This window comes from Melitaea cinxia, chromosome 22, assembly GCF_905220565.1.
Source record: "Melitaea cinxia chromosome 22, ilMelCinx1.1, whole genome shotgun sequence".
Lineage (NCBI taxonomy): Eukaryota > Metazoa > Arthropoda > Insecta > Lepidoptera > Nymphalidae > Melitaea > Melitaea cinxia.
Window position 1 is genome coordinate 11,027,461 of NC_059415.1, and position 72,089 is coordinate 11,099,549.

The following is a 72,089-nucleotide window of genomic DNA, read 5'->3' on the forward strand; positions in this document are numbered from 1 at the left end:
CAAACAAATAATTTTAATAATAATTTCATTATATTAAAACTAATAGTTGTTGACTTAAGCAGTCACCTATTTGCTAAAGGTCAGGCTTACGTTGCTTTGAGCAGAGTGAGATCTTTCTCCGGGCTTGCTATCAGTTCTCTTGACCCTAAAAAATTACTTAATCAACCACATGATGTAAACTGTTTTAATGAATTGAACCGATTACGTAATTTGTCTGACTAAAAAGACATAAATAAAATAATAATTAAAAAAAAAACAAAAAATCCGCCTGCGTGAAGAACAACTAATAGAAAATCAACTGAAAAAGCTGGAACAAGATAAAAATTCAATATGCACACAAAGTCAGCGAAATAAATAGAAACAATATCAAACATTTTGTGCTATACATTTAAAATATATTAATACGGTAGTCCTTCGGAACTTTATGCAACGTCGTAGATAATATGCAGTCGGAGGCATGAAATTGAAGGATAAGTCAAATCATTCTCTCTTTGTGCATGCGTCATTTGTCTCATTGTAACCGCAGATAGATTTCACTTTGGTTTATACAAAGTAAAGGACGATTATTGCACAGTGCTTTAGGGATTAGAAATTAATATTGGCTATTTTTCATCTTGGTAAAATGCATTATTTGAAATATAAATCAATGGCCACCGCACATAATCCTCTTTTGTTTTAAACTAGATCCAACTTCAGTTCTACTAAACTACATATACATATGTATGTATAGACCTCGTAGCCAAATAACGTATATCGGATCAAGGAGCATTAACAGACAATAGACAATCATTAGTACTAATAGGAACATTCACACAAAGGTCTGTTAACAGCCAAACCACAACTTATTCCCAAGGCGAATATTCCACCACTCACCCAAATGATAGTAAATTTGCGAATGTATACTAATAAATTATTGCAGATCGTTAAATATGGACGAACAGACAACCGTAAAGTTCGCTATCTCTCAATAAACGAAAGAGGCTATAAAATCGCTTCTGAACTGATGAGTGAAGCGTGAACGATTGTGGTTATGGCGAAGTTGAAAATATTTCGATATAGGGAACAGATGGTGAATTCTTGATAAATTTTCCGAAATTCGCAAATAATATTCTATCGCCACACTTTTCCTGTCCTCCTTTCCTGAGAGTGACATTTGAGTTGTACCAAAGTGTACTTTACTTATCGAGTATTATTACCACAGAAATAAAAATAAGGTAAAGTTATAAAACATTACTGGTCCCTATGCAAAAGTATTCAAAAGATTGAAGAATTTCTTCAGATTCTTTTTATTTTCTTCCAATCATACCAGATAAGAGCATGTGATAGAATCGCCATAAAAAGTAAAAACATTCCAAACGTGGTCTCATCGTAACCCAATTTAGGCCACTCAGTCTTAAAAACACGATTTTAATAAAACCTTTAGTCAGTTTTATGACTTTCTTCACAGATCACAATCGAATCTTCATTCCGTTGGCAGATCCGATGAAACTATCTCGATAGACAATAAAACGAAGAGTCGGGAAGCTACTGGTGGTAAAATTGAGGCCAACCAAATAAACCACTTAATGTTAGACGACTTTTTACTGCAGTCATGAAAGTTATTCGTCACTTATTTAGTAGTAGTGTAGTAGACCACTTTTTTAGTCGCCTAAAACACCAACGGTTTGCGAGTTCGATTCCCGCTTGGGATAGATTATGTTTGTAGTATTATATCTGTCCTTGTGGATCTCCCCAACGTACCTTGGAGAACACGTTAAGCTGTCAGTTCCGGCTGTTATCATTAATACCTGATACCGATTGTTCTTTATAGAAGGGAACACAGGCGCTAACGCGCAGTAGAGCAGCGTGGTGGACTAAGCTCTAATCCTTCTCTCACATGGAGGAAGAGCCCTATCCTCTATCCTCAGCAGTGTAAGGTTACTGGCTAAAGCGTAGCGTAGCGTATAAGTCGTTATGAACTGAAGTGACCTTTTAATGTTCCACTTTTGGCCAAACAGTTTTTCACCATATAGGAAAATGATCAGTCCTATCAAAAATCTGTACTACTGTTTTAGCAGAAGCTAGCAGATAATTTTCCTAATAAGAGTATCGTTATTTTTTATATTAAAAAGGTGGCAAACAAGCGTATGGTTTACCTGAAGGTAGACGGATACCGTAGCTTATGGACGGCTGCAACAACAGCTGCCGACCCTAACGAGATTTATCTATATCTTTTTAACCGACTTCCAAAAAAGGAGGAGGTTCTCAATTCGACTGTATTTTTTTTTATTTTATTTTTTTTATGTATGTTACATCAGAACATTTGACTGGGTGGAGCGATTTCGACAAATTTTCTTTCAATCGAAAGGTGGTGTGTGTCAATTGGTCCCATTTAAATTTATTTGAGATTTAACAACTACTTTTTAAGCTATATCTAATAATGCGTTTTTACTTGACGCTTTTTTCGTCGACCTACGTTGTATTATACCACATAACTTTCTACTGAATCCACCGATTTTGATAATTCTTTTTTTGTTGGAAAGAAGATATCCCAAGTTTAGTACAGTGATAAGAAAACCAGGATCTGATGATGGGATCCCAGAGGAATTGATGGAAATTCTTGAAAATCCGCAATAACTTTTTACTGGGTGTGCTGATTTTGATAATTCTTTTTTTGTTGGAAAGGGGATATCCCTAGTTTGGTACCATGATAAGGAAACCAGGATCTGATGATGGGATCCCAGAGAAATCGAGGGAACTTCTTGAAAATCCGCAGTAACTTTTTACTGGGTGTACCGATTTTAATAATTTTTAATTAAATCGAAAGCTGATGTTTGTCATGTGGTCACATATACTCGTAAATTTTATTGAGATCTGATTACTACTTTTTGAGTAATCTTTGATAACGCGCAGTTACTTGACTATTTTTTCGTCGATCTACGTTGTACTACTCGTCGATGTAATTGAAGTCGGTTTTTTTTCGTTTGCGAGCCAACACAATTATATTACCTATTTATTTTAATTGTACCGATATTTGAACTTTAATTCATAATAATGGTGAAAGTAATGAAATTCTTTTACGAAAAGTCAATATCTAATTCAATAGAGGCGAACGTCTCGAAAAATGTGGTAATCTAAAAACGTTAAAACAAGATATTTTAATAAACAAATGCCTTCAAAAATACACAAACAGTTATTTTTTCTTATAATGGAGAACCATTAGTACATAAGTATATTTGATATTATTTTATTACTAGCTGTGCCCGCGACTTCATCCACATGAAATTTAACAGAAAAGTTATTTTTCAGTTTTCAGAGTTATAAAATAAATAATTTCTGAAATAAAAGTAGCCTAAGTTACTCCTTATTACATCAGCTCCAGCCGCAGGTCCAGCCGCTTCATAGTTTAGCCGGAACAAACAGATAGACAGACAGACAAAAATTGTAAAAAAAATGTTATTTTGGTATATGTACCGTTATTTTGGTATACATCCATATGAATTTAGTAAAAAGCGGTTATTTTAATATTACAAACAGACTCTCCAATTTTATTTATTTGTATAGATGGGTAGTAGAAAATACATTGTTGATATTTAATACTCATACATGTTTCATTTTCATACAAGAAAATCTATTCCTCTTTGGTTTTATATAAATACATATTAGAAAAGTTTTTGTACTCCATAAAGCCTTTTTTATAAGCCGAACCTTTTCCTGTTCCCAATAAACCGTAAAGCCGTCTTTGAAACTTCGAAACGTGTAAACATCCAATCTAGTTCAATAAAAACTGTAAAATTTGATAACAGACTTATTCAATGTCAGATGAGAAATAAATTTGATAAGCCAAGTTGCAAAGGAACGTTAAAGGAAGCTGTTTACTAAAAGGTTCTGTAGCGTTGTTATAACTACATTTCGATCTTTCTTACATTCATTGGCCCTTAATCTATTGCGGACGATTTAGATAGTGTCAGACAGACACTGTGTCGCCTAGGACACTCTTCAGGAAAACGCAAAGTTGTCTAAGCTCAGCGCTACCCTCTCGACCTCACTGGCTAGACCCACAAGATCGACGAGTCGATACGTGTGGAGCCAGTTCGGCTGCACGAGTCTCGCATTTTAGAGCTATGCTACGAATGCTTGACGGAGACCCCATTCCGGGTTTTAAATGAAGTTTTCCTTCTCCAGGACCTTGATGATTTTGAGCCAGGTTTATCGCTCGGTCGCCTTTTACGACCCCCACGGGAAGAAAGGGGGTGGTGCTATTCTACTCGGCCGGCACCACACGGCATCTTCTTAGATATTAGAAACAGTAATATACAAACTCGATTTATCGTATGTATACATAGTAGCTTCTAAAAAAGACAATTACTGTAATATTACTAAAGAAATTTGATTTCTCTGATAGCTACATTAAGTAATATGTTCGAAGCTTAACTTTGAGCAACGTTACACGAAATAATTTTGAATGAAATTAAAAATTAATAAGTAATTTAATATTGTAATCATTATAGGTATATTAAAACTGTTTATTTAAAAAGTAATATCAAACGAAAAATATTTAAAGTAAAAAAAAAATTGAAACTAGATTATCATAATTTTAAGCTTAAATATGAATATCTAAATATAAATATCTACAACACACACTCTTAAGCACACACACACCACACACACACACACACATTGTCATAGTGAAACAGAATACAGAAAACAGAATACAGCAATCACAATCTTAGGCTACTTCTAGACAATATGTTAATCTCTAATAAATAAAATAAAATAAATATCTTATAACACACACACACACACACGGTCGTCTGTTCCTAAAGTAAGCAACTTAATGCTTGTGTTATAGATAACAGACGACTGGTATAGCTACATACTTTTTTTCGATATACATACATATAAATACTACATATATAAATAAATATATTATAGCCAGACTCGGGATGGGAATCGAACCCACAACCCCCGGAGCAGAAAGCAGGGTCACTACAAAATGCGCCAATGGGTTAGTCTAAGCTTATATTTGAATTGTCATTTTACAGGTTTTATTTTAGGCATCATATTTATATTTAATTTAAAAAAGATTTCCCTTTAGAATTTAATGAAGATTAAAATCGTTTTTAAGATTATTTTATTTTAATTTATGTTTGAGAATATATCAAGTATTTGACATTACTGGATATGGCAAAGTGCTTGATTGGAATGAAGCCACTGCCATTACATACACATTTAATACAAATTGTACCCGTGTGTAATCAAATGGGTTAACATTTTCAAATATTAAGTAAACAGTATTCAGTGGTAAACGTGTCAAAACCGGCTTGACTAAATTAGTTTACTTTTTAACGTTTGCAATGGTCCGGATAAAGTTTCCGGTTAAGGGGTCCGAAAAATTAGGAAAGTTGACCGGAAAATTGGATACTTTGAGAAAAAAAACGGAACGTTTTTCCATGAACTTCGGGCAAGATAACTTCTGGTGGGTCCACTGTCAATATTTATAATAGATGACTCGGACAGTTTTACCTTCTTTGCCATTTATGTTTGAAAGAAATGGCCAACTAACCATACAACAACAAGAACTGGTAAAGCAGAAGTGGTAATAAGGAGGTAGGCAGTCTTAAAAATTTATTTTATTTATTTATTTAAAAAAAATATATGTACAGAATTATATAAAATATTTGTCACTTAGACACACGTTTAATGGGTTTATATATTTATGTTTTTTTTTTCTCTTTTTTAGTTAAAAAAAAAACAACCAATTATGACCTGAACCTCTGTTGCACATTTTATAACAGGACCTAATGCAATTTATCATATAGCCTATCTTTGTTAAGTTATGCTCTTGTCATTGATTTTTTCTTTCTACGCTTTCATAACTTTACTGCGACACAGTTTTATACTAATGTAGTTATTATCGTTACAGATTGTTTTTGCTATGTACCAAATATTTGAAATAAATAAATATTATATTATCATATGACATGAAGTACATAAGGAATGACGCATTATCAAGAATATGTGTATTTTTCGTACAATTTTTAAAAATAATGTGATTAATATTTCATGGTACGGGAATGTAAAACTATTTCTAATAAAATAAAGATACTAGAAACACATTATAGTGCAGTTACTTTTTTGTATTAGGTGTATACCTATGACTTATTATTATTTAGGGAATATATCCGCCAACCCGCAGTAAAGCAGCGTGGTGTCCTTTCCCCACATGAAGAAATTGCCCTATGCACAGCAGTGAGATGTATAATGATGATATATAAGTGAATCGTAGACTTATTACTATAATAATATACAAGGGTATATTTTTAAAAATCAGAATAGGAGAGTGCAAATAATGTCTATATAAATTATGTAAAAATGAAGCCGCGTTGGCGCAACGGTCACAGGCATGGATTGTGTCTGTTGCGCTGGCGGTTGCGGGATCGATACCCGCGCATGACTAACTTTTATATTGGCCATACAGGTGTTTGACGTGGTCTGGGTGTTTGTGCAGTCCCCACCGTGAATCGGAGAGCACGTTAAGCCATCGGTCCCGGTTGATATCATGTACACCTGATAGCGATCGCTTCTCATAGTAGGGAATATATCCGCAAACCCGTATTGGAGCAGCGTGGTGGATTAAGCTCTGATCCTTCTCCTACATGGGGACAGAGGCCTATGCCCAGTAGTGTAATATTACAGGCTGAAGCGAAATTATGTAAATAAGTATTATCTAGTTAGATATACTTATCTATTTTTTTATCTATTTCATATACTTATTATTTAAGTAGGTATAATGTTATATCTTCTTACCTATGTAAAAGGTAACTGTCTAGGTTAAATTATCTTTAACACGATTTCTTTTTTTTGTTAATTACTTGAATTTGAATAATCAAAAATATCAAATATATCGTTTTTTAACATTGCAAGCGATCCCTAAACGAGACGGAAAGTTGTTTTTTCGCTTCGGAGGCTAATTTCGCTCCGAAACGAAAGTTTACAAAGAAAATATTATTTTTCGCGTTACGTAATATCTAGAAGACGTTAATCATTGCCCTTTGCTTATTTCGAAACATATTTATCGTGAAATAAATGAAGGTGAAACAAACAAACAAACAGAAGTTTTTTTATGTAATTATGAAAGTGAGGAAGGGCACATCATCTTTACACTTTTTATTAAAGGGTTTTTAACAAAAATCAATTAACAAAAATTAATTGCTGTTGAAAATGGTAAACATTATTTTAAACGCGTATTTATGTAACGGTGCGTACACGTCGTTGTCGTAAGGATATGGCGTTATTTTCGGTTCGAACTATCGTATATCGTTGTGAGCTACCTGTATTATCCACTAGCACTGACAATTTATTGTTTCAAAATTTCATTAATTAATAAAAAAATTACTAAAAAATACTAGCGGCCACATTTTGATAGGCAACCTGGTAGATATTTGTATTTTTTTTTTTTTTTTTTTTTTTTGTCACTAGGTCGGCAAACAAGCGTACGGCTCACCTGATGGTAAGCGATTACCGTAGCTTATAGACACCTGCAACACCAGAAGCATCGCAAGCGCGTTGCCGACCAATCCCCAATCCCCCCAGGAGCTCTGGTCACCTTACTCACCAACAGGAACACAATACTGCTTGAAAACAGTATTATTTTGCTGTATTCTCCTAATCATAAATATACATAAAAATTTGGTTTTTAGCAAACCTCGATGCATGCACTAATTTGCAGTGGGATCTCGTACCACTAGTCTACATGCACAAACATCATTAATACAATAGTGTATTAAAAAATATGATGAGAAGCAAATAAAGTAACCCAAAATTATTTATGAATAAATATTTAAAGTTAGAGCGACGCGAGAGTACGCGATACTGTAAACTATTCCTCGCTGAGACAACTAATAACCCAAATAAATTCAATTGATAATAGTTTACTTAGGTTTTGTTAATGTTCAATTGAGAGTATAGTCAGTTTTTATTTCCCCGTATTATAGAACCTTTTTGTGTCCTCGATCAATAATTTGAAGTATCTATATATATATAAATGAATATTTGTCTGTATGTATATAATATATATCCTTTATAAAATCGTAAGCTATGCATTTGGTCATGTCGCGATCTACAGCAAAGTGTTATGGATGAGCCCACAAAGGTTTCTGAGTTGGTACGCCCAAAGAAAAAAAGCGCGGCAATGCGCGCAGGGTACTGTTAGTATAATTATATTAATACATAAACGGATCTGTAGTTTATGAAAGTATCGGATGGAACATAATAGACAGTGCACTAAAAACACTCCACCCTGAGTTATAAAGCGTGTTTCCTTTTTTAGTGGTTTTTATTTTTATAATTAATTTTTAAGCCTTTTTTATTCCCAAACCCCTATTAAGTACAAAATATATAAACAGTAGCAAAGTAATTTTTTCTAGTGACAGTACAGTACAGATTGTCGCAAAAGCGACGTTAAAGATACCAAGGAAGTTTGACTCTTCAATTTCTTCGTATATCGTTTTTTATACAATTGTATATTTAAAAAAAAAAAAACATAAACAAGATACTTATATATTCTAAGCATATTTTATATGTAAAAAAGTTCAATTTAACTATACATCTCATCACGTATAAGCAATTACAAACTTGAACACGTAACACCCGAGCACTAAGATGGATCCAAGTATTTATACTGCCTTGAAAATATGACCCGAATTCTTGATACTAATCTGGGGCACACAAACAAACAATTCCAATTAAAACTAATTTCTTAACATAATTCACGAAACAATGTTGCTGAGGAGTCATTTTATTATTTTCAACAATAATCATAAAGCTAAGAGACTCACTAAATATGTTAGCAGCTGTATCTTAAGGAAGGGGCACAATTTCATCAGCGGTGGAGACGCGAAATCTGAACTTTATGACCATCAGAGGTCTTGTGTTTTACGAGCACCGTTGAGCCTCGTAATGCTGGATGGTCTAAGTCACAGGAAACTAAGAGAATAAAGTATAACAAACTATATTTTTTAGGCACATCTCATGTTTTATATATATTTATTTTAAACATGAGATTTGGCTAAAAATTATAACTTTTTTGTACCATGACGTTAGCACCACTACACTGTAGAAAAAAGCATATGGTCTTCTGACACACACTAACTGTTGCCTATAGCATACAAAGCCAGGACTATCGCAAACGTTACCGACCTTACCAAAGTCTATCAACCTTTATAGAAATTCTATAAACGGCTTAAGTTAATCAGAATTTGATAGACAATCACTAAATAAGCTGTAATAATATACTATAAGCACATACTTAAATTTCATTTATTTTTAAATCGCTATTAAACTCGCTTTCTCTTATGAAATGATCGTTCACAATTCTCAGTTGACCTTCGTACCAATCTAACAAATAAAAAGGGGTTTATGTGAAAATTTCTAGAGCTCTCCTTGTCCACTCCAATATAAGATGCCTAGTTCGGTCGTTACACACAGATATTGTTTATTTTATTTATAAATCCTTTCCTCGGTCTCTCGACGGTATCTTCTTGGAATGATTCATAATTGACCTTTTTGTTGTATGTTATAATTTTTTTTGTCTATATTTAACATCAAAAGTATATTATTTAGATATTATGTATGTGTTTTGAAAAATGTAACCAGAAAATGTTTTTTAGGTTAGGTTAGGTCAGCCTTAAAATCCAAGATTACTCAAAAAGTAGTAATTAGATGGCAATTAAATTTTAATAAGACCACACGACATGCACCATCATTTCCATTAAAAAAAATCATCGAAATCGGTTTACCCAGTCAAAGGTTCTGAGTTAACATACATAAAAAGCTCTGCTGTGTAGTTTCGGCAGTAAGAATATAGCCACCCCCTCTCTTCCCGTGGGTGTCGTAAGAGGCGACTAAGGGATAACACAGTTCCACTACCACCTTGGAACTTAAAAAGTGGACCGAATGCGGGATAACCATCTAACTGCTGGTTTCGAAATACACAAGCTGAAGACGGACAGCAGCGTCTTCGGTGCAACAAAACCAGCCCTGCGTGGTGACTGTGGACAAAACACACGAGTTCACGCCTTTTTTGGCGCGAGCTTACGGAGGCCTGTATCCAGCAGTGGACAGTATTAGGCTTAAGTGATGATGATAATGATGATACATAAAAAAAATCCATGTTGTCTGGTATTCGTTTTTCTATCGAGTATCATTCCCATAAAATTGGTGAAACGCTTAAGCAAAACAAACGTTTTATTATAAAACATTATTAAAACAATCAACGTTAAAGTTTTTTTATGACCGTCCCGTGAACGAATCCTTTAAAGCGATAAATATGACGTAAAATGATTTTCATTTCGACGAATTTCCAAGTCTGTTTATAGTACCGATAAAATGGTTAATAATGATGAAATTACATTGAATTTTATGATACGGTAAGCGTTAACTGTGACATTGTCTGTGTTTCCCAAAGGAAAAGATTTTTTTCAAACTTTGACACATGAATAATAATATTTAATTTGTTTATGCTTTTTTTTATATTTAACAAGGTCGGCCAACAAGCATACGGCTCACCTGATAGTAAATGGTTAGCGTAGCACATAGACGCCTGCAACACCAGAAGCATTATCCAAACTCCCCAGAAAATCTGGTTGCCTTACTCACCAACACTGCTTGAAAGCAGTATTATTTAGCTCTGATCTTTTGTAAGGTCAAGGTACTTCTCCAGGTGGGCTGCTTCAGATTTAGAACAGGCTTTCCTGCTTTTTTTATGTCACTAGGTCGGCAAACAAGCGTACGGCTCACCTGATGGTAAGCGATTACCGTAGCTTATAGACACCTGCAACACCAGAAGCAGCGTAAGCGCGTTGCCGACCCAATCCCCAATTCCCCTAGGAGCTCTGGTCACCTTACTCACCAACAGGAACACAATACTGCTTGAAAACAGTATTATTTTGCTGTGATCTTCTGTAAGGTCGAGGTACTACCCCAGTCGGACTGCTACATATTTTAAGCAGGAAATTCCTGCCGTGTCCTACCTCAGCTTCATCATTCCAGCCTATTGCAGTCCACTGCTGGACATAGGCCTCCACAAGTTCGCGCCAAAAATGCATGAACTCATGTGTGTTGCCCATAGTCACCACGCTGGGCAGGCGGGGTGGTACCTCAGCTTATTTTGTAGAAAATAATATCCACGTAAAAAAAACTCTCGAATAAGAATACTGAACTGTTGATTAACCTTTTTAGATACCTGTTTTCTGCTCCAATAGCAAATAATCAAATCCTTACATTTCTTCATTCAATTACGCTTCTAAAGATAAAGCTCAATGTTAATACATAATTAATTAATTAACTTCATGCTACTTACGACCACTACGTGTGACTGTATACTAAGAAAAGGAAAAAGGTTTTGTATTAAGGAAAACACGAGGAACTTACTTTGCCACGCCACTTCATTATGAATAGACATGTACTTGTACATGGTGGCATGTTCCTTGTCGGTTATTCTCTGAATCTATATTTCGAATCGGTGGTAGCTTCACTTTAACGATAATTAAAATTATAACTCGTAAGATTACGATTCGAAAGTGTTTTTGAAGCATATTTGATACTTTTTAATAATTAAAAAAAAAATAGAAAAGTTTAGCAATTGATAGTTCATCGAAACTATCTGGGGTATTCATCGTACTGGGTCTTAGTTAAAACACGATATGAAATTTAAAAAAAAATTGATGATTGGTAACTTTTTTTAAAGGAATAATGTTTTGAAGACTGATGTTTTTACTGCTATGAATATCTGATAGACAAAAAAAACCAAACTATTTGGTAGTTATTACTTATTAATACGTACATCTTTTATCAGGCCATTTCAGTATAAGGCTGTGTTGCATTCTAGCTGTTATATAATGAAATAATTTGAACAAAATTCTACAAAAAAAAAAATGTGTCCTTGAAGTCCCATTCATTAAAGGCAATTTGAGGCCATAAAACCTCAAGTTAAGTCTAATTGCAGTAGCATCAAAAACCTGCGCAAGTAGAATCAAGAGCGACGTTTACTTGATAACATAACATACCTATTACTAAAGAATATTAACAATGCAATGAACTGATTGCTATACGTAATAATGTTTGATCATTTTATTTGGCAAAGTTCTGACAGACAAGATTATTTCTGATTAGGGTCAAAGTTTGTCTAATTATTTCTTTTTGACTTATGAAGTCAAGCTGAACGTATGGTAAGAAGTTATGGAGGAATGGAACTTAAGGTAATATGAATGTTATCTATGGTGGTTATTTTACTTCTGTAGGATTTATTTACGTTTTATAATTACTGTCAATTTTTTTTGAGTTAGTAGGTTATGTTATAAAGTTTTTTGTACTAAAGTAGATACTAGTTTCCAAAATCAGGAAATTACGGCCGAGTCACCTAAAATTGTGACACAAGACTACCTATTTATTTTTATTTTAACAATTGAAAGAAATCCAACAATTAAAAACTTTGGTGAAAATATTACCAACCTTGAACATAATTATCTTAAACTGTCAACTTGTCATATTCAAATCGAAAATTGTTGCGTTTACAGAGGCAGGCGACTGTGAAGGAAAAATTAGTCTCGGGCCATAACTAATGAAATTAATTTGAGTACGTTGGGTCATAATTCAAAGGACCTAAATTTTGGTCGGGCCTTACAATGTTATAGCAATTGTCAAATCTGTCAGAATGTTCAGTCTGTAACATCCAACTGCTGGGCATAGGCCTCTCGCCATGTAGGAGAAGGATCAGAGCTTAATCTACCACACTGTTCCAATGCGGGTTGGCGGATATGTTCCCTACTATGAGTAACGATCATTATCAGGTGTTGCTCCAGCCTGTAATATCCCACTACTGGGCATAGGCCTCTTTCCCCATGTAGGAGAAGGATCAGAGCTTAATCTACCACGCTGTACCGATGCGGGTTGGCGGATATGTTCCCTACTATGAGTAACGATCACTATCAGATGTATATGATAACAACTGAAACCAACACATTAACGTGTTCTCCGTGGCACGGTGGGGAGACCCACAAGGACTGTACAAACAATCAGACTACGGTAAACATCTGTATGGTCAATACAAATATTTGTCATGTGCGGAGATCGAACCCGCAACTGCCTACGCAACAGCCACAAACCAGTGCTGTGTCCGTTGCGCCAATGCATCGTCGCTATATTCTATTTATTTTTTTAGACCCTTTTAACATTATATTGTAAATACAAATAAACATTACACTTTTCTATTATACGTATGTCAAAGAAAACGTCCGTAAGTTGTATCTTAGCGAGCGTACAAAGGGAATATGTGAAGAGGCTTAAAAATTCACTGGTCGTACCTTCTTTACAAGAATTTCCACACTAGTAGTTCGAGAGGTCGTCTGAATATTGAAAAACATGGAAATTTGGCTTTTTTATTTACCAAACTTATACGTTTGAGGGTCTTTCTAATATTGAAATGGAATGGTTATATTTATTTGACTTTTTCGAAGTTAAAGACCTCTATTAAATACTAGCGTTTGTCGTGACTTTTTCTTTGAGAGAAATAGGTCTTAAAGGTTTAAATTTCAAAGACTACGAGACTCGACTCGACGCGTTGGCGCAGCGGTCATAGCACTAGCTGTTACGCTAGCGGTCTCGGGTTGGGTTTCCACTCACAACAGACACTTGTATCGACCATATAGATGTTAGTTGGTTGTGGTCTGGGCGTTGTTTTTGTGTATTGTATGTGTTTCCAGACCCCCGACACAGGAGAAAACCCTACTGGGGGATCCGTTGAGTGTGAATCGTTTATTATTATTATAAAGAACTGTATATTTGTGTTTTGATAATTTTTTTTAGGGCTATTTTCTTAGTTGCCGGTAAAGCTATCTGACCATATATCTGGTCCATATCTGGTCCAGCAGATAAAGTTTATGATACGTTCTTCTTGCAATCAAATTTCAATTAATGTATGGTTTGTAATTATAATTATAATAACAAAAAAAAAAAAAAAAATTATACAATTATACTCGCTATCTGTGAATCTAGAAATTGTAGTTATTTGAGGTGAAACAGGCTATATAAGATTATTTTACCTCATACTTTCAAAGTCAATTCGTAACTTATGAGCGGGATAAATTTTATGCGCAACTGTACGCAGATGTACAGTTTGACTACGAACAAGTTTTCGATATACCTAAGGTATTAACAACGAAAGAATAAATAGAATATAAAGATGCGGATTTCCACTTCAATTTAAGCTCCCAGCTGGTACTCATGCTTGTAAAAAATATTTATTTTCAGATCTGGTCGGTGTTTGTCTTTGGCTCCCTAGCTTTTAGACTATGATAAAAACTGACTACCCACCCCTTCGCAGTCAACTATAATATCTTCATCGAAGAGATGAAGATATTGTAATATATGTATGATCTTATAACCTCACATATAGGCCTAAACCCAGTAATAATACATTTAGACGTTATTATAATTCGGTTACATTAGTTCGCTTCCCCATGTAGGAGAAGGATCAGAGCTTAATCCATCACGCTGCTCCAATGCGAGTTGGCGGATATATTCCCTACTATGAGTAACGATCGCTATCAGGTGTACATGATAATAACCGGGACCGACGGCTTAACGTGCTCTCCGAGGCACGGTGGGAAGACCCACTAGGACTGCACAAATACCCAGACCACGGCAAACACCTGTATGGCCAATACAAATGTTTGTCATGTGCGGGGATCGAACCCGCAACCGCCAGCGTAACAGGTACAATAGAGGTACAACGCGGCGTCATTAAATTAAAATGGTCAAAAAAATCGTTTTCAATTCAAATTTTAGTTAATTGTTTATATGTATTTAAAAAAAATGAACATTATGATGTTATTGATATGTTTATTCTGCAATTTTTAACTTCACCATTTTGAACATTCGAAATTTCAAAAAAAGTAATATCCCGGCAAAGACAAGAAACATTCGTATAAAACCTATTTAGACATAAGAATTTTCCAGGCTGAAATGTCACGTATTTGTCTTTAAAAGCATCTCTTATTTTTCATTGTATCAAAGCCTCTTGTCGTAAAGACTGTAGATTTATTTTAGAATCTTTGTAATAAATACATTATTTGCATGTGTACGTTTATACAAAAAAAAAAAATCTTAGAAGAAATGGATAACTATTTTCGCCATATTTCATTTGCAATTGCAAATATATACAAGCATTAGTATCCATCAATCCGCAGAAGTAGCAGTGGTGGGATTAAGGGATGAATCAATGACAAAATTTGTTTTCATACTTATATGTTAACATAATTATGTTTATTAGGTAGAAGGTACGTATATACTAATATAGTAAACCTTAAAAACTACTGAACCGATGAAGATCTTTCACCAGTGGAGCGCAGCGTTATCACTAAGTAAGTGAGAAAACGGAACAGCCAAATACACCTTAGCCATAGCCTTATAGCCTTACCATAGCCTTTGTATAGTCACATGATTGTAATAAATACACTTTATAAATACGTGTAATCGAAGCGAGCTTAACCATAGGCAAAAAGCTAGTGACATATATAAAGCTTAATTGAATACATTTCGCTTATTATTTGCTTTTTATTATGTATATGTAAATATCGTTGCCAATATTGTATATAATACTAAAGTAAAATCGTTTCGACAATATGTAAACGGTCTTCCATCAAGTACGGTTAATATTTCAAAGTCACAGAGCTGTCGCAGTACTAAACTACTAGTATGTATTTGTCTGTTCGTCTATTGTGAACGAATGGGACAGTATTAGACCGGCTGATCAGTATTTCACTCAACGTTCGAAAAGGAATGATGTTGGAATAATTGTGAGTTGTCTTTTCTATCACAACCGAGTGGAACTGATGCAGTAAATCACTGCTGGATCTTTTGTTTTATTTAGAGAAGGGTTAGCCTGAGCCGCCTTGCTCGTGCGCGTTAGTTGATAATTTTGATACATGAAGAAACTATAATTATAAAGTGTTTACGATATTTATTATATATACATTAGCTAAAAACGAATGTAACCGACATAGTCCATAGAATTAGCAAGTTGAAGTGGCAGTGGGCTGGTGGTATTGCAGGACCGATGGCCGTTGGAGCAAACGTGTCCTGGAGTGGAGACCGCGTGTTGGAATATGCAGTGTGGGATGTCCTCTGCCTATGGCCTATGGACTGCAATAGGCTGAGCTGCTGCTGAACTGATTAAACAATGATTTGATACTGTGGAATCAATCAGGTTGGCATATGTTGGTCTAATTTGCATGATGGCAGCCAACCTTAAGCCAATACTTGCGTATAATATAGTTGATTTAATAAAGCTGTTTACTGACGCAAGGCAATTGCAAATTGCTTAAAAATTGTACGGTATTTATTAAATAATAACATGTCTTGTTTAACGATTTATATATTATTTTTACACATTATATATTGTTACACAGTTTATATATTATTTTCAAAAGAGTAACTGCGGAGTTTCTTGCCGATTCTTCTCTGCAGAATCTACATTCCGAATCGGTGGTAGCTTCACTTTTATAAAAATAATATTTTTTTCTCAAGTTTTAATTTGTAAAATGACGATTCGAAAGTGCTCTTGGAGCTTATTTGAATAAAGCTATTTTTGATTTTGATTTTGATTTTGATCTACAAATTTTGACAAGATTTGTTAATATATAGTTTTCCAAATATAATGTGTGCAATAAAAGATCGATAATTACCATAATAAAATAATTTAATTTTCGGCCTATGTTGATGTATATGTTTTGTTCTAGGAGTTGATATTAGGACAACATTTATCATAACTGTTTTAATGACATAACATTTTACATGTTGACTATTAGAATGCGTTATACCAATATTTTGTTTGTTATATATGTTGCTTATTTATATATGTCATTTTATGTTAATAATAATAGTGATATAATGTTATTTGCTGGTGATACATCGCTTATTTTTAAAGATGATAGGAAAAATTAAATTATGGTGAAGCAAACTGTTCTTTATCACGAATCCAAGATCAGCTTATGAAAACTGTGTGCTATCGTGGGACACCAGATAGGAACGAAGTTCTTCATTATAAAATACTAGCTGACCTGGCGAACTTCGTATCACCTTATTCTTTTCTGAATAATAACATAATATATCAAAATAAAATATAGCCTATCTTTTAAGTTGGATCAAACTGCACACGGTTTTCAAATTTGATTAAAATCGGTTAAGTAGTTTAGGAGTCTAAAGTATATTACATAATAAAGCAATGAAATAAACAAATAAATAAACAAAGTTTGGAATATATATAAATATTTATATATATTCCAAACTTTGTTTTGAATTTATGTTTTTATCTTTTTGGACATCCTCATCAGTGTCTCGTTAACCACGTACTGCGGTACCGGTTGTTATCATAAACTTCTGATAACGATCGTTCATCATCATCATCATCATCATTACAGCCTATACAGTCCACTGCTGGACATAGGCCTCCACAAGTTTACGTCAAAAATAACGTGAACTCATGTGTTTTGCCCATAGTCACCACGCTGGGCAGGCGGGTTGGTGACCGCAGTACTGGCTTTGTCGCACCAAAGACGCTGCTGCCCGTCTTCGGCCTGTTTATTTCAAAGCCAGCAGTTGGATGGTTATCCCGCCATCGGTCGGCTTCTTAAGTTCTAAGGTGGTTGTGGAACCTTGTTATCCCTTAGTCGCCTCTTACGACACCCACGGGAAGAGAGGGGGTGGCTAAATTCTTTAGTGCCGTAGCCACACAGCACAACGTATATATTACACAGCACAACGTATAAACGTGCTGTGTGGCTACGGCACTAAAGAATTTAGCCACCCCCTCTTTTCCCGTGGGTGTCGTAAGAGGCGACTAAGGGATAACAAGGTTCCACAACCACCTTGGAACTTAAGAAGCCGACCGATGGCGGGATAACCATCCAACTGCTGTCTTTGAAATACACAGGCCGAAGACGGGCAGCAGCGTCTTCGGTGCGACAAAGCCAGCCCTGCGGTCACCAACCCGCCTGCCCAGCGTGGTGACTATGGGCAAAACACACGAGTTCACGTTATTTTTGGCGTAAACTTGTGGAGGCCTATGTCCAGCAGTGGACTGTATAGGCTGTAATGATGAACGTATAAAACTAATTCATGAGTTTACGTACAGTAACGATCGTTACTGTACGTAAACTCATGAATTAGTTTTATCAGTAAAGATATTTTATAATGAAAATAACAGGAAAAAATTAAAATAAAGATGGCCAGAAATATAAAAAATATAAAAATTGTCGTTAGACATGATGAGAAAAATAGCCTTCGAGTGTTAATAAAAAATTGAGCGTACTTTAGACCATACGACTGAAGTAAAACTTACGTACGTAACTCTCTCTCTCTTTCTATCTTTACTAACTTATATCTCCCTATCAACTTCCGTTCGCCTCACCCGATCACATCTTTCGTAACGCTTACGTCACGCATCCACCAGCTTACTCCCTAAGTCAGGCGTAAGTAAAAAAGTTTTACTTCAAAAGTATATATTAAAAGTCGCACAACTATCGCCAGCCTTACTTGTAACTGAGATGACAATTAATCTATCCCGTTGACGGGAACATCACGCCGCCGGCTCCGGCGTCATACCGAGTGATTATAGGCAGACATTGATTTTAAGTCGTATCAAAATTTATAAGTCTGTATATTGAACATTAATGAAAATGATGTTTTATGTTAGACACCCTTCTTTTATTTATTATAAAAAAATAACACCAGTTCTGGTCATACGTGTGCTATGTCGGCTTTTTCAGCTGTTTGCGGGTTCGATTCCCTCTCGGGATGGATTATTTGTACAATAATTCTTTCCGGTTCGGATGTAAGCCCTTGTCCTCTCCGCCGAACCCCGGAGAACACGTTTAGCTATAGGTCCCGGTTGTTATCAAAATACCTAATAGTGATCTTTACCTTAATTATTTTTTTTTTTATTTATTATTAGGATTAAGCTCCAATCCTTCTCCTACCTGGCTGAATCGTAATCGTAATAAAAAATATATACGATATTAAATTATTACGCATTTGGATATTACTTATCATTTCAGAAAAATCTGATATATAAAATTCTCGTATTTGTAGTTAAACTCCTCCGAAACGGCTTGACCGATTCTCATCAAATTTTGTGTGCATATTGGGTAGGTCTGAGAATCGAACAACATCTATTTTTCATACCCCTAAGTTATACTTGGGGGGGCATTAAGTGGCTTTATAACATATATGGCAAAACAACGTTTGCGGGGCAGCTAGTAATGATACAAATATTTAGGAGTTCACAGTTAATCGGTAAAATTATAAAGTCCAAAAGTAAGGTACCAATTTTAAAAATTGGTTGTACAGTTTTATTTTTGTGTTACCCACACATTAGGAAATTCTAAACATTTTTTAATATCATATCAAAAATCGACCGTTCCAGCGGGAATCGAACCTGCATCTCCGACTGACCGTGTCTCGGTCTAGCCAATTAAGCTATGGAACGATGTGCCCACGCCACGGTTCGCTTAAGCTGAATATAAAATCATCATATCAAAAATTTCGATCCAACGGGTACATCGTTTTGATATGATATTAAAAAATGTTTAAAAATCGTTTCAGTACAATTCAACGTCACGTTAGTATCTTCTTGCGTTAAATGTGGGGAGTAAGTAAACCTCAAACAATCCTTGTAAAGATGCCCATGCCTTTTGTTAAACATGCATTAATACCACAGGCGATTTGTCATAAAAACTACACGACAGTCCTGTGACTGCCTAGTAAAACTAGGACGTGGTCCGACGCTGACGTTTTTTTTCTCCTTACAAATACTCTGTGATCACTCATTTCTGAACATTTTATTCATTTTTATTAAACGGTTTTTTAAACGGTTTTATTTAGCTCACCCCGTTTGTTTTATTTTTTATTCTTGGGTCAAATTTAGTAATTCAAATTTCACCCTCTTCCTGTCAACCGATTAATCTGAAATTTTGTATACACTTTGGATTTTGGTGACAATACAATTATGTTTATTCATTATGATTATAAATTCAAGATGGCCGCCGCTACAAAATGGCGGATAATTTATGTTTTATTAATCCCATCAATATGGGTATCAAATGAAAGGGCTCAATAAGCAGAATACAATATACTATAAAAAATTGAAATCCAAGATAGCGGCCGCTACAAAATGGCGGATAACGTAGGTTTTATCAATCCCATCAAAATGGGTATCAAATGAAAGGGCTCAACAAGCAGAATACAATATACTATAAAAAATTGAAATACAAGATGGCGGCCGCTACAAAATGGCGGATAACGTAGGTTTTATCGATCCCATCAATATGGGTATCAAATGAAAGTGCTCAACCAGTATAATCAATGTACTATATAAAATTAAAATCCAAGATGGCGGCCTCTACAAAATGGCGGATAACTTAGGTTTTATCAATCCCATCAACATGGGTATCAAATGAAAGGTCTCAACAAGTAGAATACAATTTACTATGCAAAATTGAAATCTAAGCTGGCCGCCGCTACCAAATGTCTGATAACAATTTTTTATCAATCCCACCAATATGGGTATCAAATAAAAGGGCTTGACAAGAAGAATACAGTGCACTATACAACCTCAATATTTAAGATGGGCCTTGCAATAATGAAGCACTAAATGAATTAAACAGAATGCGAAATAAAAACTAAAAACTAGAAAATAAAAATAGGTAAAAAAACTTTTTAAGTTAAACGGTTTTATGTTAAACATACATTGCAATGTTTAAGATAAATGTACTAAAAACCAAAAAATAATAAAATAGATACAGTCGTGGGAATTATAAACATATGCATAGACTAGACTAAAATAAAACCGTGGGGCACGTCAATTGTCTAAAAATTATAGACTTAATGTGCGATAGAAGAATCGTTTAATTCGTCGTTAAAATAGGCAGTTGGCCCGCAGACGGTGAGGAAATTACTTACTATTTTCTTGCTCATGGAAATTTCAATAGTTATACACTCCATGTAAATAAAAGAGATGTTTCAACTAGTTTATCGTTGGACATTCACACTGCTGGCTGGCGAGGAATCGTTGCACTGCTCGTAGTTTGTCTTTAATCGACAAAACATATGATAAAAGTACTACTCGCTCACCACTATGAAACCCTAAAACTCGCTTATAATCGAGCTTGCTAGCTTGTTTCCACATTCTAGCCCTACTTATCACACGTCCCTCGTTGTCGGTTGAACAACTGCCTAATTATAGTGTAACATTACAAAACAAACATTTTAATCAACGATTGTAGACAATTGACGTGACCCACGGTTTTATTTTAGTCTAGTCTATGCATATGTTTATAATTCCCACGACTGTATCTATTTTATTATTTTTTCGTTTTTAGTACATTTATCTTAAACATTGCAATGTATGTTTAACATAAAACCGTTTAACTTAAAAAGTTTTTTTACCTATTTTTATCTTATCTATGTTTATATCTACACTTATTTGCTAGTTATCATATATGTACACTTATTTCCTATTTAACATATATTTACACTTATGTTCTACTTACAATATACACTTAGCTTATGTTACTGTTATTAAGGGTTTTATTAATATATATTTATTATTTTTATGTAAAAAAATAAAGACATCTCCTTACGTCTACCAACTTGTATCATCACCAGTCGTCATCAGATGATGATACACGTCATAAAGTGATTAATGTGTATTCTCACTGTCAATCTGTTCTTGTTCTTGATAAAATCCAATTATTATTATTCTTAGTTTTATTTCTTACTAGCTGCCCGGACAGACTTCGTTCTGTCAGCAGTTAACAGTAAAAAATAAATTGGTCCACACATTTTTTTTTAATTTTTTTAATTTTTTTTAATAATATAATCTTCCGTGAGCATTAAGGAACATACATAAAATAAATTAGCCGAAATGGTCGAGCCATTCTCGAGTTTTGCGCTTAGCAAACATTCATTTTTATTTCATAAACGAGTGATTCCAAATTGGAATTTTACTGATTACTATTTGTGTTTACTTGCAAACGATAAAACCGTCTTCACTTTACGTTAATAAGTAATGTTACGTAGGTTAATCGAGAAAATTGACACTTAAACACGCATTATTAGGGATTACTCAAAAACCACTTAATAGATATCGTTCAAATTTAAACGGGACCATTTGAAAAGCATCAGCTTTCAATAAAAAAAGAATATATATAATAGTCATAAAAAAAGGGGAATTGAGAGTATCCTCCTTTCCTTTGAAATCGGTTAATAAATACCGCGGTAAGTTTTCGTTGGCGCTTGTGGTTTTACAAGCACTCCGAATATACGTAGAGTTCGCTTTTGCGTAACATTGTTTACAGACTATGTTTTACATATTCTCGAAATAAACTTACCTAAACCGAATTTTATATGCTTATCCTTTTTAACCGACTTCCAAAAAAGGAGGAGGTTCTCAATTCGACTGTATTTTTTTTTTTTATTTTTTTTTTTTTTTATGTATGTTACATCAGAACTTTTGACCGGGTAGACCGATTTCGACAAATTTTGTTTTAATCGAAAGGTGGTGTGTGCCAATTGGTCCCATTTAAATTTATTTGAGATCTAAAAACTACTTTTCGAGTTATATCTAATAATGCGTTTTTACTTGACGCTTTTTTCGTCGACCTACGTTGTATTATACCGCATAACTTTCTACTGGATGTACCGATTTTGATAATTCTTTTTTTGTTGGAAAGGGGATATCCCTAGTTTGGTACCGTGATAAGGAAACCAGGATCTGATGATGGGATCCCAGAGAAATCTAGGGAAACTCTCGAAAATCCGTAATAACTTTTTACTGGGTGTACCGATTTCTATAATTTTTAGTTTAATCGAAAGCTGATGTTTATCAAGTGGTCACATATAAATTTTATCGAGATCTGATAACTAATTTTTGAGTAATCTTTGATAACTCGTAGTTGCTTGACTATTTTTTCGTCGATCTACGTTGTATTACTTGTCGATGTAATTGAAGTCGGTTTTTTTTTCGTTTGCGAGCAAACACAATTATGAAGTTAGATTTGTTTATAGATGTTAGGTTATGTAAATACATATATACTGTACATAAATACCACATATCTGCAGTGTTTGTCTGATTCTTATCAATATTAGCTTAAAAAAAAGTAAAAAAATACCCATGTAACAAAACAATAATCATAATCATTATAATGTTACAATATTTTGGTCAAATATTCATTAGATTTATAATAAACATTAAGAAATAAATATTAACAAACCTTGTGGTATTTTTTTCTTAAAAGACTTCAAATCGATTATTTATAGAAAGTTGTTCGTTTTGTATCTTTAGTGTAGGGTAGATTAAGAATGAGCGCTCGAAAATGTAGTCATTCGTAATATACGCTCTGGTTCGATACATGTTATATAATATGTCTTTTATTTAACAATTCATTTATTAACACTATGACTTACGTTTCTCTGTGACATCAAATGTGAACTTGTCTGCGAATGTGTGTATACTGTAAAGCTCAGATTACTTTCTTGCGTAATGCAAATAAATATATATAGAAACTAGCTGACTCGGCAAACGTTGTCTTGCCGCTAAGCGTTATTTAAAAATAGGAGTTGGTGGTAGAAGGGTGAAAATTTAGGGTTGTATGTAATTTTTAACGCCAATCTTAATAAAATAAAAATATAATTTGTCAAAAAATTAAAAAAAATTAGGGGTGGACTACTCTTAACATTTAGGGGGGCGAAAAATAGATGTTTTTCGATTCTCAGACCTACCCAATATGCACACAAAAATTCATGAGAATCGGTCAAGCCGTTTCGGAGGAGTTTAACTACAAACACCGCGACACGAACATTTTATATATTAGATACGCATACTGTAATAGAAATGTAGTCAAGAAATACAAAAATTAATATTCGTTATGTAGTTATTTTTTTTTTGGCATACTTTTATCATAATACTTACGAATGTGGTGTATTAGTAGTTATGGGACTGAGTCCGACTTGTGACAAATTTCGATTGACGTCTAATTAATCAGTAAAACATTTATCTTCACACAATTTAATTATTTTATTAATAACTGCAGCGGCTTCAGCACTGGAAACAGTAGCCTTTTCAATCACCTTAACACTTTTTGGAAAATACTAAATGCACTAATAATCACTTCAGCCTATCGCAGTCCACTGTTGGACATAGGCCTCCACAAGTTCGAGACAAAAAATGGCGAATGGTGTGTTGCCCCTAGTCACCACGCTGGGCAGGCGGGTTGGTGACTGCACGGCTGGCTTTGTCGCACCGAAGACGTTGCTGCCCGTCTTCGGCCTGTGTATTTCAAAGCTAGCAGTTGGATAGTTATCACGCCATCGATCGGCTTTATAAGTTCCAAGATGGTAGTGGATCTGTGTTATCCCTAAGTCGCCTCTTACTATACCCACTGAAAGAAAGGGGGTAGCTATATTCTTTATTGCCGTAACCGCACAGCACTAATAAACCAAATGATTATTACGAAAATATATTACCAAAACGTATTAATGTGTATAAAAAAATAATAATAAAAAAAAACGAAATTAATTCACTAAAATGTAACACGAGAGCAACAATTTTTTATCACAAACATAAACTCATCTCACTAAATAACAGCTGAATGTCCACAAAATTATAAGTTAAAAACAATTTGAACTTCCCACGGCCTACCCCATTCATAATAAACTTTTAAACGTACTGCCTAATTTATAAAAGCTCCAAAAACTCGAAATAAACAAGAAGTTTACTAAAATAAACAGTAGGGGACAGGACGGAACGAAACAGAGATACAGCGTTGCTTTTATGGTATTCACTAGCTTTAACCCGTTGGTTTACCTATGTTATTATATAATCTATGGTAAATTGAGGATATAATGTGTATTTTTGAAGGTAAAATATGTATAGTTCAATTGTTATTGTAAATTACTAACTGGATATGGTAACTTTATCCGAAATACCCCATATTCTGTGGTGATATTAGGCTGTGATGTAATTATATATTTTTTTTGTGTAAATAATCACTTATTTTTGTAATTCCTATAATTACACTTACCAACTGTGTGACGAAGTTTACCCGTGTTATTTCTTATACCGTAATAGTCCTTGGGATAAAAATAAATTCATTATTAATTTTTTTATTATTAAATATTATTAACATCGTAGTTACGTTTTATATTATCTGTGAACTTGAATTTACCCGCGAAACTATTTATACCGTAGTAATATCCAGAGATTTTTTCTAAATATTATTTTATAAATGATTAGAAAAGTTATTCCAATCGGCTTATTTAGTTTTAATTAAAATAAAAATAATAAGAAAACCATTATTATTATACTCGTAACGTCAATATAATATTTGAATTTATAAAGAAATGAAATACTAATGACGTGAAATCTGTTTCCTTCGCCGTACTCGTGTCGTAGGGTGTAAACTTGGAAATAATGGTCTGAAACGACATCTATTAGCTTAATTGCTTCCGCCCTTTGGCTCGTTTTAAAACTGTAAAATTCGGGCCCTTATGTTAGTACAGACATTATACTGTCGATTTCATCTTCGGTAAGAACGACATAATTAAGGGCTCAGTATCTAAAATAAGTGAATTTTAATCCTGTAAGGATTGACTTAAGAGCTAGTATCACTTGATTTTCAAGTTATTATGGAATCTAAGGAGATATATAAGTTATGGGAGATATTTATTGAAGACGCTTTTTTTAACTATTTCAGTATCTACTGATGAGATGGTTTAGTAATTGAACAAGTAAAACTCTCATACTCAACAAACCCAAGAAAGTTCGAAATATACAATACAAGCAAAAAATAGACAACAATAAATAGCTTTGTGATGAGCGTGTATAGATCCACTACTACTACTAGGAAAACATCCCACTGCTGGACATAGCCCTCTTTCTCCATGTAGGAGAAGGATTGGAGCTTAATCCACCACGCTGCTCCACTGCGGAATGGCGGATATATTCCCTACTATGAGCAACGATCGCTATCAGGCATTTATGATAACAACCGGGACAGACGGCTTAAAGTGTTCCCTGAGGCGCGATGGGAAGATTCACAAGACAGACATCCAAATCGGAAAGAAATATTTGTCAAACTAGAATATCCATCGCGAGCGGATATCGAACCCGCAAACCGTTAGTGTTTTAGGTGACTTCTGGGACCACACCAGAACGGTTGTAATCATAAATGCTACCTATATAATACCTGCTAGCGATTGTTACTTATAGTAGTTAATATATCCACCAATACTAGGACAATAGAAACCCGTAACAACTGTACAACGCTAAATATTTAAATTAAATCATTTAATCTTTAAAAGTAAAACCTTTTTGAGTATTCAAAGTCTGATGTTTGCGTGATCTCATAATAAGACATTGTAGACATTTACTTAATAGGTCAAGACGTTAAGGAAAAATAAGAAAATAAGGGCGGGATTTCTTTTCTTCAGACAACGAATCAAGTTATCAAATGACATTATTACTTCTCTCATACGATTTAAATTGCTTAATTCTGCTCCTTGACTTGTTTACTTTTTGCTTTTAATCTTATTGCACTGTTTACCTTCATTCCATTTTAAATAGAGTTTTTGTGTAATTAAAAAAAATGTTTTGTTATTTATACAGTTGGAATCAGTATTTTTTTATATTCAAAATTATCAATGATTTCTTTCTTAATTATTATTATTGAACGTTCTGTTGTTAACATATCAATTTACTTTTAAATAAATGACGAAATATAACTTTAATGTTGGATATTTTACCACGCTTTTATTAGCTTAGGTTGTATGTATGTATGTAACGGAATCTTTGAGCATAATGTTCACCAATTTCTAGAAGTTTGATTAATTTAAAACTTTGCACACGTATCAAGGACTAATTACAATGCAATAATTCAATAATAGTTTCCCAATATCGTTATTAGGACCGCCAGGATTAATAAATTCTTTCGTGGAACCTCTGTAAGGAAGTAAAAGAGATAAAGCTAGCGCGCGATTTGCGCATGTCTGCAGTTTCGGACTTACTCTTTCGCTCGAGCACTCGGCACAGCACAACGGAGGCAGATGCTTTTTCAGGCTAGTTGCATTTTTACCTTGTTTATTCCTTACTAGCTGTTTGCCGCCCGCTTCGTGTGGCGTAAGTTCGTGGCTTCGCTCCGCGCGGAATAGTTTTCTTTTATTGTTTATATTAATAATGGAAATAAATAAAATTTCTAAAATACATGTCCGCAAATAATTAATTGAAAAATTGAACTTAAAAAATAAAAAATAAATTATAGTTTAAAAAAACCAAATTAAATACACGCTTTTATAGCTAATCGAACTAAAAAGTAGAAATTAATTTTTAATTACAAAGAGTTTATTATATTACAGTAGTCGATCAATCAATCATAATTAATTACTTCAAAATAAAATTATAATAAAATTAAAGTTATTAAGAGAGTAATTCAATTCAAAAAAAATAAAAATCGTGGGGTGCATTTTAATATATTTTTACCCGACTGCCAAGGAAGGGTTATGTTTTTCGCGCGTATCTTGTATGTATGTATATTTGTATGTAATATTCTTTACTACCTCATATTTCCAGAACCACTGAACGGATTTACATAATTGAGGTATCGTTAGGTTCGTCTTAGCTGCCCAAGTGTTCTTAGATAGGTGGCATTAAAAAAAAATCAAACATGGCGGCTGCGCGAAGCCATTGTAGTTAATGAAAAAAAAAATTTTTTTTCTCGAATACTACAATATGGGTATCAAATTGAAGGGCACAATACAAGGATTTTAAAAAGGTATATCATGATTATTATTACCGTAATACTAATAAATAAATACAATATTAAAGTTTAAAAAATGTGGACTTTGCTCTTTCCCACGCCTATGCCATGCCAAACTCGCCTCCTAGGCGACGATCAACTTCGGGTGTAGCCTTTCTAATAAAATACAATGGTTAATAAAATAATAATTAAAAAAAAAAACAAAAAACCCGCCTGCGTGAAGAACAACTAATAGAAAATCAACTGGAAAAGCTGGAAAAAGATAAAAATTCAATATGCACACAAAGTCAGCGAAATAAATAGAAACGATATCAAACATTTTGTGCTGTACATTTAAAATATATTAATACGGTAGTCCTTCGAAACTAAAAAAAATACACTTAAAATTACAAATAAAAATTAATAAATGTCACACCAATTTACAATTACATTAATAAAAATCAATAACAAATACATAATGCCAAATACAAACAAATAATTTTAATAATAATTTCATTATATTAAAACTAATAGTTGTTGACTTAAGCAGTTACCTATTTGCTAAAGGTCAGGCTTACGTTGCTTTGAGCAGAGTGAGATCTTTCTCCGGGCTTGCTATCAGTTCTCTTGACCCTAAAAAATTACTTAATCAACCACATGATGTAAACTGTTTTAATGAATTGAACCGATTACGTAATTTGTCTGACTAAAAGGACATAAATAAAATAATAATTAAAAAAAAAAAACAAAAAACCCGCCTGCGTGAAGTACAACTAATAGAAAATCAACTGAAAAAGCTGGAAAAAGATAAAAATTCAATATGCACACAAAGTCAGCGAAATAAATAGAAACGATATCAAACATTTTGTGCTGTACATTTAAAATATATTAATACGGTAGTCCTTCGAAACTTTATGCAACGTCGTACATAACCTCCTGCCTACTGAAGATATAATTTTTGAGCTATCGCTTTGAAATTTTCAGGGTATGTCCATTCTGTCTTAAAATGTACAGGAAAAATGTTGAAAAAAATCTTTGTTACGGAAAAGCGGCTTTTCTTTAAGTACTTTTGAAATTACAATAGTACTCAATTAAGTAGTGCTTTAAAAAGTACATAAACACTTCTTGTACATTTTACGGGTCAATAACATAATGAAATACTTTATTATTTCAACTTTTTAATGTTTATGCTCAACTACAAAACAATTATTATACAAACAAACATAAATTCTTTATAAAAATCATATTATATCTCACTTCGGATCCATAGAAACATTTTATCTTACACATATTTTAATTGCAACTTGCCTTTTCTTATGTGTTTATATTTTTTTAACTTCAAATTATAATAAATTTGATTTATTAATTCTTGAAATAGTGACATAAGTACTAATAAACAATATTAAAAAAAAAACATAAAAAATACTTCTTTTAATTATAAACAAACTTAAACTTTTCATTTCAAAATAATTATAAATTAGAAATAAATTTTTGGTAATTACTTAGTAGAATAATCAGACTTTTTATAATGAAATCAATAGTAAAGTTATCTTCTAGGTATTGTTTTCATGGAATTTCAGAAAAGCAGTTTCTGTTCGGATTGAAACACAAAAAAACTTTGCAACTTTTACAGTAAACAGTGGTTCGTTTGTCACATCCACTCTTTCTGCAACGATGTTGTTTTGAAGTGTCATACTCAGGCAGATGTGCGGCTTTTTGCACACGATATTCAAGGGTTGGTATGGGTTTTATGAGAACCTTCCTCTTCTTGTGCTTAGGCTCCAACTCTTCGTAAACTCGGTCGATTTCTTCATCGCTTTGGTTCTCATTGTCAGTTATGAGTTTGGTGCCTATCTCTAACTTGTATTGTCGTAGCTGCATTATGTTTTTGACCAGGGTTAAATTTTGTGTCGCTTCCCTTCGATATTGCAACCAAGCATTCACAACACATAAATCAAAAATAAAATCGGTTGCGATTCATAGCCATAGCTATTGCAGGAAGTTTCCATTTAGGTGACCAATACATATCTATTTGTGGGTATTGAAGCGCAGACATAATCATGGTTATGCCCAAATAAATTTTTAACTCTTTCAGGGTCAGCCCAAGTGATTTACCTGTCTCCAAAATGTGCGTTCTATTCGTGTTCTCAACAATCGTTAAAAGAATTTCGTCGTTAATATATTGATCTGATTTTTTTTGTGATTGATGAATGTATCTATGCCATTCCCAGTCGGTAGTGTCTACATGAGAATACGCAGGGACGGTAAAATTTAGGGTTTCAGGCACAAATTGGTCCGATGCCCAGTTGTCTCTTTCTGCTGCTCTTGCCTGCTAATATTTCGTCGAAGCGATGGTGACGAACGAGTACTGAGACAGACTGTACGCGCTCTTGCACGCCCACGCGCATGACTAATTGTAGACCTCGTGCGTCCTCTTGATCCTATTCGTGATGTTGTTGTGGTGGGGATCACCTCTGAGTTGACAGAAAATGCTGGAGAAGCCGCTGAAATCTTCTAACCCATCATCGTTTTCATTGGAGCTGCTACTCGATTCATGGTTAGTTTGCTGTATAAAATCTGGTGGTGTGTACCCTGGATCTTCATCGGAATCATCCCCAGAGAAGTCTATTTCCGAATCATTGAGCAAATCTTCAATTTGGTCATCGGATATCCCTTAGAAAAAAAAGGAGTCTTTTAAGTACTTTACAAAGTACAGATGTAGTAAAACACAACAACTATGCAGTATCTACTTTTGTGCTTTGGAAAGTACATAAAAATAAATAGGTTTGTGTCTCAATTATTATAAACCAGAACAGAAAAATACTTCTCGGGAGATGGATTTCATTACTTTAGTTACCATTTACCATAAAAAATATTATAATTACAAACAATTAATTAAGATCCAAATGGATTGACTTACCTCCACGCATGCGCTGACCCGAATGTGACTCCATCGACGCCATTTTTTTACTGAAATGACAGCTGCAACTTGTTGTTGTTTTTTTTTTCTATTGTTGCATGAACCAATGTTGCCAGTAGTAAGAATATTAGATAAAATAATTTAAAAAGAAAAGAACTAGATTTTTTTATTTCTTATGTACTATACGAAGTACGAAAGTAGGCAGGAGGATAACATGCAGTCGGAGACATGCACAAAGAGAGAATGATTTGACTTATCCTTCAATTTCATGCCTCCGACTGCATATTATCTACGACGTTGCATAAAGTTTCGAAGGACTACCGTATTAATATATTTTAAATGTACAGTACAAAATGTTTGATATCGTTTCTATTTATTTCGCTGACTTTGTGTGCATATTGAATTTTTATCTTTTTCCAGCTTTTTCAGTTGATTTTCTATTAGTTGTTCTTCACGCAGGCGGGTTTTTTTTTTTTTTTTTTAATTATTATTTTATTATAACTTTTTACAATGTTTTTATAACTCTCCGCACCTAGATAATTGTTACATTGTGTTGCAAGTAGAATAATTGTTACATTTAATATATCAAGCACCCCACGCTTTTTATTTTGAATTGGATTATTCTCCTAATACTTAAGTTCTAACTATAATTTTTATATTTCATTTGTTGAAATGGTCGTTTAAAGAATCTATAACAATTTATGTGAGACATTTAGATCAATGTTAGATGCTCTTTATAAGGTTGATAAAAATAACGTAATTTCACCTTTGACATCATGATTATTTATTAAACATACAACCCAAAAAATATTACAAAGCTCATAAATCAAAACCCGTGACCATTGACATCAGGGTAGCTCTCAGTAAATTACATCTTTACACCAGAACAGCTATGACGTAAATGCAGGGACGACATATATTGTGCATATAGAAAACGTAGCGAATAGAACAGTTAGTGCAAAAACAACATTTTTGATTTTAGACAAGGAGAAATCTAATGAATTTCTAAATACCTTATTTGTCTTTAATATCCATTTATTACGTCCTCGTAAATGTTTTATCAGGGTTTTTAGACAAGTTGTCCCTGTACATGTGTGTGTTGCGTTGTATAATAGAATTCATTATTTTCCCTTATTTTTTCAAATATAATTTATGATTATGATTATCGAATAGGTATGTCTAGCTGTGGGTCTTGTTGTTGAATAAATTTAAACACCTTTTCTTATTGTATTATGTAGTTATTCGTACTAGCTTTTTGTATATCTGTCATCTTTGGTATCAACCTGTCAGGCTGAAATTATGAGAATCTTTTTTTTAAATTGACTTTATCGAATTTTGGCTGAATTAACATAAAGTGAATTTATGTTCAGGATTCTTAACTGAGGTAGGGCACAGCAGGAAATTTCCTGCTCAAAATAAGGGGCAGCCGACTGGGGTAGTATCTCGACCTTACAGAAGATCACAGCTAAAAAATACGGTCTTCAAGCAGTGTTGTGTTCCTGTTGGTGAGTAAGGTGACCAGAGATCCTGATGGGAATTGGGGTAGGATTGGCAACGCACTTGAAATGCTTCTGGTGGTGTAGGTGTCTGTAAGCTATGGTAATCGCTTACTGCAGCCGTATGCTTGTTTGCCGACCAAATCGTATATAAAAAAATCTATAACAAAAAGAGATATAGACTTGCTATCTAAAGGTAATCCACATAGAGTACAATTTTGTTTAAGACATATGAGATCTAGCTTTAAGTTTTAATATCATATTAAGAAAAAAAAAAAAAAGCATTTTGTATTCTAAACAAAAATTTTGAAAGCTGTGAAGCCGGAAAGCAAAGAAGTTTTTCACGCTTCATCTGAATCATATATTAAATATTGTTTTAATTAATTAGAGTAATAAATATTCCAAATGAGAAAAACATTTATTATCCTCTTTACCCAAATAAATAATTTAGTCTTTTTGCGGGCACAAATTGAGCTATTTTTTAATGTTATTGGTGCTTACTCCTTAAGAATCTATTTTCATAATTATAAGGTCCCCGGTATGAAAATATATGAGGAGTACAATACGTTTCTCGTAACGCCATCTAACTTGCTAACCCTGTTGGGTTTCGATAGATGGCGTTATTTGATTCGTTTATTTACAGTTTGATATGGTATTAACTTTTTTAACCGACTTCCAAAAAAGGAGGAGGTTCTCAATTCGACTGTATTTTTTTTTTTTTTTTTATGTATGTTACATCAGAACTTTTGATCGGGTGGACCGATTTCGACAAATTTTGTTGGTGATGGTGTGTGCCAATTGGTCCCATTTAAATTTATTTATGATCTAACAACTACTTTTCGAGTTATATCTAATAATGCGTTTTTACTTGACGCTTTTTTCGTCGACCTACGTTGTATTATACCGCATAACTTTCTACTGGATGTACCGATTTTGATAATTCTTTTTTTGTTGGAAAGGCGATATCCCTAGTTTGGTACCATGAAGGAAACCAGGATCTGATGATGGGATTGATGAGAAATCGAGGGAAACTCTCGAAAATCCGCAATAACTTTTTACTGTGTGTACCGATTTTGATAATTTTTAATTTAATCGAAAGCTGATGTTTATCATGTGGTCACATATAAATTTTATCGAGATCTGATAACTACTTTTTGAGTAATCTTTGATAACGAGTAGTTGCTTGACTATTTTTTCGTCGATCTACGTTGTATTACTTGTCGATGTAATTGAAGTCGGTTTTTTTTTCGTTTGCGAGCAAACACAATTATTTTAGACTAGTAAGCCTTTTTTGTGCCTGTTTAGACAGTCGATCTGAAGGAGTAAACTATTTTTGCATATTTTTATTATTTATTTAAATTCTGGCAATTCTTTGTTATTATTATTGCAATCTTTGATAAGTTAGACAAAACATAACATTGAAGTACACGTTACACACAACGTTACAACGTTACGTACAAGAATGGCGTTGGCGTTTTAATCGTATATAGTCACGTATCCAGGTCAAGAGCAGCGAAATTCAGTGTTCCTAGTAATGTGTTCGATTGATTATTATGTTATTAGCTGCGCCCGCGATTTCGTCCGCGCGGAATTTAACAAAAAAGTTACTGTTCAGTTTGCAGAGTTATAAAATAAATAAATTTCTAAAGTAAAAGTAGCTTAAGTTACTCCTTACTACATCAGCTATCACAGATTAACTAGAACCAACAGACAGACAGTTTATATTACAAACAGACACTTCAATTTTATGTATTTGTATAGATTATAGTTCCTTGCCAACGCGAATGAGTTTTTTACTGGGTGCACCTTTTTTGACGATTCTTTTTAATCGAAAGTTGGTGTTGGTCTTGAGGACCTATTTCAATTTGAACGGGATCGGACGAGTTATTTTTTAATAATGCGTATTTACTTGATTATTTCTTTAGACCACCTACGTTGTATAACTCGTCGTGTTAATTGAAGTCGGTGTATTAGTTTGTGAAGATAATAAATTGTATATAGAGCGGGCTAGTCTATACAGGAAAATCAAAAACATCGTAAGGTAGACCGCTCTACTAGCAAAATATTATTAAACCTCGGTTATCCGTAGTACATAACATCACTCGAATCACGATCTATTAATCAGTGTCTAACAAAACATTATTAATGAGTGCGGCCATTTCCATTGAACGTACAATGTGATAAATATTTATTCCTTCCTATTGCTTAGCTCGAGGCGTCGTTAATAATAAAACCATGTTCGCAAATGTAAATAGATCTTCAATTCCTTTATAGAGCTATTTAAATGAGTATAATTTTTTATGTGTGTATAATTTTGTTTTCTTCGTGTTTTCTTTAATTTTAATACTGTACACCCTTTCCGCTTTTTTTTACATTATCTCCTGCACGCTGGTTGTCTGGATGAGATCGCTGTTTAGCGATGAGACCGCCTGTGTTACATTTCATTTTGTGTATTGTTTTGTAAATTGTAAACTTATTTTTATATGTACCTCACCTCACTCACTTCAGCCTATCGCAGTCCACTGCTGGACTTAGGCCTTCACAAGTTCGTACCAAAAATGGCGTGAACTGATGTGTTTTGCCCATAGTCACCACGCTGGGCAGGCGGGTTGGTGACCGCAGGCCTGGCTTTGAGGATGGACAGCAGCGTCTTTGGTGCGACAAAGTCAGCCCTGCGGTCACCAACCCGCCTGCCCAAAGCACACGAGTTCACGTTATTTTTGGCGGATACTTGTGGAGGCCTGTGTCCAGCAGTGGACTATATATATAGGCTGTAATAATGAAGACGCTGCTGTCCGTCTTCAGCCTGTGTATTTCAAATCCAGCAGTTGGATGGTTATCCCGCCACCGGTCGGCTTTTTAAGTTCCAAGGTAATAGTGGAACTATGTTATCTCTTAGTCACCTCTTACGACACCTACGGGAAGATAGGGGGCGGCTATATATTTTATTGCCGTAAAAACACAGATATTTTGTTCAAATGAAAGTCCAGTAATAAAATACAAAATAAAAAATAAATAAAACCTACCTAACCGCTTTTCTATACGCTGTCCTATACCCAAAGGTTGTCTGGAAGAAATCGCTCTTTTAGCGATAAGACCGCCTTTATACATCTTCGTCTAATTATACTACTTTTGTTTGTATCTTTTAATGGTATGCAGTAAAAAAGAATATTATTATTATTAAAACAACTACCGCGGGTTAGCTGGAAGAGACTTCTTCTAGAGTTATCTCTACCGGCTTTCTACATATAATTATATAATGTGTATAACGCCTGACTGAGCCCAGTAGTCAGTGGTCGTCGTCCGGGCTACATCTGATGCCCGTTAGCAATAGTTTTCATTCATTAGTTTTGTTTCACTGCATATTGGAAAATTACTAAAATCGGAAACTTCGACATTTTTTTTTATTGTCCGCTTAGCTTAAACACGCCTATACGCCAACACGCCAACATGCCAACACGCCAATACGCCAACACGCCAATGCGCCAACACGCCAACACGCCAACACGCCAACACGCCAATGTGCCAATACGCCAACATGCCAACAGTCCAACACGCCAACATGCCAACACGCCAATACGCCAACACGCCAATACGCCAACACGCCAATACGCCAATGCGCCAACACGCCAACACGCCAACATGCCAACACGCCAACACGCCAATACGCCAATGCGCCAACACGCCAACACGCCAATGTACCAATACGCCAATACGCCAACATGCCAACACGCCAATACGCCAACACGCCAAAACGCCAATGCGCCAACACGCCAACACGCCAATGTGCCAATACACCAACACGCCAACACGCCAACACACCAACACGCCAACACGCCAACACGCCAACACGCCAACACGCCAACACGCCAACACGCCAACATGCTAACACGCCAACATGCCAATACGCCAATGCGCCAACACGCCAACACGTCAACACTCCAATACGCCAACACGCCAATACGCCAATGCGCCAACACGCCAACACGCCAATGTGCCAATACGCCAACACGCCAACAGTCCAACACGCCAACATGCCAACACGCCAATATGCCAACACGCCAACAGTCCAACACGCCACCACGCCAATGCGCCAACACGCCAACACGTCAACACTCCAATACGCTAACACTCCAACATGCCAACGCGCTAACACGCCAACACGCCAATACGCCAATGCGCCAATGCGCCAACATGCCAACACGCCAACACGCCAATACGCCAACACGCCAACACGCCAAAACGCCAATGCGCCAACACGCTAACACGCCTATGTGCCAATACACCAACACGCCAACACGCCAACACACCAACACGCCAACACGCCAACACGCCAACACGCCAACACGCCAACATGCCAATACGCCAAAGCGCCAACACGCCAACACGCCAATGCACCAACGTGCCAACGCGCCAATGCGCCAACACGCCAACAAAAATAACAAACCTGTTTAATAACGAACCGTTATTTATGATATTATATCTGTCCAGGTCCGGAAGAAGCCACTTCGCCATCTAAGGACATCGTGGCAGGATAGGAAATTGACTTACCCTTTTTGCGCTTGATAAAGCTCCAAAAAAGTTTAGGGTTTGAAGACAAAGTTGTTTCCAGGCTATTCAAATACAATTTATAGTTTAGATTATGAAGCTTCGCGCAACGCTCCCTGAGCAACTTGAAAGTAATCACGAGGGTTGCCATTTTTACGATATTTAAATTTTTCATTGATGACTTTTATCAGTGCTGCAGAAAACCATAGCGGATATTTACTAGACCGTGTTTTGGATTTGGGCAGATGTTTAGCAATGATAATTCTCAGAAGAGCAATCATAACTCGACAATTTCTTCTCCCAAGAATATTATGCGTTTTGAAGGGAAACCAGAGATCCCAAGAGTTCAGGGCACTTGTAATTTTGTTATAGTCAGCTTTGTAGAAGCGGAACCTAGCCCCAAATGTGAGAGGTGCAAGGTGCAAATGTACAGATGATCAGTTTGACCATTGGTATTTAGCAGTTCAAGTTTAACTCATAAATCCTCACAGTGCGATATACAATTTATGTGGAGTAAATGTGAGATTTTTCCCAAATAGGAAGGCAAACATCTTAACCTAAGTGTATTAATATAATATATGATATGATATTTTAGAGCCAATTCATTGACGAAAGCAATCTATAAAATATTACGCTACAACGATTAATAAAATAAAAATATTCCAAAATCGAAAAAATGTATCTCTTTTCGTAGCATAACACATGAGATAATATAAAAAAAAAAAATATCCCAACTGTTATGATAAAAATAAGACATGATAAATATTTATAATATTTTTTATACAACTAGGTCGCCAAACAAGAGTACGGCTCACCTGATGGTAAGCGATTACCAAAAGCATTGCAAGCGTGTTGCCGACCTTACCCCGAATCTCCCCCAGGAGCTCTGGTCACCTTACTCACCACAGAAACACAACAATCATTTATTTATACTAACCTATATAACCATTTATCCATTTCGTACTCTCAGTTATTTTATGATATTGAAAAATTAAAACGGAAAAGGTCCAATGAAAATAAAAAAAATTACATTTAAGTTGTTACATAGCGAGCAATGAACATTTTGTGACTGTTACAAACAAAAAAAAAACTGTATAATTAGTATTTTATTTATTTATTGACAATCTATAATCTATAATAATATATATAAAAGCGAAAGGTCACTCACTCATCATGAAATCTCCGAAACTATAACACCTACAAACTTAAAATTTGGCAGGTAGGCTCCTTATATGACGTAGACATCCGCTAAGAACGAATTTCACGAAACTCGACCCCTAATAGGGTAAAACGGGGGTTGGAAGTTTGTATGTAAGTCCTATGTTTTTGAAGTAAGAGACTTGAAATTTGAAGTGTATGCTCAATAGATAGTGAGAAGGTGTCCAAATAATGTATCTTTAGAAATCAACTCCCTTTTGGGGCTAAACGGGGGATGGTAGGTTGACTCACTCATCACGAAATCTCCGAAACTATAACACCTACAAACTTGAAATTTGGCAGGAAGGCTCCTTATAGAGCGCAGACATCCGATAAGAACGGATTTTACGAAATTCGACCCCTAAGGGGGTTAAAACGGGGGTTGGAAGTTTGTGTGAAAGTCCCATGTTTTTGAAGTAAGAGACTTAAAATTAAAAATGTATTCTCTATAGATGGTGAGCAGGTGTCCAAATAATGGATCTTAAGAAATTAACTCCCTTTTGGGGTTAAAACGGGGGATGGTAGGTTGACTCACTCATCAGGAAATTATAACAGCTACAAAATTGAACTTAGGCAGGTAGGTTCTTTATAGGGCGTAGACATCCGCTAAGAACGCATTTTACAAAACTCGACCCTTAATGGGATAAAATGGGGTCGAAAATTTGTATGAAAGTCCTATGTTTTTGATATAAGAGACTTGAAATTTAAAATGTATGCTCTATAGATGGTGAGGAGGTGTCTAAATAATGTATCTTTAGAAATAACGTTCCTTTTGGGGTTAAAATGAGGAATACCATTCCATAACACCTACAAACTTGAAATTTGGCAAGTAGGTTCATTATAGGACGTAGACATTCGCTAAGAACTGATTTTACGAAACTCGACCCTTAAAGGGATAAAACTGGGGTTGGAAATTTGTAGCAAAGTCCTATGTTTTGAAGTAAGAGACTTGAAATTTAAAATGTATGCTCTATAGATGGTGAGGAGGGGTCCAAATAATGCATCGTAATCTATATATATAAAAAAGCAAGGTCACTGACTCACTCATCACAAGAACTCAAAAACCGCTAGATGGTCCATCCATCCAGGATGGACAAAGATTAAATTTGAAATTAGATTATAGTTAGTAGACGTCCGCTAAGAATGCCGCTAAGGGGCTTTGATTGGGGTTGATAGTTTGTATGAAACATATACAGCAGCTATAAGTACGTCTGCTAGGTTATTTGTACTGCAGCCTGAAAATAATACTAAAAATGTGGTGTATAGAGAGGTTTTATAAAAATAACTAATAAATTATACTAAATTGTGCCTTTTATAAAGTTACTCAGTGTGATATAAGCATTTCAAGTGACTGAAATAAAAAAAAAATTGCATTAAGCATCTTAATAGCAATACATATCTTCATAACCACGCGGACGTAGTCGCGGGCAACAGTTAGTGTGTTATAAAACAAAGTTCCCAAAAATGTATGTGATCGATTCCCTCAAAATCTACTAGACGGATTTTCATGCAGTTTCACCAATGAAGAGAGAGCTTCAAGAGAAAGGTTTACGGAACAGCTAAGCCGATTTTGATGAGAGTTTCACTAGAAGTTTGCCGGGAAAACTTTGTGACACACTGATTTCAACGCGGGCGAAGCCGCGGGCACAGCTAGTACTATATAAAGCTAGCTCTAAACTTTTATATAATTATAGCTATTACTGTTGTCTCCTAGAAGACGAATGAAAAAAAAGTGTGTATGTGTGTAAGAAGTTATACTTCATATGGTAGCTAACTTCACGTTGCTAACTTCTTCTTCATTGACTAGCTAACTTCAAAGTGTCGGTTTTTGTAATAGTATGCACGCGCATCGTAAAAATTCAATCTTATCATTTTTCTCTAGCGCGCCAAAAGAAGGTATAACTTCAAAAACCAAAAAAACATGTTCATAATTATGTATATTGTTAAGTTAAATAATCTCTAGCTTGTTTTGTATTCAAATAACATCACGTTTCAATTACTAAATAGGAAAATAAAACTGTAAATGTTTTGAGAACTGTTAAGTGTCCATGTTTATTTAAAGAATTTGAATAAAAAAAAGATACTCGTTCACATTATGACGATCATCGTGATAAATGCTATCAAATATTTAACTTCATCCATTCACAAAGACAACCTGTTGCGCACGATAGCCCATGAGAGGCCCATACAACTGTCGTAACTAGACCCTTGAAGGGTCTCCTAACGGTCATTGGAGATTGTCAATGTTTTCGTGATTTAAGATCTCTAAAACGAAGAGGATTAACACAGATTCTCGTTCAACTTATTTTCTGTTCCGAAAAATACTTGTAATGATAAACTAGATTTTTTTTGCGAATTTGGTAATTTTTTATACGGTTTCGAAGTTATTTCTCTATTTCATCTAGGTATCTAATTCTAATAATGACTTTGTGTTAGTATAAACATAGCGTTATAATTAAGTGTTCTTTTATTTTTTAACAGCTGACTTATAAATAATACTGGTCAATATCGTACTGCAAAATATTTTATTAGTGAATATATATTTTTTTTACTAAAATTATTAGACTCGCGTCGTGTGTACTCAGTCTCGTAAACAAGACTTTCGTAGATAACGTCGAAACAATAACACAAAATAAATATACAAAACATGGTAAATATCCCGTTTTAAATAATTTTAGTATGTTAATTTTAAATCTAATCAACACATTTTTTTTTTGTTTTCTTTTCTGCCTTGTACTAACAACTACAAGCACAAAATATCGTCACTTTAGTTTTTTTAAACACAACTTAGAAACTTAGGTTAAACATAAAAAATAATACTACATTAAGAATAAAATTAAAAGTCAAAGCAGTCACGGGTACTATATGGTTGAGAATAGCTCGAGAAAGAAAATATTGGAAGAAGTTGGAAAAGGCCTTTTTTTTTTTTTTTTTATACGTGGGGAAAATCCATCATGGATACCCTCCAGCACGGGGGCGCCAGAGGGTTATGTCAGACTCCTACTGACTAAAAACCACCACGTGTGAGCAGTCGTCCGCCTGAGTGGGGCGAGATGGGTCGCGTTAGCATTCGCCATCTCACCCCGGAAGTTGGAAAAGGCCTATACCAAGGGCAAACGGACACGGTGTCGATAATTTAGAGATAAGTTAGAATTGTAAGTGTCTGAAATAAAAGGCTTATATTATTATTATATTAGTATTATTATAAGAATAACATTTACTCTCTCAATGAATTTTTGTCACACTTATAAAAATACATATTAAGCAACCCATTTAAAATGTCCAGAGTAATGACGAAATAAAATCATGATACTTCAAAAATATCTTGTTATTTAACATGAATGTTTATTCTGAGGTCGTATGCTTTAAACATTTCTTATAAACGTAGATTCGCCCATACGAAGTGGGCTTACTGACTTGGTAACTAAGCCTCTAAGCTTCGTATTTGAGTTCCTCCTTAACAAGAACTGTCTTTGTCCTAAAATAAGACGTTTATTGGCAGTCGCTTTAATTTGAAATTAATTACTTTTATCTTTACTGAGAGTATAAACAAGAAATGATTGTTTTTGTATTTATAATTGATAAACTAATAAACAAGTTTCTTCCAAATTTATTTACAATTCACAAATTTAGATAATTAAATTTTTTGAAGTTTACTGCTTCAGAATCGATTTTCACATAAGACCCTCGGTATGAAAAAAAAAGAGAAGTAAAATGTACTGAACGAATGACCGCGTTATGTTTCTCGTAACGCCATCTATCGCATAAACTCTAAACGCGTAACGATGTTTTCTAATAACGCCATCTCGTCGTAACGTATCATCGAGAGATTGCGTTATTTGATTCTTTTATTTACCATTTTTGATATTATGGTAATATTTTTCTCAGACTAGTAAGCTGTACGTTGTACGTACAGTCGTACGTTGGAGATGACACAGATACTTTTTTTAAAATAGAAATATAATTAAAGTTCTCATTTTGAAACTTATACTATATATAGTATATAAGCCTATAAACATCATAGGCGTATAAACATTACACTGCGGTCTATGCGGAGTCTATATAGAGAAATTCTTACCAATAGTCATAATGGAAAAGCAGTCAAGATAGTCAGTGAAAGTAAAACCTCGGTAGATAAATTGGCGTAAATAGGTACATAAAATAAAATCCCTTATTTTGTTCCAAAAAACCTACATTAATTGAAACAAATCAAAAAGAGCGATACTTAGTACGTAATCAAGATAATTGATAGTCTGTTTTTCTTTTGTTTCTATAGAATTTGTACTGGTACCCTAGCTTTGTCTTTGATGTGAAAACGTCCATTGACTTTCCTTATTTAAGATTGCAGACGAAATCAAGGAAAACAATCTGTAACCAGAAGTTGGTCGTCTTAAATTAAAATAGATGCTTAAGGAAAAAGCTTCGTGAGACATCCTTAAAAAATCACATGTAGTATCTTCTGATTCTTCTCACTTAGCAAAAAGATTTATTGCAATACTATGGGGACATTCATTAATTACGTGAGCTATTTTTCGATCAGTTTAGACCCCTCCCTCACCTTAGGTGATATTTGGTGAGATTTGCCTGGACTCCTTACGTTACATTGACGGAAAATAATAAACTATTCAAGTATACTAATATATAGTTAATTTATTTAAATTAAATAAAATTCGAAGCAAAAACTAAACGAGTTTAATAGCCATGAGATTTTTTCCGTCATATATTTTATATTTTTTGAAGATGATGTGAGATTTTTGATTATCCCCCCTCGGCTTAACTGAAATATGATGAGATTTCATTGACATTGGCACCCCGCCCCCCCATTCTGGGCTCACGTAGTTTATGGATGTCCCCTATATACAAACTCGATAAAAATCAAAGGTAGCTTTATCGCTAATAGTATTATAATTTCTTACTGATAACCCATTTTATATGAAGGAATTATGTTATTGTTATAAAACAACATCATACAATTAGCATCAACTATAGGCAGTTTATAAATCATGTGGTATTATTTTGAAATGCTAATGCCAGTGCTATATAAATCCAATACCAAGTATCTAACACAAACATCATTAACTCAAAAGCCTGGAATGATAAAAATCAAAAATTACTTTAACCAAGGTGAGAATTTTTGGGATTTTCTACCTTCTCTTTATTCTTTATTGCACTTAAAATTTTTGTACAGTTATTTATGTACAAATTTAGTTAGCAATGGTGGACTTATCTCTAGAAGAGATCTCTTCCAGCGAACCTGTGATAGTGAGAACTAATGTTACATAGCAGACTAAGAAAGTGCAGTAATGTAGACAATATACAGATTCTTGAAAATAAGAAGCTAATTAAATAATATTTACAACATTATATATATATATATATATATATATATACACGCTACATATATATACTATATACACACCTCTACTTATATAAGATGACCTTAAAAAATGATTGAGTCTCTGGTATGAAGAAATATGGGAAGTAAAATTGCGTGTCACAACTGAAACTGACGCTCATTGAGAGTGACATTTTACAGAGCTGTTGGCTTTTTATGTGAGACACAGGTATAACATTATACCATTACAGTAGTAGAGCGTTACTGTATCAATGCGACCAGAAAGTGTCAATTTGTGTTTTAGCGCAAATATTACTGGGATAATCAGAGTGAGTTGAATTTTTAAGTCAATGATGATGTCATTGATGTCATTTGACTAGCCCGTTGGCGCAGTTTGTAGTGACCCTGCTTTCTGCTCCGAGGGTTGTGGGTTCGATTCCCACCCCGAGTCTGGGTGTAATATACATATTTATTTATATATTCATATATGTATTATTTATAAGTATGTTTATCGAAAAAAAAAAATGTAGCTATACCAGTCGACTGTTACCTATAACACAAGCATTAAGTTGCTTACTTTAGGAACAGACGATCTTGTGTGTATTATGTAGATATTTATTTATTATTTCTTATTATTAATTCAACATTTAATCTAAATCTATTCTGATACGAATTCAGCAACAATAAGCTGACTCATATAGTATTTTTGTAATAAAAACATACACAAACTGAGGCACAGTAGGAAACATCCTGTTCAGAATCTGGAGCAGCCTGACTGGGGAAGTACCTCGATCTTACAGAAGATCTCAGCCACATAACACTAAGGTAACCAAAGCTTCTAGAGGGGATTGGGGGTATGGTGATCGCTTACCATAAGGTGCGGCGTACACTTGTTTGTTGACCTAGTTGTATAAAAAAAACACCAATATTAAATTAAGATTAATAGTGAAGACCACAGACCCACAACCCTACAGTAGAAAACAGACACACTGCCAACTGTAAAAAACGTTAGTTTACCGCAGGATTTAGAAAATTATCAAACTGAAATAGTTCATGACTCGTACCATACACCATAGTTCATGTCAGTTTAAAGGAAATTAGGTTAGCGTCGTTAATCAGCGGATGTGACGTAGGGCGATACTGAGTTCGGCTTTGAGGCTTTGGGTGCGATTACACCACGGAAGCCTTAGTTTTCTTAAGGTTTCGAAGAATTTATGGGTTCTGTCGGTGGAGAATAGTAAGGTAAGAGGTAAAATGGTGTAAATTGAAGGTGACAATATATAGGGAAACTTTTACCTCGAGGAAATGTTTTCCTTCTTTGCACGTATATTATGTTTTAATGTTCACTTATCGCTTTTGCTTTTATGTTAGAATGTAGCGTAGCTTTTTATTTAATGTTTGTGTGGTAAGGAAAACTGCGATGTAACCTTTTTTTTTCATGTTTGCAATAGTACCTACTAGATAAACAGGGTGTTTACAAAATGACAATTTTTTGATAAGTGACGGTCATTTATTACGAGTATAGTGCGAAATGTAAATATAATAACTTTATATTTTCATAAATTTTATTTTACTTGATAAAAAAAAAAACGTAACTAGTTATACAAAAAAAAAAAATATACCACCGATTCGGAATGTAAATTCTGCAGAGGAGAATATTGGCAAGACATTTTTTTTAAAATAAAAACTTTCGCATTATTAGGCTCATATTTTAAATATTTGTGTTTTTTTTATTCGTTATTATAATGAGGACAAGGAATTGCTTTGATAACATTATTAAATGTAGGCTTATATACAATATTAATAAATGATTGAAATATAAATAGTCATTTATAATGTACCCTCAATTATGTGATTAATATTCATCCGATGTAACCGGTGTTGTAGGGTCCGGCTGATCCTTGTATCACAGAGCAAAGGATTATATTGTAAATGTCATCGAATATATCGTGGTATGTGAATGCTGCTCAAATATAGAATAATGTAGGAGATACGAACTAGTAAGTTCTTTCGTCCATTAATTTATCAGCCAACCCAATTTACTTTTTAATATACTAAAGTAAATATAAAATAATTTTTGTCTAATAAACAGATAGGTGGCGGTATTGTTTAATTAGGACCATATTTTAAGTCACTGTCACATTCAGCCTGAACATCCCACTGCTGGGCATAAGCGTCTTTCTGCATGATGGAGAAGGATTGGAGCTTAATCCACCACGCTGCTCTATTTGAGGTTGCGAGATAAGCGAGTAAGGTTCATTATCACATGTCAAAAACTCATAACGCAAGTGACATACCGATGTCGTTGACGAATCGAAGCATATATGTGTCCATTTTTTTTTATCGGACAAGCATTAGATTCTTCATATTTGTACAAGAGGGTCCTCTAACAAAATTGTATCGCTTTGGTTTTTGAGAATGAAAGTCAGTTTCGCTTGCAAGTTTTTTTCGAAGTTGCTGCAGCATGTTGTACACATAGCTTTACATACTTATTCTTTTCTCATAATTCCACCAATTATTTTTTGAAGTGGATACCTTATTTTGGCGTAACGCACACACGTTTTTCAGGTAGTAAGTTACGCTGATCCGTCACTGAGGTGAAAGGCTCGATCAGTTGAGCTCGGGACCGCCGAGTGTACCCGAGCGAGAAAGATACAGACAGCTGCTCTTCGCTGCTGAACGGTCAAAGGCTCGATCTTGTGAACTCAGGACTTATTGCGTTATTGCTTGGTTGCGATTGCCAATAAAATTTTCACTTCTGCCGTGCGGTCTTAAGCACACACACTTTTTTTATATCACTAGGTCGGCAACAAAGCGTGCGGCTCACCTGATGGTAAGAGATTACGTAGCTTATAGACGCTTGCAACACCAGAAGCATCGCAAGCGCGTTGCCGACCCAATCCCCAATCCCCCCAGGAGCTCTGGTCACCTTACTCACCAACAGGCACACAGCACTGCTTGAAAGCAGTATTATTTAGCTGTGATCTTCTGTAAGGTCGAGGTACTACCCCTAGTCGGGCTGCTCCATATTTTGAGCAGGAAATTCCTGCTGTGCCCTACCTCAGTTAAACACACTCTAACACATTAAGTTTTATTCTTTTAATTTCTATCACTTATAGTGAAAATAGAATAGATTCTCATAAAAGGTAAAATACGCAATTTTTGGTAATAGTACTTCCAATACCCCATGTTCTACGGTCAAATTTTACGCGACTGATTATTAAAGCTTTATTTGATGCCAGTCAATACGTGTTAACGGGATATGAGTCCGGTTAAATCATTATTACGTGGATAAATAGAATGACTGCTGTATATTATTCAACTTTGAGTGCTATTGTTTGGTTTATTTTATTAGGTTAATAATACCTGTTAGCAATAAAAAAATCTTTTTAACCGTCTTTAGAATAAGAAGAGTTTCTCAGTTCGACTGCATGTTTTTTTTGTGTGTTACCTCATAACTTCTAACTTACTGTTTTTATTAATATAAAGTTGATGCTTCTCATGTTACGTAAGCTTTTTTATTACTTATTTGTTACTGTTTGTAAGATAAGAATTTTTTTTTAGTTTGATATCGAACACACATAATAAATAGGGTAGTAACATCTGTTAGCAAAAATAACGTCTTTTTCTAAAAATTTTCACTCAAAGATTGTTGGGAAGAAATAGATCTTTATTATAAAGCCCTTGATTAGCTGTGGAGGTTGTTCGATCTGCGACCCAAGTCGAGGTGTAATTTGAATATTTATTTGTATTATTTCCATCGGATATGATTTATGTCGCAAATATTTATAATAATATTCATTACAGCCTATACAGTCCACTGCTGAACATAGGCCTCCACAAATTTACGCCAAAAATAACGTGAACTCAAGTGTTTTGCCCATAGTCACCACGCTGGGCAGGCGGGTTGGTGACCGCAGTACTGGCTTTGTCGCACCGAAGACGCTGCTGCCCGTCTTCGGCCTGTGTATTTCAAAGCCAGTAGTTGGATGGTTATCCCGCCATCGGTCGGCTTCTTAAGTTCCAAGGTGGTTGTGGAACCTTGTTATCCCTTAGTCGCCTCTTACGACACCCACGGGAAGAGAGGGGGTGGCTAAATTCTTTAGTGCCGTAGCCACACAGCTATTTATAATAATATTGTAAAGTTTGAAATAAATCTATATAAATAAAAATGAATGTTGCTAAGCGCATAACTTGAGAATGGTTCGACCGATTCGGCTAATTTAGTTTTTTTACGTTCCTTAATGCCCACGGAAGGTTTTAAAACTCAAAAAAATTAAAAAAGAAATAATTTTTACTATTAAACGTTCGACAGAGCAAAGTCTGTCCGGGCAGCTAGTTTATGAATAAAACTCTGCACTAGCTACACTTGTATCTATATATTTAAAAAAAATAACTACATCTGCATACTGTTACCTAACATATATATCTTAAGTTTCCTACTTAAAGAACTAACATCCTTGTGTGTATTTTAAACGTATATTAATTAGTACTCTAGTTTCTACACTTACCATTTATACTCATGTCTTCTGTTTAAAGCATAATTGTTTTTCTAGTATCTTAATATTTGCAACAATTGACAATAGAACCAGTTTAATCCAGATTAAAACAAAGTCATCCTAAAAACGTTCATTTTAAAATGTTACATTCAAACTGCAATAATAAACTGCCCGGTTTCCGCTACTGCTTTGAATTAATTGCAGCAATTCTTGCTATCCTTACTGAACTATCGCTGTGGATAATAGGTTTAATTCACTTAGTTAACTAAGTACCGTTTAATAAAAAAGAAATCTCTCCCTGAATGAATAAGCGAAGGTAATTATGACCGAGAGTCCTTCACGCCCTTTAATTGTATTTACTTGACGATTTTTTAATTTATTTTTGTTATTGACTAGCTGAGCTGTAATACGTTGCAATGTTTTGTGAATTATCGAGTTCGTGTGGTCGAAATACTCGTCACATTTTCTGGAAATTTTCAGTTTTTCTAATTTTCCTATTTTGACTAGCTCGTTGACGCAGTTTGTAGTGCTTTCTGCTACGCGGGTTGCGGGTTTGATTCCCGCCTGAGTCTTGGTGTAATATTTGTATGTATAGTTGTAATATTGCTATGAATATTTATCAAAAAAAGTATGTAGCTATACCAGTCGGCTGTTACCTATAACACGAGCATTAAGTTGCTTACCATAGGAACAGACGACCGTGTGTCAATGTCACAACATATTTATTATTTATTTATTTACTTTTTAACTTTTTTTTATCCCAAAAGATTTTTATATTAATCTATAATATAAAAATGAGTCGCTGAATGTGTTGCTAAGCGCAAAACTCGAGAACGGTTGGACCGATTTCGCTAATTCTTTTTTTAAAATATTCCTTGAAGTACGAGGATGGTTCTTACGGAGAGAAAAATTCTAAAAAAAAAAAAATTAATAAAATTAAAGAATCGACTGTTAGGCGTTACGAAGTTCGCCGGGTCAGCTAGTATTATATAAAAATCGACAGGAAACATACTATTAAAAAAAACTCCTCCTTTTTTAAGTCGGGTTAAACAGTCAAATTGAGAACCTCCTTCTCTTTTTTAACCGACTTCCAAAAAAGGAGGAGGTTCTCAATTCGACTGTATTTTTTTTTTTCTTTTTTTTTTTTATGTATGTTACATCAGAACTTTTGACTGGGTGGAGCGATTTCGACAAATTTTCTTTTAATCGAAAGGTGGTATGTGCCAATTGGTCCCATTTAAATTTATTTGAGATCTAACAACTACTTTTCGAGCTATATCTAATAATGCGTTTTTACTTGACGCTTTTTTCGTCGACCTACGTTGTATTATACCACATAACTTTCTACTGGATGTACCGATTTTAATAATTCTTTTTTTGTTGCAAAGGAGATATCCCAAGCTTAGTACCGTGATAAGGAAACCAGGATCTAATGGTCGGATCCCAGAGAAATCGAGGGAAACTCTTGAAAATCCACAATAACTTTTTACTGGGTGTACCGATTTTGATATTTCTTTTTTTGTTGGAAAGAAGATATCCCTAGTTTAGTACCATGATAAGGAAACCAGGATCTGATGATGGGATCCCAGAGAAATCTAGGGAACTTCTTGAAAATCCGCAATAACTTTTTACTGGGTGTACCGATTTTGATAATTTTTAATTTAATCGATAGCTGATGTTTGTCATGTGATCACATATAAATTTTATTGAGATTTGATTACTACTTTTTGAGTAATCTTTGATAACCCGTAGTTACTTGATTATTTTTGCGTCGATCTACGTTGTATTACTCGTCGATGTGATTGAAGTCGGTTTTTTTTTCGTTTGCGAGCAAACACAATTATTTTATGCATTACATTCATGCGATTCAGGCTGTAACACCCCACTGCTGGGCATAGTCCTCTATCTCCATGTAGGAGAGGGGTTGCAGATTGGCTGAAATATTATGATATTAATCGGGACCGACAGCTAAACGTGCTCTCCCAGCCACGATGGATATACCCACAAGAACAGACATCCAAACCAGAAAGAAATATTTGCACAAATAAAAATACCCTTCAATTAATTCAAAAATAAATTCCCAAAGAAAACTGAAAGGGAATTATACATTCAAAATAAATAAACGTAATGAAACTCATAACTCTCATCATGCTACATCAACTCACCAATAAATGTTTATTATGGGTCTTATCGTAACATTAGGTATGTCCGTTTTATTTTTATTCGATGTTTGGACAGATTTGTGTCGTGGTCATCAGAATAACAGATATCGTTTTTCCTCTCATAACTTCAGTGTATTTATATTCATGCGTAAATGTAAATATTAATTCTATTTTGCTATCAGTAAGAACCGGGTTGATAAATGGTACCCAAATTATAAACCGCAGTTTTAGCTGAGGTAGAGCATAGCAGGAATTATCCTGCTCAAAATCTGCAGCAGCCCGGCAGAGGAAGTAGCTCAACCTTAAGGAAGATCATAGCTAAATAATATTGCTTTCAAGCAGTGTTGTGTTCCTGTGGTTAGTAAGGCGACCAGAACTCCTAGTAGGTTTTGGGTGTAGGATATGGTAGGGGGTACGGTAACTACGTCTTATTTGATGGGTCCTACGCTTGTTTACCATTGCAGTGATGCAAAAGAAATACTTAGAAGGTAAGGTCCTAAAAAAAAATAGGTAAAGCTTATTACTCGGTGCAGAATTACATAGTTGATAAAGATGTGTGGACTTAGTGACGCTGTATTTTATTATTCTTCTCTGCAGAATCTACATTCCGAATCGGTGGTAGCTTTACTTCTACAAATATAATAATTGATTTTTAAAGTTTTAATTTGTATAATGACGATTCGAAAGTGCTCTTGGAGCCTATTTGAATAAAGCTGTTTTTGTTTGTGTTTTATTTTTGATGTTAAAGAAGTATAGCAGTAACAATAAATTTGACATAAAAGCGCGGTTACTCTAGTAGACTTAATATTATGTAAATCAACCTCAAAAGAAAATCTGTCCTCCGAAAGTCAAACTTCTAGCTATCGAAGCTAGCTATCGAAGTGTAGTAAACACTACCTTATGCAAGCGGTAAGATCTCACTTTGTATAACGTCAACTGGGTGATAGGGCTGCGATCTATCGTGAAATATCAACTGTGATTAAATAAAATAACTTGTTAGCGTCACACAAAATTTTTCATTAGAGTAGGACACGGCAGAATATATTTGCTCAAAATTTTGGAGCAGCTACAAAATTCTTACAGAAGACCACTGTTAAATAATACTGCTTTCAGGCAGTGACGTGTTTCTGTGGTGAGCAAGGCGACCAGACTCCGGGGAAGGTAAGGGGTTACAGTTACGTGCATGCTTCTGGTGTTAAGTATCCGATTACCATCAGGTGAGCCGTACGTTTGTTTGCCACCTTTATAGAATAAAAAAACGAGTGAGCTTTAGACCACACGACTGAAGTAAAACTTACGAAATGTCACTGTAATGTTCTATCTTTACTGACTTATATCTCCCTCTCAACTTTCGTTCGAATAGCCCGATCACACTTTTCGTGACACTCTCATAACGCATTCACCAGCTCACTCCCCAAGTCAAGCGTGCGTAAAGAAGTTTTATCTCCACTAATGTTGTAACATTCTACTTATGTTTCCAATACTTGACTTATAATTACTACTGTTATAGCGCAGACAACAAAACACTCAATTTAAGCAATTTCACATGATGGTATAATATCCACATCGATATCGTAAAATCTCATTATAACATCGCGCGCATGCGCGCAGCTGCGCTCTCATTGGTTAGATTTTAATGGCGGCAAAATCACTGTGACAATACACGTACGCGTGATTTTAATTTAATATTTTATTTGTATTCCGCGTTTCTTATGTCAAAATAGATTAATTATAAATAGCAAGTCGTCATAGCAACCATACAAACAAATGGTTTTTTTAATTAAACTATAAAACACGGCTTTGATCACTTTTAGACTATTATTAAAAATCTAGTTTTAATTAATAAAGAAAACTTTAATATGTCAATTTTCTGGTCGTGTTGGGGTTTATAATTTAATTAAAAAAAAGCGTTTATTTCTATAGTTGCGTTTCCGACTTGGTATTTATATTTAATATGTTTTGACAGCACAAACCCGGAATACAAATAAAATATCTTTTTTAATTAAAGTATAAACTACGGATTTAATCAATTTTAGAATATTATTAAAAATATATTTTCAATTAAGTAATAAAGGATACTTAAATATATGAATTGTCTGAACACGTCAAAGCACGTACCGAAGCACGGCTTCATAGAAAATGTGCATTGTCCTTTGAACAATTATTATAAATAAACTATTGTCAGCTTTTACTCTTGTTGTTTGATTTATTGCATTAGTGAAGATAAAGTAGTGTATGCAACTGCATATAACACGGGTATTAAAACACTCGTTACTATTATGAAACTCGCTGCGCTCGTTTCATAAACTCACACTCGTGTTTTAATACCCTTCATTATATGACAGTTGCATAAACTACTATTACTTCAAAAAGGCCTTGTTTAATGTAACCGTACCATCTACGCCATTCAATCCTATCCCCCCCCCCCTTTTTTACGTGGGGAAAATTCATCATGGATACCCTCCAGCGTGGGGGCGCCAGAGGGTTATGTCAGAATCCTATTGACTAAAAACCACCACGTGTGAGCTGTCGTCCGCCTGGGTGGGGCGAGATGGGGTCGCGTTAGCATTCGCCACCTCGCCCCGGAATCCTATCCCCCTTTATCTGCCTTTAGCTAAAAGTACTAAACAAGCTTAAAATGAGCTGTACGTTTCTATTTATTTCGTATTTTAAGATATTTACGCCTAGAATTACGATGTCGTTCTCTCTGACAGATAATTTGTTTACTTTTTGACGGATTTTTGTTTGACTTTGAAATATTTAACAACTAGCGACCCGCCCCGGCATGGTTGCAAAAACTATCAGTGTTCCTTTACTATATTATTCATGTTTTATACATATAAACTTTCCTCTGTAATCAATTTTTTTATTAAAGAAAACTGCATCAAAATCCGTTGCGTACTTTTAAAGATCTTAGCACACAGACAGCGGGAAGTGACTCTGTTTTATACTATGTAATAATTAGAAAAAAAAAAACGATATCAACTGTCATTCGTTTTCATCATGTCAAAGTTGATTGGAGTCTTTATAGTTTAAGCAAAGAAGAAAGGTTGGATTTCGGTCTTCTTAGCCCCAGATTAAAACTATTCAAATCCTGAATTTATCTAGGTAAAACACATTTAATTTATAAAAAAATTAACCCTGATGTAAAACAAAGAGAAAAATATAGTATAAGCCAGTATTATTTAAATATTTATACTTAATACTATACACTCTATCTAAAACCACTTCCAAAATAAATTACACTAGAATAATAATATAATATTATTACACTATTCAAAAATAAATTACACTAGAGATTCTATTTATACGAACCGACTATTCAATCGTTTTACGCCTTTTGTACGTCATGTTGCTACATGTCACGTCACGTCAGGTCAATGTCGCGACGTTTACATCATGTCACGTGACGTATGGCATTAAGCGGAAAATTCCTCAGTTTTTTGTAAACAATCATAGAGTTATATTTCTAAAAAAATCTTATATATATCTATTGTGAATTAGTATTGATGTAAAATTTTAATGCGTTTTGTAGATAAATAAAATATTAAATGTACTGTAACTCCTATCGATTGTATTGACTATTTTTAACCGAATAAAAAAGGGCCTCCCCCTCTTAACACACCTGTATTTTTTATGTGTGTTACCTCATACTTTTTCACTGGATGTACCGATTTTAATGATCATCAATATAATGGTCAAAATGCTAGCATTCAGATTAGTCGCTTTATATTAGAAACAAAGTTATCTTTATAGTGGTTAATTCATCTTGCATCTTGCCTTTAATATCCCACAGCTGGGTATAGGCCTCTTTCTCCACGTAGAAGATGGATTGGAGCTTAATCCACCACGCTGCTCCACCTCGTTTTAGCTTATATTAAATATTACGCTTTTCCTTGTATGAGTAACGATCGCTATCAGGTATTTTTGGTAATAACCGGGACCGACGACGGTTTAACGTGCTCTCCGAGGCGAGACTCCGACAGTGGGCGACATATTTATACAAATACAAAAATCTATCCCGAGCGGGAATCGAATTCACAAACCGCTGGTCTTATAGGCGATTAAACGCACCGGTACACCAGAGCGGTTGTGTGATGTGAATTATTATAACTTCAAAAGTAATAATAAAATGTATAAGATGTCACCAGCCCTACACGTCTTAGTCAAGTTTGTCGCAAGTTGGTTGCAAACTTTTGTGCAATTAAACGGTGCTCTTGCAGTATATATAGAAAATTTGCTTATCTTGTTCGCAACGACGAAGTTCATTGAATATAACGCAATTAATTTCATATACTAAAATGGAAAATTCGTGTTTGTTTTTAATATGTGTACTTTGAAATTCTAGTAGTTAAGTGAATCTTGAAGGATTGTAAAAATCGTGTTATGAGTATACCATTGAATATATTATTAAGAATTATTATTTATTGAACCGTGATAAATTTACAAATAATGAAGAATTGGTAGCGCTTTTGCATACTAGATTTTGTTCGAAATTTGAATTACAAGGAATACCGTGAAATACATTAACGCTCGGTCTATTAATATAAAAAACTAGCTGACCCGGCGAACTTCGTATCGCCTAACACAAACTTTATCGTATGGTATTAAAGTTCAAATTGACTTTTAAGTATTATCACAAATCTTTATGTGAAGAAAATTATCACAAATCTTTATGTGAATCTGTATTAAAGATCAAATTGACTTTTAAGTATTATCACAAATCTTTTGTATGGGAGTATAGAAAAGTGTTGTTTTTAGACTTTTTCAGGAAATTTAATTTTTTTTTTTAGAATTTTTCTCTCCGTAAGAACCATCCTCGTACTTCAAGGAATATTTTAAAAAAAGAATTAGCGAAATCGGTCGAACCGTTCTCGAGTTTTGCGCTTAGCAACACATTCAGCGACTCATTTTTATATTATAGATAAAAATTAGTTTCAAAAAATCGTATAAACGGCTTTTTTTTGGATCGATGATAGGAATTTAAAAAAATTGAAGCAGTTATTAAATTATTAGCTTGTAAAAAAGCTTGTATTACGTTACTTAAAGGATACGTATTCCTAGGAGGTTATTGACCCGCTTCATAAAAATTGTTTCAACATTTCATTACGCTTACTACACTCTTTAAAAAATTTAAGTTAATTAGAAGACTTGTGTAAATAGGTATACTTCATTTAGTATCTGTTGTAGTAATAAATAATAATTAATATTCTTTATCTACACTAATGTTGTAACATTCTACTTATGTTTCCAATACTTGACTTATAATTACTACTGTTATAGCGCAGACAACAAAACACTCAATTTAAGCAATTTCACATGATGGTATAATATCCACATCGATATCGTAAAATCTCATTATAACATCGCGCGCATGCGCGCAGCTGCGCTCTCATTGGTTAGATTTTAATGGCGGCAAAATCACTGTGACAATACACGTACGCGTGAATTTAATTTAATAAATTAAAAGTTAAAAATGGATAGCGACGATGATATTTGTACGCCTCCGGATATTCTAGAATTGGCAACAAAATTAACTCACAATCTTTTGCCAGAAAAATCTAGAAAATTATATGAAAAAGAATATAATAACTTATTCCGACTCCGTCTACGAGCTCTACTGCTTGCCCCGCAACCGCTACAGCTGCTGGATCAATAATTAACATTAACTTTCAAAATTGTGCCATCCAAAATTTGAACAATTATTATAAATAAACTATTGTCAGCTTTTACTCTTGTTGTTTGATTAATTGCATTAGTGAAGATAAAGTAGTGTATGCAACTGCATATAACACGGGTATTAAAACACTCGTTACTATTATGAAACTCGTTATATGACAACAACTTCAACAAACTTCATTATATGACAGTTGCATAAACTACTATTATTGTATACCAAAGGCAAATACAAAATATAAATAGACTCATAAAATAGTCTTAGCTTTGTATATTTGGCGGCCTTATCGCTTAAAAGCGATCTATACTAGGCAACCGTGTTGCGAAGGATATTATAACCAGTTAATACAGACAGGCGCATAGTTGTACTTATAACAAATAGTACAATATTATTGTATATTTGTATAAATTTATAAATAATAATAATAGAAGTCACTCTGCGGTCACCAACCCGCCAGCCCAGCGTGGTGACTATGGGCAAAACACATGAGTTCACGTTATTTTTGGCGTAAACTTGTGGAGGCCTATGTCCAGCAGTGGACTGTATAGGCTGTAATGATAATGATGAATAATAGAAGTAACGTAAGTGACTTTTATGTGACCTTACCATGACTGTTATTTTATGATTAGGATGACGGTGCGAACGCCATGGTCACGGGCGACTCAATTCAAAATAACGATAGCCGTACATCCCGTACACGTAAAAGTGTTGCTAGTGCTGAAAGCTTACAAAATTTTTCATTTCTTTCGTCTGTTATTACTATAAACAAAAAGTGTACGGTCACTAATTCAGAGTATGTGGTCAGAGAAATAATAATTAAAAAGTCTGACCAAAATTGTTTCATTACGAGAACTGAAATTACAAATATAAATCCGCAGAAAGACCGAATGACAAACACGAATTCGTGTATTTTCGGTTACAATTCAAAAAACATTTCGGACGTTCGTCGTCTGTAGTTATTTTACACAAAGAAATAGCTTAGATCAGACAAATGATCCTCCATTCCGTTTCGTCCGCAAACCTAAATTTAACTAACCAAGTGGGATAGTGACCGAATGAATGAGCGCCATTTTAGAGATGAATGAGAACTCGTTCATTCTACTCGTTTCCGGTCCCGTTTTAATTAATCGCGACGCGTAACTGCTCTGCGGTGAAAGATTTTAACTGACTCTGTTTTAGATAAAGACTTACGAATGATTGGATGGGTTCAATTATTCTAATTATTTATTTAATTTTTTGTGTGATGTTCTTTTATTATCTGATTTCATTATAGAGAATTACCAGGAAATGCACTGTGTTATGTAACATTGTACATAGGATGTATTTATATTTATACTAGTGACCGACCCCGGCTTCGCACGGGCAATGCTGATACTAAATATACTGGAGAATGTCTTTATATACAAAAATATTTTACTTGCTATTCGTTCGACAAAAAAACAAAAGATATTCAAACATTATCAGTAACAAAAGATATGCACCTATTCTATTAAGTTCTTTGAACTTAAATACCTAACGTAGTCTAACGTCGTGGGATTTTCGATGGTTAAAAATAGATTTTTTTATTGATAAACTCGAAAACTCCTGGATTGGGATTTTAAATAATTTCAAAAATAAATTGTTGCATTATCATTAAATAATACTACAAGAATAATCAGGTAAAGATAGTAAAGGATTTTTTTATATCGCTAAGTCGGCAAACAAGCGTACGGCTCACCTGATGATACCGTAGCGTATAGACACCTGCAACACCAGAAGCATCGCAAGCGCGTTGCCGACCCAATCCCCAATCCCCCCCAGGAGCTCTGGTCACCTTACTCACCAACAGAAACAAAACGCTGCTTGAAAACAGTATTATTTAGCTGTGATCTTCTGTAAGGTCGAGGTACTACCCCAGTCGGAAATTCCTGCTGTTCCCCATCTCAGTTATAATAACGTAAAAGCTTTGTTTGGATTACACTGGAAAATAGTGTTTACTAATTATTGAAAAATAATATATTTAAATTTCGACAGTAATTTTTGTTTTTTGTATATATATTATTTTTATTTCTATTATGATATTTTGTCATATCTATATGTTCAAAGCTCTTCCAAGTATTAAATAACACGGGACGGGCGTATCCGGCGCGTTCGAAGGCGTAAATTCTGAGTTCAACTCGGACTGTGCGTCGTTTTCAACATTCAAGGAATTTGTATGCTGTGATATTATAATGAGATTCTGTAATATTATGAAACTGGAGATTGTTTGTTTATTTTACGAGCTAATTTCATAACCTAATTGTTTCATACGACTTTTAAAAATTATAATTCAAATATTTCTCAGGATTAGTATCACATTCACATACCAATGGACACCAATGTGATACGAAACACAAATGTAAGTGTGAGAAGCTCGATTCACACATTCTTGTTTGTGAAAAATAAATACGTTTTAAAAATTACTCAATAACGTACATATTGTTATTGAGGTGACACCAAAATATATTCTGCTCAAAGTCTGAAGCAGTTCATCTGGAGCAGTACGTCAACCCTACGATCACAGCTAAATAATACTCCTCTCAAGGAGTTGTTCCTGTGGCAAGTAAGGTGGCCAGAGCTCCTAGGGTTGTATTCAGGGCTAGGGTCGGTTACACTCTTGCGATGCTTATGGTGTAGTGTTTGGGGATTATTGTATATATATGTATTTATTTATAGTTTTGTTACACTGCGGCACTCAGGCAATCACTTTTATACTATTAAATTGTTGATCACTTGCTTTTACCTTGTGTTTTATAATTAAAACTGCAAAAATACTTCAAACACGTCTTTATTATAAAGTATCCATACAGAGATAGGGAGCGAGAGAGAAAATGCAACAGATAATGCTAGAATGCAACAGATAATTTAGAATGAAATACTAAACATGTAGCTCTTGTCATTAGGCTATGGTAACCGTTTACCACCAGGTGGGCCGTACGCTTGTTTGCCGACCTAGTCGTATAAAGAAAATCATCCTTCAGCGTCGACATCTAGATCTATTTATTTATTTACACTTTCGCACACTAATAGGCAGCGATCTCTTCCAGGCAACCTTTGGGCAGAGGACTAAATAAGAAGTGTGGGATGGGGCGCAAAAATGTTATGTAAAAATGTTATGCATATGAACATACATATACATTCAGATATACACATATACATACATATACACGTACAAACACAAATACATATATATCAATAGTAAAAAAACTTATAAAGTTTAAATGAAAGACAAAACATCATAGCATAAACTACTCATATAAATAAAATTGCTTGACATACATTAAGACAATAAATACATTTCTTTTGTGAGTTTTTTAAATGTCTCTAATGCGTTCCAAAGAATAAAAGGATGTAGAATATATCCATTTTAATAATAATAATAATAATAATAATAAAATGAATTTATTGCCACATATATACAAGTTAAAATAACACGCTAAGTAAACATACATAAAAGAAACATGAAAACATAATATACATTAAAACGTATTAAAATTTGACAAAATATAAAATATGAATAGGCAATAGGAAGTGGCTCAGCTTCAGCTGACACAGGACCAGTCCCATGCAGCGCTGTTTTTCAGCCGCTCCCTTCTCCCTGTGATACTGGGTGGGAGATTTTAAACACTAAACCATTTCAAACTTCGATGACCAGATCCGAACTGGCAACCACTGTTGCCTATCCACATGCTTTATATAATAATAGCTATCAAAATACAATATATTACGCATTAATGATATTCTTCGTTAAACTAATGCTATTTAGTTTAAGCGGTATTTAACGTCAAAATTAGGATGCTATCACACCGATGCGTAATACGTTTAATAATATTTTCAATCGTTACTCATATATATTTATGGAGCAAAAGCAACATAGTTTCGATTAAAGTTTTTTGACAATATCTTCTATGAAACATTACTCACTCACTTCGCAGTGACGCACGCAGTCCACTGCTGGACATAGGCCTCCCCAAGTTGGCACCAAAGATCCTAGTTTCTGGAATCCTCATCTAGCCAAAACCGGTATCTCATAAAGAGCGTCGGTCCAGCGGGCCGGAGGGCTTCCCATGCTGCCTTTGCCAACACGTATAAGAATGGCAATATATTTTTGCATCTTGTAAATCGTGTTTATGGGTTTGTCTAGATATTAATATATAATTGTGTACTGTACTATTTGTAAAAATATGTACATGGATCTCATAATTAGATACAAGTGCCTTCTTTGAAGAAAATACTTATAATAAAATATAAATAATTACAATAAATATTATGTAAATTATTGCGGTGCTGTCTAATTTCACTATTTCTCGTTGTTCGCTTTTCTTTCTTCTTTTTGGTCTTCGATCAATCAATTAGTAAGACGTTTCTGCTATGCTTTTCCGCTTAACGCCACTACGGATTTTTCTTAGAAATTCGCCGAAATTCGCAGATATCCTTTTCAAGTTTATCTTTACCCTCGAGCGTCTACAGTTCTGTGTGATTGTAGTTACGCTTATCCATGTCGCGTAATCCCCAACCGTTATTCCGCGGCGGATTTAACGCGGATTTAGCGGACGAAAGGATTATTCAATTAGGCAACTCACTGCTAAAGTGCTCGTCAACAATACAATGGTATTTCTTGCAGAGATTCTTGAATTAATGGTAAGTCATTTTAAGGTCAAATTGTAAAACCAAAGATCATATGGCAGTACTTTTCATTTTTTTTCCGTTGATGAAACTTTTTAATTATAGGTTTCTCCCCTGATAGCTCTATACCATGAAAATGTGTTACATGTAAATTAGTAATAAGGTTCTTTGAAAACACTACATTATAAACATATAACATTACAAAAAATATCGTAAACATTAGTAATTGAAGCAAAAATATTAACGTACTCCTAATGTAATTCCCCGTACCCTCAGCGGTACGCGTACCACATGTTGGGAATCGCTATAACGATACCTATGGTTAATCTGTTAGTGATATCTATACGTAGGAGATATTTGAGAAAATAATATATGAACGGTCTTAATAGGGACAGTAGACGCCTAAAATATTAGTCTTAGAATAGTGTGTTTTTGTGTGTATTGTACACACGACACGTAAAAAGTACAATGTGAAATTCGATGCCGTTTTTGTAGTTATTTTGCTGGAGATCTTATACAATTCGTGGATGTTTCTCCTTAATAATCTGTTTTGAATTTGACAAAGCTAGCTAAGGCATTAAAAATACATTATCTGTTGCTGTATCACGTGCGTTGTATATTTTATTTGAAACTACAAGATTTTATCGACAGCGGTAGCATTTGTCATAGCTATAGGTGTTTGCGCTAGAGATGATTTTGACCCTTGTTCATAGTAAACCAGCAATGGGTTTGGTTCACCTGAGTTCTTTTCGATCAATTTGGATTATTGGGATAAAAAATAGCATATATATGCTATTTAGATCCAAGCTATCATTCACTGATCTTTTCGTAAAATAATAACACGCATCCGCCCATCCTCACAAACTGCCCTTTTTAAAATATTCGTAGGATTATATGAATGATTGTCGTAATTTGGTTTTGTACTGTATTAATTTTCAGACCAACGAAAGATTTTTGTTCTAAATGGAGGCCTATATATTTGGCACGTTTACAGCGTTATGATTAATATATTTGAATAAAGGCTTATTTTTAATGTACTCATAAATCGTTTATCCTAAAATGTGATGCCGTCTAGACATGTTATTACTCGCTTCTTACTTTTCAATTTATCATTTATTTATTTTTTCGTTCAAATAAATGTATATCTTAATAATAAAGCACAGCTATTGCAGGTGGCTTCACCTGAATTGTTGATTTTACTATGGCCTATAGTTTTTCCAGATTTTTAAACCTGCACAGGCTTTTATGAAGCACGTGTGATATGAAATATTTTTATTGTGAAATTCATATTCACTATATGTATTGTTTTATTATTTACTATATACCGTGTATGTTTTTCAAGTTTTGTAAGAGTCATTTTACAAACTTCAAAATAGAACTTAAAAGTTTCTTATCTGTTCTTCTCAGCAAAAGCTATATTTGAAATTCGCTCGTAGTTTCAATTTAAACTATTAAAGGCTAAAGTTATTAAAGGCTAAGACCTATGAAAATTTTCTTAAAAAAATCTTAAAAATTACATTTTTATTAATCATTTTTAAAAATATTAATTTAATTATTAAAATTTTTAAAATTTATATTGTTTATAAATTATAATTTATTATTAATTTTATTATTTAAAAATAAAATATGTTTGTTAGATAAAAATTTAAAAGAGCGATTAAAGCTTTTTAAAATAAAGTAAATTTTATTAAAGTGAAACTTTTTTAGAATAGTTGTGATTTGAAACTCGATTAAACGAAAATTCATCATGATATAGAAACAAATACACACACACACACACACATATATATATACGATTAAATCAGTGAGAGAATGAGATAGAAGACATTATACAGTATTTTGTATTTGTGCGATACTTCGTAGCGTCCCGACTTTTGTCTACTAAGCATTGTTTTTTTTATTTGAGGCTTATTAATAAATCATTATTTAGAAGTTTAACATCGGCTGTGTATGAATTGCATACACACACTTCTTTATTTTAGATAAATTTGATAATGTCTAAGAATATTGATAAAACTGGTAACATAAATTGGTTTTACCCCATAGTGCGATATTGCTTCTAACGCCATTAACGTGAGTTTCATAAGCCCTCCATGTGAAAGTTATTTAGCTTCAAAATGTAATATCCTTCAGGATATTATTCTTTATTCGCTTGAAATAGCCAACAGATAGTATTGCGTACTATTTATATTTATATTAACTGTACTATATTGCAATATGAGTGACATTGAAATATTATGACGATTTTTGTACCGAGTAGAGGAAAATATGTACATAGATAATTGTGTTTGCAGACAAACGAAGAAAAACCGCCTTCAATTATATCGATAAGTAATACAACGTAGGTAGACAAAAAAATTGTCGAGTAAATACGCATTATCAAAGATTACTCCAAAAGTTGTAATCAGATCTCGATGAAATTGAGTCAGCAGTGAGATGTTATATACATTATACACATGTGTACATACGAACTAAATTTTACATAGATAATACTAGTCAGCGTACAATAGACCACGCATTGCATACTGCACACGGCTTCAGATTTAGTTTCTTAAACACTAACGTCAAGTCCCTAAGGCTTAAGAGATTGCAACTTAGTCTCACAATTGCAACCATACATTGTTCTAGACGCTTCCGTTTTAATATAACAAGTAATAAAAGACTATCCTTTAGCATAGCTTTGAGAGTAAAGAGTTTGGAATATTTAATATAGCGCTACATTTTCTTTTGTTTCGTTTTATATATATTTAATGTAGCTTAAAACTTAAAAATTCATAAGAAAAAAATTATTAACATGCACTAGTATCTAAGATTTTTATTTTTGTGTTACCCACATTAGGAATTCTAAACATTTTTGAATATCATATCAAAAATTGACCGCTCCAGCGGGGTTCGAACCCGCGTCTCCGATTTGCCGTGTCGGCGCTCTAGCCAATTAAGCTATGGAACGATGCACCCGCTTGAGCGAAATTTTCGATATGATAATTTTTAATTTTCGGTTTAAGCGAACCGTGGCGCCGTCTATAGTGAGCTCTTTACAGAAACCCGTAACTATTCAAAGTTTCATATTACAATGAAAATCTTTGACAGGAGACGACACCGTGCTATTTTTAATATCTAAGATTTTTATTTTTGTGTTACCCACATTAGGAATTCTAAACATTTTTGAATATCATATCAAAAATTGACCGCTCCAGCGGGGTTCGAACCCGCGTCTCCGACTTGCCGTGTCGGCGCTCTAGCCAATTAAGCTATGGAACGATGCACCCGCTTGAGCGAAATTTTCGATATGATAATTTTTAATTTTCGGTTTAAGCGAACCGTGGCGCCGTCTATAGTGAGCTCTTTACAGAAACCCGTAACTATTCAAAGTTTCATATTACAATGAAAATCTTTGACAGGAGACGACACCGTGCTATTTTTAATATCTAAGATTTTTATTTTTGTGTTACCCACATTAGGAATTCTAAACATTTTTGAATATCATATCAAAAATTGACCGCTCCAGCGGGGTTCGAACCCGCGTCTCCGACTTGCCGTGTCGGCGCTCTAGCCAATTAAGCTATGGAACGATGCACCCGCTTGAGCGAAATTTTCGATATGATAATTTTTAATTTTCGGTTTAAGCGAACCGTGGCGCCGTCTATAGTAAGCTCTTTACAGAAACCCGTAACTATTCAAAGTTTCATATTACAATGAAAATCTTTGACAGGAGACGACACCGTGCTATTTTTAATATCTAAGATTTTTATTTTTGTGTTACCCACATTAGGAATTCTAAACATTTTTGAATATCATATCAAAAATGCGGGTGCATCATTCCATAGCTTAATTGGCTAGAGCGCCGACACGGCAAGTCGGAGACGCGGGTTCGAACCCCGCTGGAGCGGTCAATTTTTGATATGATATTCAAAAATGCACTAGTAGTTTAACAGAGGTAATGCACACCAGGACATATCCTGCTTAAAATCTGGAGGAACTCGACTGGGGCAGTACCTTGACCTTACAGTTGATCATAGCTAAAAATATTACTTTCAACAAGTGTTTTGTAACCGTGGTGAGTAATTGTTCCTGTGGTGAGTAAGGTTACCAGAGCTCTTGAAAGAATTAGGGGTAAGGTCAGCACTATTTTGCAATTGTTATAACATAAATTTAATCTAAATATTAAAAGCCTGCCCAACGTGGTGACTATGGGCAAAAGACATGAGTTCACTCCATTTTTGGCGCGAACTTGTGGAGGCCTATGTCCAGCAGTGGACTGTGATAGGCTAAAATGATGGTGATGATGAATTACCAAAAAGAAATTAATAGATAAAGCTTATTTTTCACTGCAGAATTATATAGATGATTAAGATGTGTGGACTTAGTGACATTGTATTTCATGCAAGATATTACTAGTTTTGTACTGAAACACAGTTTTTGCTTTTGAAGCCTATGTGAATAAAATTATTTTGATTTGATTTGAACACACTTGCGATGCTTCTGTTGTTGCAGGCATCTATAAGCTATGGTCATCGCTTACCATCAGGTGAGCCGTACGCTTGTTTGTCGACAAAGTTATATAATAAAAAAGGTATCGGAATCAAAATATACGCTACATTAGGCTTCAGCCTGTTATATTCCACTGCTGGGCATAGGTCTCTTTCCTCATGTAGGAGAAGGATCAGAGCTTAATACATGTGGATCTATTCCCTACTATTCGTAACGAACGCTATCAAGTGTATATGATAACAACTGGGACCAACGGCTTAACGTGCTTACGAGGCACGGTGGGGTGATCCAAAAAGTGAGACAAATTTAATAATATATTGCTATAAAAAATATATCGAATATTAATAAATGTATAGAAATATTAATATCTCGTTCTACCCTTCAAAAATTCTTTAATCCCGTAAACGATCGGGCGTTGAAAATGATGAAGCAGTTTATAAATTTACTCCTTCACTCGAGTTGCCATGGCAACGAACCCGTAGCTGACTTAGCAGTGTCCATACGAGCCCTCCTAAGTATGGGAGATATATGAGTTATATGATACTCTTCATAAAATTACAGGTCATGCCCTAGATTCACCTAGCTAGACTCAATGATTAAGTATATAACTTTCTGATGTAAAACTCTAAAAAAGTTAAAATGTTATATTTCATATATTTCTTATATACTACCTACTTGGGTGAGGTCATGTCATGGTTAGCGTATACTATAATCTATGGATGTCTGTAACACCAGGAGCATAATAAGCACGTTGCCGTCCCTACCACTAATATTTCTGTTCCTTCCCGTCGTTGTGGGTAAGATACCCAGAGCTATCAGATCTGATAGCTCTGGGTACCTTAGTCAGGAAAACAACACGTCTTATGAGGGCTACAAGGTAAGGCTTACAAGAGCTACTTTATTTATTATATGTTATGGTTAGTGATTATTTTGTTTAAATTATTTTAATATCACAATAGGTAATAAACCTGTAATAGTAGTATATTTATGGCAATAAATAAATAAATAAATAAATAAATAGCTGTATTATTCAGCTGTGATCTTCTGTAAGGTTGACGTTACTTTCTCAGTGCGGCTGGTTTAAATTTTACACAAGATATTTTCTGCTATGTTCTTTAGTAATTCCTAATGCGCTAATGTTGTTAATTATTGTAACATAATCATCCTCAATTTACGTTATATGATTAATAAAATCAAGTAAAGTAAAACACGCTTTTGTTTTTATCTGCACGAATAAAATGTTGAATCTACTCGTAAATTCTTTGATGAAAAATGTGATAGATTGGTCCCGAGAGATATTTTTCAAGCAAAATGTATGTTGACAACAAAAATAGACAAATCGACCTTGTATAAGCTTTGAACGCCTGGTATCAACAGCAAAATATATTTTTAAAAAATATTTTATTGTATGGATGGTGTCCATGCTAAGAATTAATGATCTTTAAAATTCGCCAAACATTGTGAAATCCGTTTTTTTTACAAATAATGTAAGACAAAAAACTAACCTAAAACATATACATTAAAATTTATGACCATATAATATGAAGATGAGGTGGGGCGTTTCAGGAAATTTCCTGTTTAAAATATGGAGCAGCTCGACTGGAGAAGTACATCTTACAGAAGATCACAGCTAAATAATACTGCTTTCAAGCAGTGTTGTGTTCCTGTTGGTGAAAAAGATGACCAGAGCTTCTGGGGAAATTGCGGAAAGGGTCAGCAACGCGCTTGCGATGCTCTTAGTGTTGCAGACTAGCTACACTAATCGCTTACCAACAGCTGAGTCCTATGATTGTTTTCCAGTCTAGTCATATGTTTAAAAAAAATGAAACAAATATAAAAATAGCTCTCAAACATTTCCTAATTACGAGATTATATACAAAATTTATATGTCTGACAACTTCTAAAACCGTTACCCTTATATCATAGAAAAGCAAAACACCAGGAACAGACATGACATGACATATCGAGTTGGTTAGTCACAAACTCACTCGCGAATAAGGTTTTTCATCAACGTTTCTGATACCGCAATATGTAACTTTGAATAGTGGGTCACTCACCTAATATTCATCTTTCCTGTCATTTATAGCCTTCGAGAGACATGTTGCCTTAAAGGGATTGCTGTTTTCTATCAGTACAGTTCATTTGGTTGGGGCTGCGATCACAGCACAGATTGTTGCGCTAGCTGTCATGTATTCGATCCCCGCTCAGGATAGACATTTGTACAAGCCATATAGATGTTAGTCGTGGTCTGGGCGTTGTGCTTGTGTATTGTGTATGTTTCCGGACCCCCGACACAGGAGAAAATCCTACTGGGGGCCGTTGAGTGTGAAGCATTTATTATTTATTATTATAGATGTTCGTTGTGGTACAGGCGTTTGTGTTTGTATATTGTGTGTATTCCTTGATCCCTGACATAGGAAAATTTCCTACTGGATGCCATTGAGTCAGACACACACACTCATTTCAGCCTATCGTAGTCCACTGCTGGACATAGGCCTCTACATGTTTGCGCCAAAAATGGCATGAACTCGTGTGTTTTTCCCATATTCACCACGCTGGGCAGGCGGGTTGGTGACCGCAGGGCTGTCTTTGTCGCACCGAAGACGCTTCTGCCCGTCTTCGGCCTGTGTATTTCAAAGCCAGCAGTTGGATGGTTATCCCGCCATCGGTCAACTTTTGAAGTTTCAAGATGGTAGTGGAATTGTGTTATCCCTTAGTCACCTCTTACGACACCCACGTGAAGGGTAAAGGTGGTGGTATTCTTTATTGCCGTAACCACACAGCATAAGCATGAGTTGTTGAGTGTGAAGCGTTAATTATTAATTGAAAGTTTTCAAACATGTATGCTCCTAACACAATGATTTAAAAAAAGGACAAAAAACAAACGACGTTTGTAGTTTTCCATATTTTCATACTGTTATAGTGCTTGGAATTGCTTGCAAATACATTCCGCTTTACAAATAAACCATAGTATTTATTAAAAGTTCCAAAATCTTGAATATTAAAATAGATCAGTTGTAGTCGACATTAAATCATATGTTAGATTCTTTTTCACATGATCGGACAGAATTTAACTTTTCATAAAAAATGAACTCTCAATATTTGAGGACACTTAAAGAACCTTTTCTAGTGAAGTCCATTAGTTCAAATATTGAAGACGCTTTTGTCGATAGATGTGTACGCAGCGGACCTCGGGGGCTTACCTTTAAATTAACGGTGATGTGATTAGAAATTATCGATATAGTTTTAGTTTTATTTTAAAACTATTAAAATATCAGTAATAGTGTCATTACTCTGATGTAGATTTCTCGTTAAACTTTTATACAAGACGCACAAAATACCTTTCACAATTATCAATTCTACTAAATTTCTTCTTTAATAAACAAAGCCTAGAAAAAGCGAAACTTTTATCAGGGGTTTAAAAGTACATACAAAAATGAAACCGTGAAAATTTTAAAAATAGAAACCTACCGAAAATAACATCTTTATAAAAGTTTTACGTTACAACTAAATCATCATCACCATCATCATTTCAGCCTATTACAGTCCACTGCTGGACATAGGCCTCCACAAGTTCACGCCAAAAATGGTGTGAACTCAGTGTGTTGCCCATAGTCACCACGCTGGACAGGCGGGTTGGTGACCGCAGGGCTGGCTTTGTCGCACCGAAGACGCTGCTGCCCATCTACGGCCTGTGTATTTCATTGTTAGTAGTTGGATGGTTAACCCGCTATCGGTTAGCTTTTTAAGTTCCAAGGTGGTAGTGGAATAATAGTGTTATCCTTTAGTCACCACTAACGACACCCACGGGAAGAGAGGGGGTGGCTATATTCTTCATTGCTGCAAACACACAGCCAACAAATACAACTAAATACTACTACTTCAATATATTTAAGAATTATTTTATGTCAATATCGTAAAATGCAACTAAATCCTACAGTGTCTATACGAGAACAAGACATAAGGTTTTACAGTTATTATAATTCGACTAGGCCGTTGGCGCAGTTTGTAGTGGCAGCTTTCCATGCCACGGGTTGCGGCTTCGATTCCCGCCTGAGTCTCGGTGTAATATTTGTATTTATATATTTATATATCTATTATTTCTATGTATATTAATAAAAAAATTATAACAGTGAGCTGTTACCTGTGACACAAGTATACATAAGGAACAGACGACCGTGTGTGTATGTTATAAGATATTTATTTATTTATAAACCATATAGATTAGGTATATTTCTATCTGTATTTTTATATATTAGGAAAGATAGAAATATTATATACATTAAATAACAAAAATATTAAAGTCCACGATATCGATAAGAAACTGCACGTCGCTAAGAGTGCACTGGAGCGCGTAATCAAGCGACTGCAGTCTCGTCTTAATAACGAACGCCGATTTCCGTCTTTTGTACTATTTAGAATGTTCGAGAAACGATGGTATCGAATTAACAAGCCTTTACGAATAAATAGTAAAAGTAATGGTATAATATAAATAGTAAAGATTTCATCTTTTATTTTTACTAACAATTATGGACCCTTTGATGTCTGAGTAATAAACATTTTTATTTATTTTTATTTTATTTATAATTGTAATAGAAAATTTTGTTATACTTCAGGACAAGACTGTTGGCCGATTGTGGTTTTTAATACAGTTTAGAGCTTGGAACAGGACATCGAATAAATGGGGTAGGAGGTTTCGAGATTTCATCAAAAAATAATTTTTAAAATCCCATTCACTATGCTTTCGAATTCAAACATAAATATACATAAGGTTATGACTCACTTGCCCATTAAACGTTCATAACGTGTTTTCCTCTAGCAAGATAACCGTAAGGATATTATGACATAAAAAAATCCAGTGGCCTTCTTGTAGTATTAACTTAAATCGTGCCAAGCAGAATTTAAATTTGTTTGTTTTTCTAACGTGATCTGCAGCCATAGAATAGGCTAACAAATAAAATAAAAATAGGTAAAAAAACTTTTTAAGTTAAACGGTTTTATGTTAAACATACATTGCAATGTTTAAGATAAATGTACTAAAAACCAAAAAATAATAAAATAGATACAGTCGTGGGAATTATAAACATATGCATAGACTAGACTAAAATAAAACCGTGGGGCACGTCAATTGTCTACAATCGTTGATTAAAATGTTTGTTTTGTAATGTTACACTATAATTAGGCAGTTGTTCAACCGACAAAGATGGACGTGTGATAAGTAGGGCTAGAATGTGGAAACAAGCTAGCAAGCTCGATTATAAGCGAGTTTTAGGGTTTCATAGTGGTGAGCGAGTAGTACTTTTATCATATGTTTTGTCGATTAAAGACAAACTACGAGCAGTGAAACGATTCCTCGCCAGCCAGCAGTGTGAATGTCCAACGATAAACTAGTTGAAACATCTCTTTTATTTACATGGAGTGTATAACTATTAGAATTTCCATGAGCAAGAAAATAGTAAGTAATTTCCTCACCGTCTGCGGGCCAACTGCCTATTTTAACGACGAATTAAACGATTCTTCTATCGCACATTAAGTCGATAATTTGTAGACAATTGACGTGCCCCACGGTTTTATTTTAGTCTAGTCTATGCATATGTTTATAATTCCCACGACTGTATCTATTTTATTATTTTTTGGTTTTTAGTACATTTATCTTAAACATTGCAATGTATGTTTAACATAAAACCGTTTAACTTAAAAAGTTTTTTTACCTATTTTTATTTTCTAGTTTTTAGTTTTTATTTTGCATTCTGTTTAATTCATTTAGTGCTTCATTATTGCAAGGCCCATCTTAAATATTGAGGTTGTATAGTGCACTGTATTCTTCTTGTCAAGCCCTTTTATTTGATACCCATATTGGTGGGATTGATAAAAAATTGTTATCAGACATTTGGTAGCGGCGGCCAGCTTAGATTTCAATTTTGCATAGTAAATTGTATTCTACTTGTTGAGACCTTTCATTTGATACCCATGTTGATGGGATTGATAAAACCTAAGTTATCCGCCATTTTGTAGAGGCCGCCATCTTGGATTTTAATTTTATATAGTACATTGATTATACTGGTTGAGCACTTTCATTTGATACCCATATTGATGGGATCGATAAAACCTACGTTATCCGCCATTTTGTAGCGGCCGCCATCTTGTATTTCAATTTTTTATAGTATATTGTATTCTGCTTGTTGAGCCCTTTCATTTGATACCCATATTGATGGGATTGATAAAACCTACGTTATCCGCCATTTTGTAGCGGCCGCCATCTTGGATTTCAATTTTTTATAGTATATTGTATTCTGCTTGTTGAGCCCTTTCATTTGATACCCATATTGATGGGATTAATAAAACATAAATTATCCGCCATTTTGTAGCGGCGGCCATCTTGAATTTATAATGATAATGAATAAACATAATTGTATTGTCACCAAAATCCAAAGTGTATACAAAATTTCAGATTAATCGGTTGACAGGAAGAGGGTGAAATTTGAATTACTAAATTTGACCCAAGAATAAATAATAAATAAAAAATAAAACAAACGGGGTGAGCTAAATAAAACCGTTTAAAAACATTTTTTAATTTGACATAGATTATTTACAGCTAGATATTATAGAACATTTTTTTTTAAATGTCTTCAATGTACAGAATCGGATCAGGTACAGTTATATTATATATGTACAGATAACTCGTATAAAATGTTATTATACCTATATAATTCAGGAATAGTTGAATTTTACTTACACGTATTACATTACGTAGATCCGAGATAATTTTTATACGGAGATACGAAAGGGCACCCATGGGACAGATAAAAAATATTTCGATCGTGGATAACGTTCACACAAATAAAGCCGCGGGCAACGTGTAATTATATACCCTTACTAATACACGCAACTTCGTTTTCTCTTTTTTTATATATTTATATCGGCAAACAAGTGTACGGCTCACTTGATGGTAAGCGATTACCGTAGCTTATAGAGGTCTGCACTAGACCATTGCAAGCGCTTTGCTGACCTCCAGATTCCCCCCAGGAGCTCTGGCCACCATATTTAACAACAGAAACAAAATACTGCTTGAAAACAGTATTATTTAGCTGAGATCTTTTGTAAGGTCTAAGTACTGTCCTAGTCGGGCTACTTCATATTTTGAGCAGGAAATTTCCTCAGTTAATTCGTATTATAAATAATTTGTCTTGTAGTAATCGTAACAACTAGCTCGTGGACTATAGGACGTGGATACTAAATTGAAGTTCCTCCCCTAGTCTAAATTGAATAACTTTTACAGCATCAAAAACGCTT

General features: G+C 34.3%; 1 long non-coding RNA gene across 1 annotated transcript; it reads right to left on the reverse strand.

The window, feature by feature from the left end:
* Positions 1-24,367: 24,367 nt before the first annotated feature.
* LOC123664672 lies at positions 24,368-50,365 on the reverse strand. Its single transcript, XR_006744864.1, has 3 exons — positions 50,286-50,365; positions 41,414-41,418; positions 24,368-24,379 (listed from the first exon to the last, which is right to left on the reverse strand). It is a non-coding gene; the product is annotated as an uncharacterized LOC123664672 (long non-coding RNA).
* Positions 50,366-72,089: the final 21,724 nt, after the last annotated feature.